At 52.9% G+C, this 70,566-nt stretch overlaps 1 protein-coding gene across 5 annotated transcripts; it reads right to left on the reverse strand.

Annotated features, from left to right (window-relative positions):
- Nucleotides 1-2,968: 2,968 nt before the first annotated feature.
- LARP1 (La ribonucleoprotein 1, translational regulator) lies at nt 2,969-44,310 on the reverse strand. Of its 5 annotated transcripts, none has more exons than XM_058848308.1 (20): nt 43,884-44,310; nt 28,273-28,299; nt 15,485-15,546; nt 13,879-13,944; nt 12,991-13,159; nt 12,275-12,406; nt 11,958-12,101; nt 11,131-11,293; nt 10,770-10,914; nt 10,381-10,555; nt 9,383-9,552; nt 8,754-9,113; nt 7,483-7,606; nt 6,655-6,860; nt 6,454-6,560; nt 5,964-6,115; nt 5,574-5,718; nt 5,287-5,396; nt 4,689-4,816; nt 2,969-4,137 (listed from the first exon to the last, which is right to left on the reverse strand). In XM_058848308.1, exons 1-20 carry the CDS (start codon nt 44,224-44,226, stop codon nt 3,916-3,918), a joined length of 3,150 nt encoding a protein of 1,049 aa, XP_058704291.1. In that variant the 5' UTR covers nt 44,227-44,310; the 3' UTR covers nt 2,969-3,915. The 5 variants fall into 5 exon arrangements, with proteins under 5 accessions (XP_058704291.1, XP_058704290.1, XP_058704294.1 ...); XM_058848307.1 differs by having other exon boundaries at nt 12,991-13,162; nt 43,884-44,309; XM_058848311.1 differs by lacking the exon at nt 43,884-44,310 and adding an exon at nt 33,790-34,011 and having other exon boundaries at nt 12,991-13,162.
- Between the last annotated feature and the right edge of the window lie 26,256 nt (nt 44,311-70,566).

The raw sequence follows: 70,566 nt of genomic DNA on the forward strand, positions 1-70,566 counted from the left end.
AAGCAACAAAGCCTCCTCAAAAGCACATCTTCCACCTCCACTCTGACCCCACACCACAGCTCTGTACCTGTTGCAGCCACCTGCATTCTAAAGACAAATTAACCTCAGCAAGGAGCCCTAAGCTCCAGCAGCCTCGAGGACCTCCTGAGAAGAGGGGCAGGATGAGGAATGTCCCCCTGACTCAGCCTCCCTCCTTCTCCAGAAGCAGCTGGGGCTCCCCCCAGGCTCTGCCAGTGGCTGGACACCAGCACCATGCAGCCCTCACGGGCCGTGGGACAATCAGCGCTCGCAGGAGCACACGTGCAACCACTCAGTCCTCTGAAATTCAAAACAGCACAACACATGGTGGAGGTGAAGCACCCAAACTAAAAGCAAGGCCTAACTCCCTCCTCTACAGAAGGGCAAGAGCTTCCTCAAATGCAAACCCCCTCTGGACAGCTATCCCTTTATCCAGTGGAGACATGAGCCCTGCTGCGGCCACTCCTGACCCAGCCAGGCACGGACCATGCACCCGGGGAGCTCCCTGCCCTCTGCCAGCACCCACAGCAGGAGGGAACAGTTCTGTGTTCCCTGCCCTGAAGGAAGACAGGTGTGAGCCAGCAGCAGCTGCCTCAGGCTGTCACATCCATCTTTGCTCTGTCCTGCCCACTGCTGTCCCACAGACAGCAAAACAAGGCACACGGTCCACACAGCTGGAGGGCACTGGGACCGCTGGGATCGCTCTTCTGACCCACCTTCCTCTGGGTGCTCACACTAACGTGACAAACTACTGAACTGGCAGAGGGGGAAGGAAAACACTTCCATGCCAAGACTAGAGCCTCAGGATCAGAAATGAAAAATTATTTAAAATCGGTATTTTGGGAAATTCTCTGTGAAATGTCTACCTCTTCTACAACCCAAGCAATTCCAGTCTGCTCTAAAAGCAACAACTCCATAGCAGCAGCTCATCCCTTCCCATTTCCTATTAATTTGTTGCTGAAATGCAGACAATTGGCTTCAAGAGAGAACACACACCAACAAAAGGAGCACAGACACAGCAGCAAGGAGTACCTGTGGCACATCCAGACCTGCCTCCACTTGCAAACAACCAGCAACACATCTACGATGTCCTTGATCGACTCTCCAGCTTCCTTCCCAAATCAGGGACACCCCTGCCTATATATGTAACCTCAGAGATCTGACTCCAGCTCACAAGAGGGGAAATCCAGAGATAACAGTCACGGCCACAGCACTGTACAAGTGTTACTTTTTCCCATCTTGCCCAGTTCCTACCCCACAACCCCAGAGCATTGCTGCCATAATGGAGATCCACGGCCTCGGACGGGCTCGCCTGCTGCAACCAGGCCTGTGAGCTGCAGGGTGACATGGCAGGGGTGGACAGACCAGGGCAGGATCACACCACCAGGAAACAGCCAAGTAGCAGCTCCTCAGCCTCTCAAACCCAGCTGTGCTTTCAATTCTAGCAGCAGTTCATGAAGCCACTCCACTCAGACCAGCCCATGTGCCCCACTGTTTGGGAAGTGTTGGGCTCAGCCGGGCCCCAGAAGCACCCACAGCCACTGCTGATGGACAGCTTGGCCGTGCTTCCCCTCTTGCTCCTGCTCTCAGTTCCTGGCTGCTCTCACCCACCCACCCTGCAGCAGCACAGAGACAGCCCTGGAGAGATGATGACTCCTCCCAGCTATGAGACACAGCTCCGGATCAACCGGATCCCTTGGGAAAACGCTGTTTTGTACCAGCTTGTGACTCTGCAGAGTGGGCAACATCACCACCTTTGGAGTGGTGCATCACATGCCCACTACACACAGGAGCACAGCTCTGGAGCTCACAAGGATGGAGCACTGGAGCCACAGCCAAGCCTGGTATCCCAGGGACCCAGCAGAAGGGGTACGGTGGCAGCAAGACAAGCAGGTCTGGCTGAAAAGGAACACAACTTTCCAGTGCTACCTCTGGAGATGCTCCTGAGTTAGCACTGGACATCTCAGATCTCACACACCCCTCACCAAGGATCCAGCTCACAGCCTGGGGAGGGCTTGCCTGCCAGTCCACCTGGTCTGGGTGTAAGGATCAATCAAGTAAACGCCACAGCAGCTCTGCAGTCACCCCCTGCCTCAGCCGAGTAAGGAGCTACACAGTGTCATCTCAGCCCTTGGAAATGCACAGGGACTGTGCCCTGAGTGGGAGACTCCGTGCAGCTGCCTGCCACAACACAACACACAAGGAAACGCAGGTGAGAGCTCTCCTGTGCCAGGCAGGTTTCCTGCTCACCCCTGCACAAATCCCACCAGCAGCCCCAGGCCAGTGACTGCTGTGGGACAGCTTTCCCAGGGCTGCCTCACTCCCTGTCAGGCTACAGCAGAAGCAGCCCTCGCTCACAGCCAGGAGCAGTCCCCCCAGCTGCTGTGACAATCTCCCTGCTCACTCCCCAGCCACGCTGGAAGCACAGACAGGAGCAGAGCCACCTCCCGCCAGGAAGGGCCGGGGCTGCGAGCAAGGCCATGACAGAACAGTCGCTGTGGTGGGACAAGGCTGCCGCGGTACCAACGGAGCCGAGCGGCTGCGGCTGCTGCACCAGCACCAGTCTGGGCTGTGACTGCCCTCGACACCTTCCCCAGGAGACTCGGGCCTGGCAGGGAGGCTCTGTGATAGGGGAGGCATCCGAGCGAGCTGCGGGGGCAGAGCAAAGGCCGCAGGGAAGATCAGCTCGGCAGCAATGCCGTGAGGAGTCTCTGGGCCTGGGGGAGCCAAGAGCCCAGTGCACCCCAGGGTGCAGGAAGCCAACAAGCCTCCCCAGTCCAGCTCCACCATAAGGCAACTTTTTTTTGTGTGTTTTTGGGGTTTTTTTGTTTGTTTTTTTTCTTTTTTTTTCTTCAATAATATTTCCAAGGAAGAAAGCAAAGGGAGATGTGTCTTTTTTTTTTTTTTTTAGAGTTTTTCTGTTGTTGTTGTTTCAGAGGGGTTTGTGGGGTTCTTTTTTTGTTTATGTCATTTTTTCCAAGGTAAAAGGAAGAGAAAAGCTCCTTCAGCAAAGTCCTGTCTTTGCAAGTGATGGGCATTCCTGGGGCAGCGGGTGCACCGTCCACGCAGGCTCGAGTCCAGGTGCCTGCCAGCCTCCCAACCAGCCATCCTCGCAGGAAGGAGTCAGAACAAGCCTATCCTTGGCAAAGGTCCTTTGGTTGACTTCCAAATTGTCCGTGACGGAAGGGAGAGGTGGACAGAGGGAGAGCCAGACCCTCGGGAAGGTGAAGACGTTGGGGAGAAGGGAGCGGGAGAACGAACAGGGCGATGCTCCTGTCGCGGAGGTCGGTGTTGGAGAGGCACCGCCGTCCGTGGAATGGGAGATGCCAGCCGGGTCATGGAGATCAGAGGCTCCGCAGCATCGTCACACGCTGTGGCTTCGGTCCCCCACTGGGGAACCTCGCTCCTCCGAGCTTCCTGAGCGGCTGCCCCGCGATCCGAGGGGGACACAGAGGGGACTCGTTGGGGCCACACAGAGCAGACTTGTTTTGGTAAATCCAGACAAACTTCTAGCAATAATTTAAAACTTGATATATATATATAATAATAAAAAAATCTCCCCTTTCCAACCCAGCCAGAACAACATTTTTTTGAAGAGACACTAAGACATGAGTGTGTGCACAGGAGGAGAGGGAAGGGAAGGGGTGGGTCTGCTGGGAGCGGGTCTGGCTCTGGTCAGGGTAGTAATAGCAAAATGGTGTTTTGGATGCAGATCGTCTTTGCTTTCCAGCCACAAGAGAAGAAAATCGTGTGCGTTGAAGTTTCTCCCAAGCAGCCTATTCCTGGGAGCCCACCTTCCAGCTCCCTTCCTGTCCCACCCCCTCATGTCTGCCCTTCTCCGAGCCATTCCCCACCAACCCACCCAACCCCCGGCAGGAAGCGGACGCTGCAGCCCCTCTACTTCCCCACTGTCTGCGACTCTGCAGCTGATGGGGCAGGGGATTGCTGGCTCAGGTTTTTGGCATCCTCTTGTGCAGGCTGGCTGGGTGAGGCGTGGGCTTGGCTGGATGGGCACTGGCTGACCGTTTTGCTGGAAGACTGGGATGGGTAGCGCTTCCTGCCATCTCCCCCTGACGTCGTAGGGTATCTCTTGTGTCCACCTTCCTCCCCCATGGGTGGCTGGAAGAGAAGCACCTCAGTATCAGCACAGCCTCCTCCAAATGCAGGTGCCCTTCCCAGGTATCAGGAAACAGCCTTCCTGCAAGCCTCCAATTGCAACTTCTCTCCCTGGCCCACACACATTGATCCCAAGCACTCACTTCCCCATCCAAATTTCCTGCTGCCAGGTTTGACAGAAAAACTGACTTCAAAACTGACCCCAGTGCTGACAACTTGCTCTTACCTGCTTTCCACACAAAGGCACAGTCCAGAACTTTGTGAGCCAAAGCTCCACACAATGCTGGCTCTACTCAAACCATCCATGCTCCCTTCTCTCCTCCTTCCTCACTTCATCAGGGAGAACAGGCTCACCCAGTTCCCGTATCCCACAGTGAGTGGGTTTGCCATATTCCAATCCCAAAGTTTGTTCCTGGCCTGGCTGCAATGACTGGGAGTGACAGTAGGTGTCACTGCCCCCTCTCCTGCCACCACCTGGGGACCCCCAAAATCTTCCATCCTCAGATGCTGTTTGCAGGGGCCATCAATGTGGTGTAGGAATTTTTTCTACTCACATCTACTCGGAAGTCCTCGAGGCGCTTGAACTTGCTGAGGTATTCTTGCAGTTTGCTGTTAATGTCCAGATTTTTGGCTTTGGAATATTTTAAGAAGGCCCAGAACTTTTCCAGCCCATAGAGCTGCCCTGGAGCGAAAAAAAACAACAATCCAGATGTCAGCAGGACAAAAACCAAAGAAGACACCTTTCCCCGAGGCTTCCCCACAAACTTACTGCCCTGCTGGTGGGCACAGCCTAGGCAAGATGGAAAACCTGGAGGGAAGCAACCAGCATCAGTCCTGGGCAGCCCCCTTGATTTGGGATGTCCCCAGGCTCAGCTGACTTGGTGGTGACAAAGTTCAGCCACTTCCAGAGCCTTGAGAAATCCCATAGGAAATGGTGCCTCTACAGGAATGCTTTGGAAGAGCTGCAGCCTCCCACTGCCCTCCTCCAACCCCCAGCAATCATCAGGATAGTGATACTCAACCCCCTTCTGTGAAACGAGCAAAAGGACATCCCAGTCCTCAAGGTACAGCAGTATGTGGCTTCCCCAAAATAATGAGAAGAGGCTCAGGAGCACCATGCAGCTGAGCTACATCACTGCCAGTATCACCTACCAGCTTCATAATCCTTGATGGTCTCTTCTTGGAAGTCCTTAAATATGTCTGGCCGGAATTTCTTCTCCAGCCCGTAGCTGTAGTATCTGAAAAGGCACTCCAGACCATACCTGGGAAGGGAGCAGCACGTGCAGCTCAGACACTGATGCACACAGACAGGGAAGCAGCAGCAGGCTGAGAACTACCCAGACCCACCTTCAAGCAAGGCAGAGGCACTGCCTTAATTTGCTCTGAGCCCTGTGAAAGGCCAAACCCCTTGGAAAAGGCCACTCTGTCACTGCTCTTACCTGTATCCCTCCTTCCCATCCTCCACAGCCAGTTGCTTGAACTCCTCATACATTTTCTTGTTGAAGTGATCTCGGAGGAAGAAGGACCAGAACCGGAAAAGCGTGTTCATCTCCTGGGACTGACCTATGCCCAGTCGTTTTCGCTCTGTTTGGGGAAGAGAGGATGGTTACAAGGCCAAGCCTCTCCCAGGGAGCCAGGGGCTCATGTGCAGGAGGGCACTGTGATGACACCAAGCCCCAGCACAGCCCATGCTCCCCACAAACCGTGGGGATACAGCAGCTGCCAGCAGGGCTGTCCTGTAGGGCCTGTGCCCATCCCTGCCCTGGTTCCTGTCCCCAGCAGGGCAGAGCACGGCCACCCTGTCCCACCCCTCAGTGCAGGGTCCCTACCGTTAAGGCAGCGCCGCCGGTACTTGTGGTAGACGTGTTGTGTGAAGCCGTTCTCCTTGAGCAGCTCGTGCGAGGGATGCTGGAACTTGGGCAGGGACTGCGGGGTGCAGCCGTAGCTCCCGACAGCCGGGGTCCCCTCCGAGGGGCTGGAGCTGAGCATGAGAGACTCCTGTCAGCACCCTTCCTTGGCATCACCCACAGAGGGGGTTCACACTTCACCCCGTCACTATCCTGGGTTTGGGACATGAGCCATGGAGTGTACTAGGAAGGGGACCAACATTTCTAATCAAGCCTCATCTTGCTACTCTCCAAGGCCACAGATTTTCCCCACGCCTTTCCAGGAAGGGCAGGTTTGATCCCTGTCCTTTCTGCAGTCACCTAACAGGAGACCTCCCCTGCAAGAACAAATGCTGCTTTTCCCTTTCCTTCCCACACTCCCTCCTTTTCCCATTTCTGCCTCCTCCAGATCCTGCATGCCTGTCTCTGGTACCTGATGGAGGCTGTCCGGGGCCTGTGCTCCCTGGAGTCCATAACCCAGCCCACGTGGCACTCCATCGGAGGGTTCGAACTGTGCCTCGTCTTCCTCTTCCGTGGAGTCTGCAAGACACGGTGCATCAAAGATGTGTTCCCTTCCTCCTCAGGGCCCAGCTGGGAGCCCCAGCTCCTGTCCCCCAGCCCAGCCTGGTCCCACCTTGGCATCTATCGTCCTGCCCTCTTTCACCACTGGGTAGAACCGGGGCGTCTGTGTCGGGTCCTTGAGCTGAGGCGTGCGCGGGGTGCGGGGGGTCCTGGCGTTGCGGTAGTTGGGTGATTCTGGGACGGTCGTGGGCAAAGAGCGGGCGATGGTGGAAGGCTCAGGGACTCCGAAGAGCTTGTTGGCCAAAGCGTCTGTAGGTACTGCAGGGAGAAACCCCCGCCCTGTGTCAGGCTGGGCTCCAGGCAGCGGAGCGTCACTACCAGCCAGCAGCTGGGAAGCAGCAGGGGCAGGAATTCCCTGCAGGAATGCAGGGACACAGCCCAGCTCTCCCACATGAGCAGCCTGAAATCCAGCTTGGCCAGAAAGCCCAAATCCTAGCAACAGATGCAAAGAGCTCCCCACAAGGTATCTGCTTCCTACTGGCTAACAGTAGCAACAAATCCCTGTCCCCACGGACACAGCCCTGGTGTCACACAGGCAAACAAGGTCCAACAGGCAGCTGTCTTCCAAGTACTCAGAAGAGGGTCCAAGAGAAAGCCAAATCCCAGGAACTACATCTGAGTCTGCCACAGTTTCCTCATTCCACTGGGACACCCCTGCTTTTGGGCTCCTCTTCTAGAGCCCCACAGCATTCAGCTGCAAGAGCAACATTAATCTGGGAAAGAGGCAACTCAAAACATACTGTGAACCCTCTCAACTAGATAATCCACCATATCTGTGACCCCAGTTCCTTCTCCCCACCTGCTACCCAGCCTCCAAGACCCTCTCAGCATGAGGAACCTGGACAAATTTGGTCCCATCCATTCATGCCCCATCTCTTACCTTGCTGGAACCTGGGGGGACCAGGAGGGACTTCCTGGTTGGGATCCACAGGGGGCTCTGGGGTCAGGGTGTCAAACTGCTCCCTGCTGATCATATTCACCTTCTTGAAGTTCTCCACCTCTTGCTGCATTGGAGGAGGAAGATGGTGAAGAAACCACTCACCCCATCACAACCACAGCTCTGCTTGAGCAACAGCCACAACACCGGGCCCCGAGGGCAGTCACAGGGCCTGGGTACCCAGAGGGCACCTGCTGCACAGGGGCAGGAAGGGGAGATGCAGCAGACAAAACTGGGCACAGCACAGGCCACTCGGAGCCATTGATGCTGCCAAGCTTCCAGGGATCCCACAAGGCAGCTCCACTAACCAGCACCTGCTTCTTTCAGGCTTTTACCAGCCAGGTCAGAGCCAGGGTAGTAAAGCAGTAAAGCTCAGGAGGAGCTCAGTGACCCATTCTTGGCCAGGACCCCCTTGCCACCACCCTGCATCCCTCAAGCCCCCCTCCCCACATCCTCACAGCCACACTGGCAGCAGGGCACAACACTCCCATGGATCTGAGGGAGCCACACCCTGACACACACTGTCCCTGCCACCCTCAGCTTCTGTCACCCCAGAGAGAAGCACTGCTTCAGCAATGGGCCAGGTATCAAACTCGGAAGCACTGAGCCCAGCTGGGAGCTCCACTAAGTCATCCCACTGCACAGCCATGATTTCTGTCATTGAGTGAGTCCAGGCAAGTCCCCAGGAGTGAGTCTGGGGACCCAAAGGTTTCAAAATAGCAGATGGGCTTTCTATAAAAAGCCCTTGTCTGTATAAACCGACACCAAAATGGAGACGAGCACAGGCCAAGTGCAGCCCAGCCACCTATGAATCCATCACCAACATGTGCAGTCTCCACCAGAATGTGACACAAAGCACAGGGCACTGAGGGCAGTGCAGAGACACCCAGTTCCCCTCACAGATCTGGTGCTGCCAGCAGAGATCCTGGCAGACAGCAGAACAATGGGCCCCATGTTCCAGGTCACCACACTACTGGCACTTTGTCTACCTGGCTGTAGTTTCATGTCTGGTTACAGCGCTGTGTTTATCCCAGATATGGCCAAACATGATGCTGGGAGCCAAGAATCCCAAACGCTGCAGGAGGACTAATCCCAGCTTAGCTCCACCCCACGAGCAGACTGCCCTTTTCACCCCAGCCCAGCAGCCACTGCTGCACACAAGGCTCCCCACAGCCCACATGGATCCCTCCCATCCTCGGATCAGCCGCTCTCACCTTGATCTGCGAATACTCCGGCTCAAACTGCTCTGTCCACAGGTCCTGCTCGTAGTAGTACAGCCCATCATTGATCACCTTGGCCAGCTCCGAGCTCATTTTAGCCCTGGAAGTGTGGTTGCCAGTCCGGTCCCCGCCGGGATGCCGGCGCAGGTACGGAGGGGTCTGCGTCACGATGAGGATCTTGTTCACGTCGCGGTCGTCGATCTCGTAATCAGAGTCTTCGTCTGACCAGTCGGTGAAGGTGTTCTTGCGGCCATCCATCTGCTCCATCTCCTCATCAAAGAGGAAGTCGAGCTCCTCAGGTTCATCTTGGTCCTTCTGCTTCTGCTGCTGCGGCGTCTTTGACTCCTCTGGTTTCTGCAGGTAGCAGAGCAAGGGTGACACAGGGTTAAGCCCACACAGTGACACAAGACCCAGCTTTTGCCCCTTGTTTCTCTACTCCAGCCCGTCTGAGGAGAACACTTCATTTACACCACTGAGGAGTAGCTCCAAAGGGGCTCAGATGGAAATGGGAGAGGCTGGGACATCACTCCCAACAGATCCTACCTGACTGAAGCCTGCCCATGTATGACCCAAGTCACCCCAATCACAGAGACTCCCCATCCAACAGCTCCTACATCACTTACCCTGGGCCTGGCTGGGGAAGGTCGGGGTCTCTTCTTCACTTCAATCCATGTCTCTGAATCCAGGTCTGGCAGACTTGTGGACAGGCCCTTGGGCATTGTCTTCAGGTTACTGACCTCCTCTGTTTTGGTGGGGACTGGGCTGGAAGGACGTGGGGAGCCTGGAGCGGACTCTGGAACCAACAAGAGTCACAAACTGCTTTAGAAGGAGGAAGGGAACCCAGGGGGTGTCGTTACAAATTACCCAGCCATTCTGACAGTATGGCACAGCCTGCAGGACTAACTGGCATAGAGTGGCCAAGGTTTACCAGCACAGTGCCCACGCAAGTGCTAGAGTGGGAATCTCCAGTTAAGGCTATGATACCAGGGTGGCCACAGAGCTTTGCAGGTGACAGCTTCCCAGACACACAAAGCCCAAAAGCAGGTGCTCTGCTTCTCTCTGGGACACCTTCCTGAGAGAGTCTGGAGCCAGATCTTCTCCTGTTGAAACTCTTAACCACAGCACCAAGATGCTTCACGTGCACTCTGGGCTCCTGCCAGCCCCCATGGATGGGGTGACAAGAGCATGGGAAGCCCATGAAGAACAGAAGACCTTTCTGCAGCACTTGGTTGACAGCTCCACACCTGCTGCCCAATTTGTGCCCATTATCTCCTCAATCAGTAAAGGAAGGCTGGATTCACAAGTGTCCTCTGCTCTGCCCCACACTCGTAGCAGACTATTTCCAGACACGCCAAGAGTCTTTCAGCAGGACTGACTCTCTCTGAATCCCTTGAGCCCTAACAGAGGACAAGCCACACTCAGTCTCTCGCATTACCCCACGTCTGGAGGCAGCAGCATTCTGGGGGTCCAAGGACAGAGCCCACTCCAGCTCTGTCACCACCAAGCAGAAAGTCAATGGCAGAGCCCTGCCCTGGGAACACTCCTGACTCTCAGGATCTCAGTCACGTTGCAGTACCAGCACTGCATCCCACACCTCCCTCCACATTCCCACAGTGCTCACCAGTCTCCTTCTGGAAGCTCTGTCGGGGCACAAACTCGGGGCAGTTGATGAACTGTGAGAAGTCTGTCTGTGTGTAGTCTGCCATAGGAGGGCCAGGCAGAGCCCATTTTTCTGGCTGCTCTTTTCTCCTGATCTTCTCATCCACAATTTCCACCACTTTGCTGTCCTTCAGAGCCTGGAATCAAGCAGTACTTGGTTAATTTAGGGCCTTGTTTTGGCACATTGAGGGGTTCAGACCAAGCCACTCCTTCCTGGGAGGACTAATAGAAGGCAGGAGCAAGTCAAGGACAAGTGAAAGCTCCACTTGCACTTCATCATGGTGAACAGGCATTACACAAGGGTGGTGAGAAGCAGAACAAGGAGGAAAGGTCACCTTTCCTTGCCCTCACCTTGATGATGAGGCTGATGTCGGTGGTCAGTGCCTGCACCCGGTGGAAGCTGGCGATCAGCGTGATGGGCAGGAAACCGTCCGAGTCCATCTTGCGGCGCAGGAAGAAATCTCGCTCCAGGTTGTCCACGCTGAAGTAATATTCTCTGCATGGACAACGTGTCAGTGAGAGAAAGCCCCAAAACACCATCCTCTGGGCACCCCCAAGGAAATAACCCCCTGACACACTGAGGGGAGCAAGCCTGGGGAGCCCAGATGTGGGTGGTGCTGGAAGCAAAGCACAGTCAACACCTTGGCTCCAACCCTTCCCATGGGATTGGCTGCACAGTCCCCACCACCCAACAAGGACAGGAGGTGCTCACATCTGCCTCTTGATGTAGTCCTTGAGCAGCTCCTGGTCCACGCTGTAGAGCTCAGCACTGCTGATGTTGTCGAAGTAGTAGGTGATGTTGCTGGCGTACTTCTGGGTGCGGGAGCCATCCGAGCCCTCGAATTTCCGGTATCCGTACTGGTAGTCAAAGTGCCCTGGAGGAGACCAGGAAGGGTCAGCACAGAGGCCCTGGGATCTGCCAAACAGGCTGCACTGCCAGGTGGGGCTGGACTCCTGCACAAATACTTCCCCGCTTCCTGAGGACCCCATGCCAGCCCACATGGAGCACCCACATCCCTCATCCTCCTGCTCTCTGCCCCTCCCACAGAAGAGGCCAGGAACCCTCCCAGTTACCCCAAGGGCAACTGGGCAGTCCAGCTGACACACAAAGGCTCTACACTGAAGCTGCACTGGTGTTAGCACAGACACTGCCCAGTCAAATGCCAGGACAGATGCTCTTCCTCACTCAAGCCATAACCCCTGCTTGGCTCTCAAAAGACATAAAGTCTTCACAGACTATCAATATGCTTCAACTTCTGCTCACAGAGGTACTGCAAGGGACAGAAAACAAGAAGAGTTTGGCCTGAGTAGCAGGAAGACATCTGCTTTTATAAAAATACTAGTAAGGATTATTTGCTTTGTTAACAGCAGCTCAACTTACTGTCTGCAATTATCTGGCACAGTATTTCCTCGTATCCCTGGAGTTCTCTGCCCCCTCCCAGCCCACTTGAGAGCCCCAAGTCTCTCAGGCACACAGACACAGAGCTCTGCACACTGTCACTCTCCCTGCAGTCACAAGAGCACACACACAATGATCACCTCCTCTGCCACGGCCACGGCCCCTGCCCCGGCCACGGCCTCGGCCCCGGAAGGTTCCTCGCACGGCCCCTCCCTCGCTCTTCACGCTGGAGGTCTCATCATGGTCCTGCCAGCTGCGCTCGTGCTTGTTGTCAGGGTGCCAGCCTGCAGCACACGGGGAAGGAGAGGCAGGAGGGGTGTGAGGGCATGGTATCACCTCCCTGGAGCAAGCCTGCTGCACCCAGAGCCCTCTGAACACAGAAAACCGGCCCCTGGGCACCAGGGCTTGCTCTGCCCCATGGCCAGGCCAGGAGCGCGTCCCCAGCCCGAGCCCCCACCTTTGAGCTCGCTGCGGTTGTTGGAGGGGTGCCTGTGCTGCTCATTTTGCCGGTTGTTCCGAGAGGCTGTTTTGTCCCTAGGCACTTCTGACTTCATGTCTATCTGCAGAGGGACCCACTTGTGTTTGTTGCCTGCAAAGGGACAGCGTTTGGGTGTGACACAGGTTCAGAATGCATCTGCTTCCTCCCCTACAGCCCCCTCTTGCCATGCAGCCCCCACACATGGAGGAGAGAAAGCAGCAGGGCCTTTTGGACAGACCCTGTCCTCCAACATCCCTCCAGGCCTCACTGGATGCAGAAAAGCTCTGACCAGGACTCTGAGACATGGAGGGACTTGAGTCAGAACTTGCCTGTGGCAATTGTCACAGCACTTGTCCTTCCTCTGCTCCTTTCTGCCTGCCCAGGCTGAGGCCAGACTGAGCCCAGGTGTCAACCACAGCTGATACAACCCACAGTGAGGGGCTGTTCTGTGCCACCACGGAGCACACGGGAAGGCAGGCTCCTGCCCTGCCCACACTTGGGCCCTGTTCCACCTGCTCCCACCAAAATGACACCTGAAGCCTGCAAACACCTTTTCCCACAGCTGTCCCTGCACTGAGATCATGTCCTTTAGCAAGGCCTCCAGGGAAGGCAGAGGATGCTTCCACCTGCCTGTGGACTGGGAATGGGGAGACAAGTCTGAGCCAGGGGACCGTCCCCACCAGCTCCTGCCTTACCTTTCTTCTTCTGGGCTGACTTCTGGTTGTCATCATCACCATTCTTCTCTTCCCCAGACTCATCTGATTTGGTTTTCAGGCTCTCCTTGCCATCACTCCCATCCCCCTTTTCCTGCTCTTTCATGTCTTTCTTGACAGGCAGCTTCCGCAGGGACGGTGCTTTGTGTGGCTGCTGGGGACACACCAGTGCAGGAAAGATGTGAGAGGTGGGAGTAGTGAGGAGCTGGAGGCAGACCCCAGCTGTCCCTGACTTTGCCCTAGGCTGGGTGCATCCCTGCTCTGTACCTCCCAGAGCTGAACTGCTCATAGGGAAGGGTTCATGGCTGAGCAGGCAGGGGCTCATTGAGAATAAGATAAGCTGACAGGGAGACCTCGTGCTCATGGACGGGCTTGTCCTGTAAAGGACCAGACTGAGCCAGTAGCAAAAGGGTGACCACCTTGCCCTCACAGACAGCCAGGAGCCAGCAAAACAGCATCCAAAAATAGAAAGGTTTCAATGCCACCCATGTCCTCAGCAGGGAGGAAGGACTGAGCCCTTTCAGCACACCAAACCTTTCTAGTGCATTTTCAGTTCCTCCTGTGGAACTCCTGACTTTGGCCCAGTCCCCTCCTGCACAGAACAGCCCTGAGGAGAGCAGGTTTGGGAGCTGACCTACCTGCTCCAGCCAGCCCAGGGCTTAGACTGGGTTCCAGGTTCCCAGAATAGCACTGAGGGAGGCAGTCTGCCACATGGGCAGCCCTAAAAGGAAATTCCCTGCACACTATTCCTGGCTGCCTCCACACTGACACTCGGCACCCCAAATGGCCTGGCTCAGCCAGTGCTTCCAGAGGGGTAGGGAGGTCTGCAAGGGCCTTATCCTGCTCATCACAATGGTTCTGTGTTCTCACCTGGATGCTCTTGTGGGCTATTTCTCCAGGTGTTGGCCAATTTGTGGCATCACCAAAGTCACCAACCTTGTACCAAAGAGAAAGGTCTCGTTAGTGCACAAAGCTGCAGGCATTCCCTGCAGCAGGGAAAAATGCCTTTCACCCACCACTGTCCCACAAACAGCTGTCCCCAGCAGCTGGAGGGGGACACCCACACTGCACATACACAGCCCCTCTCCCCACCAAAGCAGGAAGCCTGAACTAATTCCAAATAGCTGCAGACAAGTTTATGTCCATCAGACATTGTAACGAGCCTGCCACCACTCCTGCAAGCTTCCAGCCTCTCACCAAATATTCTGACCCAGCAGCAGCATTTGGCAGCAAGTTGCCCAGGATAATTCACTTAATCCCAGGCACCATCCTCTGGACAGGGAAAGCACTCCGCTTACAGCATTCTAAATACACCTGAAGCAACTACATCCCACTGAAGAAGCTCTTCCACCTAGTGGTAGCCACAGTCAGGCATAGCCCCAGTGAAGTGCCCAGCTACAACCACCACATGCTGCCAAGCAAGCAAGGGGATGTTCTCAGAGTAGGTGAGAAAATTCAAGCAGGTGAAGGGAACTCCCTCATTCCAGTCACTGCATGGGCACATGGGGAAACACCAACTACTTCTCTGCTGAACAAATGACCTGCTCACTACCATCATTTCTATCTCTTTCAGGTTTCATAGGACCTGCAGGACACTGGAAAGAAGCCAAAAGCAGCCCAGGTACCAACTGAATCACGGCTGGGCACTGAGTTTACCTGGGCACAGAAACTCCTCCTTGTCCTTGTGGAATTTTTATTTCTGAATTAATTTGGAGTCCAATTAATTTTTTATCCCTAAGGAGATCACATCTTTACATGCAGGTCCCATGCTCCTCTGCCCAAGAGGCAAATTTCCTGGGAACACTAATTCCAGTGCAGAACCATGCCTATTTCACAGAGAGGAGCACCTTCCATCCCCAGGGCCCTCCTCCCTCCAAAATGGAACAGAGAAGCCAAGTCCTATCAAGTTGCAGATACATCTCCACTGGCTGCTGGGAGCCAACACCAACAGCTCCTGTCCCCAGCTGTGCCCCAGAAGAAGCTGTCCCTCCACCATCACCACTGACTCCCTACAACAAACTGCCCTGCTTCCTCCAGAGGAGCTGCTTTGTCTGACATCAATCCCCCTGGCTCTCTGTGTGCCAGGGAGGAACAGACGGCACAGGGAAGGATAGAGCTGCAGACACATCACTGTCATCACCCTGCCTGCACTGCACAGCTGGGCATGGGCTGAGCCCACACGTTTGGGGTGTCCTCACAGTGGAGTGAGAGGTTTTCCACATTCAGGACTCCTCCAAGTGCCTCCCTGTTAAGAGGGGAGGTGAGAAGGTCTCTCCTGACCTAGCTCAGCAGAAAACCAATCAGAGCAGCATGCAAGGCCCCTAAAATGCTGAAGAGGAGATGGAGAACAAGGCCAGCACAGCAGCCTCTCCACAACCAAGCTTGTGAAGGGAGAGCTCTGCTCTCCAGACCCTCGAGAGGCTCATGCAGCACTGGAAACTGGGGGCCAGAGAGAGGAGAGCAGGCACAGCCTTACCTTGCTTCCTTTCCTCTGTCTCGGGTTGGCAGCCCTCACCACTTTCGCTGGAGTTGTAAGTTCTGCAAGAGAAGGACAACAAAAGTGTTAGAACACAGCTGAGGGCTGTGGGTGGGAGTGTTGGCTCTGGAGAGAAGTGGGTAGGAAACAAAGCAGCTCCCCCTTCAGCAAAGGAGGGCTGAGAGGAAAAGGTAAACAGAAAACACAGCCAGCTCCTGACTTGAGTCTCAGAACTGCCCCATTAGATCAGAAAACTCCTGTCCAATCCAGGTGGCCCAGAGATGGACTTTTAACCCTATCCTGCTGCAGGAAGGCACTCCCTGCCTTACCTCTGCCCTCCCCTCTTGCCAGCCAGGGAGGAGGAGGGGGGGAAAGGAGCTCAGCTCATGCTGCAAAGCACCCACAGAACAGCAAAACAAACATGGCCTTGAAAAGCCAAGACCCATCACAGCACCTGAGGCTGGTGCTCCCCAGGGAGCAGAGCAGGGCTCTGACAGAGGGATGCAAAAGTCTGTGGCTGCTGAATTCTGGTTTGAAGTCAGGCATCCCAGCAGGACAGCAAGTTCAAGAGAGGAAACATAGAGAGAGAATGAGCCAGATACATTAAGTGCCTAAATCCTGCTACAGCTGTAAGTATTTAGGCACTCAAGCACCTCTGGGGTGTTTTAACACATTAGAGTGAGACTGTTGGGGTTCACACCTCCACAGACTTCACAGCAAGTCAAGATCTCAACCTCACCATGGCCCATTTTGGCTCCAGCTCACACACCACCTCCTTACAAGCAGAAATGAATTCAGCTTGCTTTGCCCCTCAGGTCTGGCTGCAAAGTCTCTGATCAGGCTTACACAGGGCATGCAGAGTCCAAGCAACAGAGCAGCACAACTCTGCCTAACACAAACAGCCCCACAAGGACCACGGATGAGGGTCTCCTCCAGGACACTGGTATTCCACCTGGGCCCTGCCCCAAAGGGCAGCCTGTGCCAGGCTCCTGCAGCAAGGATTTCTGCTGACTCACTGGCTTTGCTTAGAAGAAAAGCAGCCCTGACTGGGGTAGGGTGAGGGTGGGAGGATCGGCACAGGCTATCTGGGGATGCCCCGGGAAACACCCTGAGTAGCCTACTCAGCTCTGCTCAAAGCTGCCTTTGATCTCCTTCGAAAGGCTGGACAACTTTGCCTAGATGATCAAAACCGGTCCCCTTCTGAGGCTCGAAACCAGTGATTCATCCTGGCCTTGCTCAGAGCTGGAGGCTTTGAAGTGTCAATAAGGCAGAGTCAGGCATGGCAGGACAGAGCCACGTGCACTCTCCTTCCCCAATTCTGCTCTCTACGGCTCCTGCATGGGGATTTCAACCCCAGAAGAATCCAAGCTCTCAGCTGGGTCCCTGGATCCTCCCCTTTTCCCCCAGGACCTCCCCAACCCACCTGCAGTGCCTCCCTTCATAAGCAGCAGCAGTCCCACGTGTCCCTCATTTGTCCCACGTGTCCCTCATTTATTCCATGTGCACTTCATTGAGAATCCTGGCTCCACGACACAAAGCTTGCCAGAAGGCTTTTAAACTTCCCTGCTAGTGTAGGAAGAGCCAGCACTTTCAAAACAGCCCCCAAAATCTTCCACTTAACGCCCACAGATGTCACCAACTAAATATAGGCAAAAGGCACCAGGAGCTACAGCACAAACCCACATCCAGCACAGTTTTCCATAGATACAGAGGACCCCTGCCTGCTCCAGCAGCACTGACAGGACTGGCTCAGCCCGCTGAGGCTCCCATCTCTGGGGCTGGGGGACAGCAGGGCTCCCTCTCTCCCTGCCAGGATCACATCCAGGCGCCTGCTCCCACCGCAGCACAGCCCCAGCGCCCACAGCAATGGCAGCTGGCCCTTTCCTCCAGCTGCTTCACCTCAGGAGCCCTCAAAGCCATGGAAGTTCTTGTGCTTTTCTTTGGGAACCAGGCAAAGAGAGGGGCCTCACAAACAGCAATGAAAGGGGATGAAGGGGCAGAGGCTGCAGGGGCAGATGCTGCAGACTCCATCGTCTCTGCGGGGGAGGGAGGAGATTGTTTAAAACAAGTTCTGCCGCTTTCCTTATCTGCAAGATATGAACAGGGATCCCTTATCTCGCTGAGGTGCTGAGAAGACTAATTAGCATTTGCAGAGCACTGCGGAAGACAAAACACAAAGCAAAGGGCTGCAGCCCGGGAGGGAGGGAGGGAGGGAGGGAGGGAGACTGCTCAGGCTGGTGCTGTGGGCATGTGGAGCATGGATGGAGCTGAAATCCAGCAATTCACGGTGGAGACCAAAGCAGGAGACCGAGAGGGTGTGACTGTGCTGGTGGACACATGGCCAGACACAGCATCTGCTGAGCCAAGACCACAGCAAGCAGAGGTCATGCACGCCTGGCATCTTCCAGGGCACAGCACCATAACCAAGGGCATCAGAAACACATTTTGTGGTCCTCAGCTGAGAAGACCCCCTGCAGGAAAACCTCAGTGCATCAGCCTGGGAAGTGGAGAGCAAGAGAGCGCTGCTCATCCCATACAGGAGCTCAGCACGAGCAGCGAGGGACACTGGATACTGCCTTGGTGCACAGCCGAGCCTTTAGAAGCTGCTGACAGATGTCTCAGACCTCTGGGTGTCTCACAACCCTCCTTTTGCATCTGTTTGGTGGCAGCGAGTAATTTCAGATGCACTAGCAGTGCCTGACCACCTCCTTGAACACAGGGCCTCTCTGTGTGAGGGGACAGACAAAACAGCTGCAGCAGGAGCCAGGGCCTTTAGTGGTGTGAGGCTGGCACGGGGACAGCGGGCAGGGAAGCAAGGAGCAGCTTTGCCTGCGGCCACAGAGCAGATGCTGGCACAGCCAAGAACAGAAAAGCAGGTCTCGAGTTTTGATCTGCTGCCTGCAGCCAGAACCTGATCATTTGCCCAGCCATGGGGTTGCCCAGCCACGAGGAGATTATTCCTTAGCAACCAAGGGGATGAGGCACAGGTGGGAGCACCCACAGCAGCCTCAATGCTGCCATCACAGCCAAACCCTGCCCGTGGCTGTGCCACAGCCAGAGCACTCGCTGGCTTTGGACACTCACTCCCCAATGCACCTGACAAACACCAAGGGCAAGGCTGTGCAGACACCTTGTGCTTTCCTGCAGCCCACACTTGGCTGGGGCACCGAGCCCTGGGCTGGGAGGCTCACAGGGGCATCCAGGTGAGCAAATGCTTCTTCTCTGGAAGAAAAGCCCTTGCACAAGGACCAGACAGCCAGACTGATGGCAGATCCACAGCTAAGTGTCCCTCCACCCCAACAGGGACACATGACATAAGACTACTGAGCTCAGCCAAGGAGACATATCTACTACCTTATCTGGGAAAATGAAACCAAACACCCAGCAACTGTTTCCTGCCTTTCCTTGCATCCAATTGAATTTATAATGGAATTTTAGAGAAGGTAAATGAAGAGAGGGAATAAATCCGCAGTGCTGGGCAGAGACCTGGCATTACTGGAGAAATACCTGTACCTATAGCAAGAATGCTGTAATGCCTGCTCCAGGTGTACCACTCATGCAATGCAGACAAGGGCTCCCAGAACCCCAGCAGCAGCTGGGCAGCCTCAGAGGGCTGCTCAGGCTCCCAGCAGGAATGCAGAGTCCTCAGCTCTGGCGCACTGTCCCTGACACAGCACCCCCTCCTTACCCAGCAGCCAGGATGACAGAAAGGAGCCATCCTGCTCCCTGCTCCACAGCCTGGCACCTACGAAAAACTGCTGATAAAGGTGATACCAAGCCAAGAGCCCGGACTTTGTGCTGAAGAGGCTGAGGCAGGGGCGCATGCTCTGTGCTGCAGGTCCTGATGGGGCTGCAAGAGCCAAACCAATATCCTGAGTTTCCCCAGAACCCTGGCAAGAGCTCGAGGGTGCAGTGTGGGACAGACAGCCACATGCCCAGCAGTCCACCAGGACCCACTTCACTCTTCGGTCTCTGAACAATACTTCCTCCTTCCCACACTCCACAGAACACTCTTGGCACATGTGAAGACTGTAAATCGTAACTAACACACCTGCTCTGGCATCGAGGTTTTTAGATGAGAAAGAGCCAGTGCAGCTTGGGCAAGGGTGAGTTGGGAAAAATGTTTAAAAATGTTTCTGCGTGGGATTAGCTGTTTTCCCAGGAGACAGATAGCTCCTTCAGAGTCATTTCCTGAGGGCAGGAGAGTCCCTTCTGGGGTACTGACACATAGGAAAGATGTGGTGAAATAGCACCAACCTACAAAGAAATTCCCGTAAGACAGACCCAGTAGGCAACCAGCCACAGCCAGGCCTGCCAGGACCCTCTGTGGCTTCAAGAATCCCCTTCCTGGCCTGAAAGAACACCTAGGGAGCCAACAGAGAACAGCTCCAAAAGTGCATCCCCACCTTCCCAACATGGGAAACTCAGGGCACCAACCCTGTCCCTGTCCTTGCTCCAGGCGGTCTGATCTGCACAGCAGCAGGAGCATGACATGGATTCGGAGACTCCTGTGGCACTTGTCACTGTCCATGCACTCAGCGCAGGACTTGGAGTCTGAGCCTGCCCAAGCCATCAGAGGACACAGCTGGTGAGCTTCATGTCCACCAGCAGCACACAGAGACATCTGCAGGACCACTCCTGCAGGCCAGATGTGACCTGCAAGCCAACAACAGCAGCCTGCCTCTCACAGACAGTGACAAAGCTCTTTTCTTTTTGAGTCCATCCCAAAGAGGACCCCCTGAAGTTACAGGCAGAGAAGCCCTGAAGGATGGGCAAACACTTTATGCCCCTTTTGTGGATGCTGCACCCATTTTTACATCAGCAGGAGCCTGTGGTGGGCAACACACCCTTGCTGTAAAGGGGCTGGGAAGCACTGGGAGATCGGAGGGGACCTCAGCCTCCCCAGAGAGCCATCTGGTAGCACCCCTGTGTGCAGAGGTGCAGATACCCCCAGAGACCAATCAGCAGAACCAGCTCTGCCCTGCCTCCCAAGGAGCTGCTCCCAGCACGGCCTCAGCCGTGTGCCAGGGCTGAGATGGGAAACACTTGTCGCTGCAGCTCCACACATGAGCGGAAAAGCCTGGGATTTATAGCACTGACTGCTTGGCATGCTCACATTTTGCTGAAGGCATCACAAGGCACACAAAGGCAGAAAGGTTCAGGACAGGCTTAGCCCACAGACTGCACCTCCTCTAGGTTTGCAATGTTTTACAGCTCTACCTCCCACCAAATCACAGTTGCAGTCGGAGGAGCGCGAGTGCATGGAGGGAGAAAAAAGGGAGCACTGGATGGAGTTCTCCAACAGCTTTAAATGAGATGTTATCACAAGGACATCTTCCAGCACAAACAGGTTGGTGTTTGGAGCCCCACAACAGGGGCTCCCACCTGCTCCTGGGGACTGCAGAGAACCACAGTCAGCCCCATCACCTGCAGCACATGGTCTCACAGCTCCCAGTAGGCAGCATGCGGTGTGGCCTCGCTTACAAAGGCAAGAAGAATATCTGCAACAACTCAGCAATACCAGAAGTCTCCTGTACATGCAAGAAAAACTGCAGGAGAATGGCCAAGGTCAGGACCAAGCAGAAGACTGGATCCTTAAGGTGGATGGCTGAGCAGGATTCAGGCTTGTAAAGCACATGGGAAGCCTGCTCAGCTGGAGCAGGAGATAAGCTGCAGGTACCATGGCTCAAAGCCTTCCAAGCAATTTTCCACAGCTCCTCAGCAGAAGCTCCACCGTACAAGCCCTACTGTAACAGCAAAGGAAGCAAGGAGCTGCCTACACCTCACTGCAATGTAAGCTCTGCAACTGCTGCAAAGATCACTCGCTAAAAATAACTTCAGAAAGGGCATCTGACAGCTCCACAGAGAGCATGAGAACACTCCCACCTGGGTGTCCTAGGCAGCTTCAGGAGCTCAGGAGTTTGCCCCGGAAAAGTGCAGGGAAGGAGGCTGGGGTACAGGCAGGTAGAGCACTGTCACAGGCTGAGTTACAATCCCAGCTCTCCACCCTCAGATGATACTCTTGAAAGCCCTGGAACAGGAGGAGCAGCTCAAGACACGTGCAGAGCCCATCTCTGCTGACAGCACAAATGGGCAGCACAGATCCTCACAGTGAGCAGGGGCTTCAGTCAGACCACAGCCCTCCTCAGGGGGCTGAGGAACAACGCTGCTCCTTTAAACACACAAAGTGCTATAAGCTCTACACACACGCATTATCTGCAGGGTCTGACATTCATTTCCAAAGCTAACGAGGGGCAGGAACAGTACGGACTTACCAAAAATGCATGATCATCTTCACTGCAGCCTCTCAGTCCGAGACAGAAACGCTTCAACTTGTGACCAAGCTACACTCCAGAAGGAGCGAGTTAGGAAACGCCAACAGGCATTTCTAACATTAACAGTGTCAGCGAGGGCACCCTGGATTCTTCCTGGCACAGACAGCTACTACTAAAGGTAGCAAATGAACTGCCTCTTAAGGGCGAGTGACATCTTTCCACTGCCTTTTCAAGCAAACCCCTTCCCTGAAGAGGATTTCTAGGAAACTCCTGACACACAATCCATGCTCACAGCCCTCCACAGGATTCCTCAGACGCCAGGCACACACAGAATGAGAGGGCACATGAACCACCTCCCACCCAGTTTTCTACCAAAAAAAAAAATTAAAAAAAAGAATCCTTAAACCAAGGATTGTCTCCAGGGGAAGCCAATGGCTCCCAGAAACCAAGCAGCATCGCACAGGGGACACAGCCAAGGTCACCCAGCTGACCAGACTTCAGAAACTGTCAAAATGAGGAAACTGGGCTGGCTCAGGCCCCCACAGCTGCTGAGCCACCCTGCTCTGAGCAGGGAAAAGGCACCCACCACCTCTGCAGGAGAGGCTATCCAGCACCAGTACCTGACCCAGTACATCTGGTGCAGACACATCTCCTGCTGGCAGAGCATGTCACCAGCAATTCCTCTGCCGGCATGGAAGGCAGAAAAGGCTTCAAGGACACCTGCAAACACCCTGCCAGGTTAAATAGTTCAGGGAGAGGGGCTGGAAAAGCCGGAGGAGCTCCAGAGAAAACACTCCAGGGAAAACGCCGCGTCAGTCTGGGACCCTGAGAAAAGGCACGAGTTGATCCAGCTGCCGCTCCAGGCACGAGGTACAGCAAGGACACCTCAGCACTGGGACAGGAGGGCACCTGAGGCAAGGCTGCAGGGGCCCAGGGTATGCAAGTGAGCCAAACTGTGGAGGAGATGGAGGGTCAGGCCCTCCTCCAAGCCAGCTCAGAGACCAGCTGATAGTTCATGACCTAAAAACTGAAATCAGTGGTGGGGGAGAGGGAGGATTGACATGAACAGGAACTACAGGACAGCAAGGGCAGACACCAGGCAAGACTCACAACTCCTTATAAAACGGTAAAAAAACCAACCCAACCCACTCACCTTTGGGGACAACTGATTTGCAAATTAAAAGGGGGTGTCCTCACTCCAGGAGGGATCAGGAGCAGTTTCCTCTGCTTCACCGTTCTGCCTGGCTCTAATGAAAAGCTAGTTAACAGTTAATTATTACCCATTCAGACACTCGATCCCCTACTCTGACTGCTGCCGGCTGGGAGGGATAAGACCATCACGTGATGCAAAAATCCCGACCTTATGAAAGCACGGGCAACTATATTTAGTTGGAAAAACGATGACCTAGCGAGCCTGCTCTTCCCTGGCCCCCCCTCGGAGGAGCCGACCTGCCTCCTCCCAGGATCCTACCTCCATGGCACCCGGGAAGTTGTAATACTTAAACCAGGGACACCGGGCATGGAGCAAGCCCTGTGTGCACATCCAGGCTATCCCGGGTGGAGGGGCCAGAGCAGCACACAGCCTGGGCTGGGGGGACCCTCCCTCCTCATCCTCAGTGCTCTGCAGCAGGTCACCTTGTCAGCAGCAAAAGCTGATAAGCACCAAGAGCAACAAACAGGGGCCTAGCCCAAGGTCCTGGACCTTATCTTGAAAGCAGGAGGCACACTGGGAACCTGACCAGTGTGACCAACATAGGAGACACATTCAGCAGCCACGCTCCAGCTGCTTGCTTCTCCATGCCCAGGGCTGGTGATGCCCAGAGTTGGTGACAGGAGTTTGCCCCCCTGGATCAGTCTACCCCTCTCTCCTCAGGACAGCTGGTGACCAAGACAGACACCGCTGTGCTGAGAACCGAGTGGGAGCCGCAGAGAGATGGCCCTGGAGAAAACGAGCAACAACAAAACCCAAGAGCATCACCTGCTCCCCTTACAGTGAAAGAGCTTCAAAGCAGAAGAAAAGCAAAAAGCCTGAGGACCAGACATCATTAATCTCTTGACATTAGCAGAAGGGTGCTCTCTGCCTGGATCCTGCTGTGGCTGACGAGACAGCGCAGCCAGCGGCGCCCCTGGCACGAGCGAGAGGAGGTCACTGCATCCCTGTCGAACCCGTGCTGACACGATCCCTTTAATGGCCGTCAGCCTCTTCTGCAGCTGCATGTGGGGACTTGGAAGCTGACAAAACCCTTCCTGGGAAGCATCTGGTACGTCTCACTGTAAATATTTAACAACGAAGAGACAGGAATCGAGAGCCAAGCGCCTGCAGAGAGACCCTCCAGCTCCAAGCGTTCACGCTGTCCAGGAGGAGACTGCAGCTCCCACTGTGCCAGTGGAGGGGGAGAAGGGTCGTACAAGGCAAAAGTGCAAACTCTGCACAAAATATGCCTCTGGAAAACCTGTCATCTCAAAGAACAGAATGGGTTTCCAGAAAGGGGACTGTGACATAATTCAAATAACATCATTCAGAGTTCCTCCTGCTGCAATTTCTGTACCTTCCTGGCTACTTTTGCAGAGGCACCCCTGCAGGACCAGGGTGTCCCCTGAGCAGTGGCCACTTGCTAAGTGACCACTTAACCTTGCCCTCAGCCTGCATAGCTGCAAACCTGCCTCCCTGACTGCATAGAACAAGAAGAGACTGAGCAACAGCTCAGCTTGTGAGGTCAAGGAAGACAAAGCCAACACCATGCAGAAATCCATCTCCATCTCCTGGGGCAGAGGAAAGTAATAGTGCTTTGGTGGTAGGAGCAGGAGCAGCAAACTTTCCCAGGAATTTAGGGAGGTCATACCTAGCTCTCCCACTAAACAATGTGTCTCCACAAATATGCTGAAGAAATCTTACAGTCTCATAACCACCTGGTGTAAACTGAACACAGGTATGGGGGCTTCCTCCTGTTGGTGAATCCAGAGCATTAAAGCCATGACAAGGCACTCAAACATCCCTGTGATCTCTGAGAGCAAGCAGAAGCGCTTCTATTTGTGCTACTTCAGTATTACTGCACCTCAGCTGAACAGATTTCAGGGCATGCTTTTCCAGCAGAAGATACACCATCCTCATTTATTCCCCTAAATTTAAGCAAGACGCAGTGACATTCCAGGTTTTTCTAAATACCTCTGATATAGCAACTTCCTTCCTGGGTTCACAATCACATAAATCCTGCTGCATGAACCACTCTCTCTAATAAATCTAATTCCAGTGCTACAGGTGGCTGCCTCCCATGTCAATATAGAGCATAAAAGAGTACAACACCCTAATCAGACTAAGTCTTCCCAAAGGAGTCAGGAATGCCCAATTACAAAAGAGTGCAACATAGCAGTTTCCTAATTTAAAGATCCATCTCCCCTCATTTTATTTCTAAAGGATTAAACCCCACTTCCTTACAGTGGTAGCATCACCCTCATCTCTTTATGGAAAACTTCACAGTGTTTAATTCAAAGAAGCATTTATAAACTCAAGAAAGATATCTCAGACACTGCTGACATTGTACAAAATGATCAGGTCAGGGTGCAGCAGATGAAAAAAAGTCATCAGGAGTGGTGAAACCAAGACAGAGCATCACTTGCTGCTCTGTTGAACACCAGCGCATCCACAACTGCACCCTGCAGTCAGCTTCAACAAGGGCACAGGGCTGTTACAGCTGCTCAAAGAAAAGCAATTAAACCACCCAGAGGCAGCTCCTCAAGAGGTGAGACTAAAAAGGCTGGGATCCTCCACCACAGAGAGGAGGAGGGCTGGCTGCAGCATGTAGGAGGCCAGGAGGGCACAGACACAGCACACTAAGCTAGCAGGAGATCAACTTGAAGTGACAGAAGTATTCCCTGCCAGAGCAGGCAGCAAATTTCACACAGTATCAAGTCCTGGGAGCTGAACAGCATCAGCTGTTTGAAAGAAGAGTTTGGTGTTCACAGTGAAGTTGTCCACAGACACATGGCTGCAAATGTGCCCTCCCAGTCCTCTTCAGCAGGAGTGGGAATGTGTGTCCCACTGCCCACCAAGCCCAACCCTGCATCTCTCAAGGGTGTTGAAGTCTCTCAGCCTTCCACCCAATGGTTTGAAATGGCTTCTTCTGCAAAGCACCCTACAGCTGCCAAATCCTGGCTGTGGGACGTGGGAGAGGACTGAGGCACTCCTGTGCCAGACAGAAGGAAAGTGAGGCCTCTCTCCAACAACTGCTTTATTTGCAAACACTATTAGGTAACTGGGACACTGGTGTGCCTCCACCTCCATAGCACTGGCACGTGACGTGGGGATGATCCAGGCTGAGGATCCAGGCTGCTGCCAGCATCCTTATGCTAACAAGCAGGAACATGCTCTGGGGCAAGCTACAGCTACTGTGCCTACAAAATGGCTGAATTTTGGCTCAGGCACCCCACCTATGCAATTCCCAACCCTGGTACTGCGACTCGGCATCTTCCACCACTCTGCTAACCATTTCCTTGGGAGAAGACCAACAGACTTCTCACTCAGTGGGAAAACCAGACATATAGACCCACCTGACTTCACAAGATTAAGCTTAAAAAACAGATCCCTGCCACGTGGGATGCTCTGGTGACCAGAGTAAATCAACTCATTCAATAACCTCAGCAATGAAAAGGAGATGAGGGAGTCAAACCCAACAGCCTCAGGAGTGCACTACAGTTCTAGTGGCAGGAGCAATGCAAGTCTGACTTTGCCTGCTGCCTTCACACTTCACTGTGTTTTGAGATACCAGGGCTTCCAGATGGGAAGAAAAAGCACAGCACCAGCTTTTCTAGAAAAAGGCATGAGAAAGACTGCACAGTGTCCTGTGCAGCCACCATTTAGAGGAATCCTGTTTAAGCTTTAACTTATCTCCTAAGAAACATACAGAATTGTGAAAAAAGCCCCAAGCTCTTTAGGTAATGTTTTCTGCAACACTGCTGACATGTAACAAACACTTTCTGAAGCGCTATCATCTGCTGCAGACACACACTCATGCCCCACCCTGGAGGCAGCTGTGCAAGGTCCCCAACCAGCTGGAGAACAGAGGATGGAGCAGTGCCAAGCAAAGGACATCTCTGAGTTCACAGCACAGGCAGACAAGACAAAACCCAATACCCAAAGAACACAAATCTTCAGCAAGGTGGAGAAAAGCCTCCCACAAACTCAACAGATGGGCATATATATTTGCTCTTCAAAACCCTGATACTTCACTCTTACACATCAAGAAAGCAAGAAAATCATGAGGGACTTAAAAATGTGGAATCAAAATCTTAATCCAGTGCATCTAGTTGAACATCACAGCATTGCTAGCTGGCTAGAGCTCTGGAAATACATGCACAACTTCCACACCTCTGCTCAGTTCAGCAAGCTGAATTATAGTGCCTCCAATGTTACACCAGACCGCTCTAAACCAGTGAGTTATTCTTACTGACATCAGCTTTAAGACACCAGACCTGACTTCCATACTTCCAATGCCTCCACCGTCAACAGTGATTTACCCTCACGCTATCCATGAACTGGTGAAATGGGACCCCATGCAAAGCCAAAGATGGACATCAGAGGTGGACACTGTGACATGCCTGGGGTGACACAAGGCCAAGTCAGGCACTGACTTCCATTCCCAGTGCCTTTGCTATGGCACATCCCCACATGGCACTACAGCTCGGAGATAACAGGCTCTCACTGACTGATCTCGGTATAACTGGTTAAAACACAAACCTTTCCTTCAGTCTTGGCACTTCCACAACATCAGCCTGGATGAGGAGCTTCTGGCAATTTGGGAAAGGCAGGAATTGAGATCATCAGTATCTGCTTCTGCAAACTACATTCCTTTCCTGATTTGAAACCTCCATCCAGAGCAACCTCCCTCTCCCAGAAAGGCTGCACGTGCCACTGGGGCCAGGAAGTTTTTTCTTTGCACTGATTAGTGAGTAGTCCTTAACAGCAATACTCAACAGCAACACACAGACTACAAGCCACAGGAGAGGTCTGTGTCTTCCCAAAGTATTGCAAATTCAAATATATATCCTCAGGTTCATAGACACATCCATCTGTATACAGGTAACACATAAACAACAACAATCTCAGTTATATTTGCATCTTGAATGTCAGTGTTTTCAATTATGTGTGATGACCAAGACCTACAAGCTCCCAAACTCTTTCACCCCGGACATCCAAATGTCCAAATATGCTACAATGAATGGGAGGAAAGAACCTTCCAGCTGTTTAGTCATCACTACATGAAAGCATAAAAGATGTCACTGCTATACAGGAACAACCAAATAGCAGATGTTTGGTTTTTGGGTGGGGTTTTTTTGGGGTTTTGTTTGTGGTTTGGTTTTGGATTTTTTTACATTAATGTCCATTGCATATTCCAGACTGTACATTGCAGGTATGAGTCTTCTAAGTCTGGTTAGTGCTGACTCTAAAGGAAGAGAAGTTCAGGGAACGCAAGGGAGAAGGAGGTTTGAAGAACTCCATTTTTATTTAATACATACCAGACTGGCCGTCAGTTGGAAATATATCTGTAAAAGAAAAAAAAATAAAAAAAAATCAGTATTGGTTGCAGCTGGAGTGCAAATCATTATTTAAAAGGTCTCCTCTCTCAATTTGTTTGCTTTAGCTAAACAGAGGAAGTATTTTCTTAGTATCTCAAGTTAAACATCAATCCAGCTTGGAACCCACCTCAATTCAACCACTTGCTGTGCAAAAGATTTTGAAGGAGTCTGTGTTTACCAGAATGCGCTGCTCTCATAAATAACCTTCTGTGTTGGCTTCTAGCAGACAGCAGTGCACACTGAAAACATTGTTGAGATGTACAAAGAGCCACACAATGAGCTACCTGGTGGCACCCCACACTCCCCCTGAACAGCAACATCAGATGGAAATGTACAGAGAACATCTAACAGGCAGCACAGGTGGAAGCCAAGGCAAAAGCCAAGTGAGCATTCTTCTGATTGTCCTTGGTTTTGCAGGCACGAGGAAAGCCAAGGTGGAAGCCAAGGCAAAAGCCAAGCGAGCATTCTTCTGACTGTCTTTGGTTTTGCAGGCACGAGCAACATCAGCAGCTGTGCCTGGCTTTAACACAGCACCTACACCAGACACACACACCCATCATCAAATGGGCACCCAGGGCCTTGGCACATCACCCATCACACCAGGAGAATCCTTTCCCTTTCCCAGCTCAGGAGTCTGTCAGCAGGCACAGGCCACTGCACAGGACAGATGGAGTCTGGGGGGTTCAGACCCCAAACCAGATTATTCAACCTCCCCAGCCCCCCTGGCTGTTTCCAGTTAGAGAAACAGGCCTTTATCTTGGAGGGCCTTATGGATTGCTGGGAAGATGTTTACTTAAGTAGCTGGAAGGACCAGACTTTTCATTTAAGGAGCACACAGGACAGTGTGTGTGGAAAACCCCTGTTGATAAAGGCTCCCCCAGAAGATATGAAAACAGCACTTTTGAGAGAGTAATACATTATATTTTCTTCAAGGATCCTGAAAGAGGAGGGGGAAGGAAGGTTGCCAGCAAGGCAAGGTCCTCCTGGGACAGGGGCAGGCCCCGGCTCTTGTTTATCAGCTACCCAAAACACACATTCAGCTGGAAAGTCACAAGAGTTGCAGCAAGGACTACCCCTCCGGCAGGGCAATGCTCTCTGGCCTGGGCTTGGCTCATGCAAAAATACCCCCCTGCCAACATGACTTCTGTTTCTCTTCCTTTCTCTTGCACCCTGTTGAAAGCATTCTCAGGCAGGGACACTTTCATCCCACAGACGAATGGGAAGAGCAAAGAGGAGCAAAAATACCCAGAAGTTAAATCAGGATTCTCTCTACCACTATTACAGTTATGGTCTGTGGGCATTTGAAGGCATGATATCAAGGACAGCCCAGCACATCCAGAACAGTTTCCAAGCACCAGTGCGGATCCTTTGCAAGCTGCATGTTCTATTGGAATCCTGCACCAGTCCCAAATGCATTTAAACATCTATGGTCACTGAGGAGTTTAGGTTTCTACATCAGCAAGCTGAAACATCTTCACAGAATCATAAAATCGTTAAGGTTTGAAAAGACCTTTAAGACCTCAAACAAGATATAATTTATTTCCCTAACAGGGATTCCCTGCAAAGAAACAAGGTGTAACACTGGTATCCTCCCATTTGGATCAGCTGTACCAGATGTTACCAAAAACAAAAATAAATACCACCACCACAGTGGTTGATAAAATAACTTCCTTTGTGCCAGACAGGAATTTAGCAAAGCCAGGCTTTGGCAAATGTTCCCCTTGCTGTACCCTGAGGGATGCAGCTCTCCAGTCTGCATTCCTCTCAGGCTGTCCCACCAACTCTTCATCAAACACACACCACAGCAGAACCAGCCATCCACTACACATTCAGGCTCTTGACACCACAAATGCCACCAAATCAGGCAGCAGCTGCAGGTGACCCCTCAGCAACATCTCCTATCAGATGTGTCACCACCCCAACTCCAAACTCACACTCCCTCCCTCAAGGTCTCCTCTCAGCTCACTGCTGTATTTCCCCACTGCCCTGTCCTGCTCTAGATGTGCAGCAAGGCTCTCCTGGCTCCTCCTGAGCTCAGCCACAACTCTAGAGCAGCTCTGCCACTACATTTACTAGAAAAGCAGTGACTCTACTCAATGGCTGAGGTCAGTAGGAAGCAAGGACCATATGTAATGGCCAAGGGCAGATACAGCTCACATTCACCTCAACAAGTTTTCCAGGGCAACTCCTGTCTAAGGAAAACACATCCGGTGCTCAGTCCCCTTTTCTGGGAGAGGCTGACCTTGTCCAACTCATCACACCTCTGACTAACACAGACTTGACTCCAAGCTCACCAGAGCAGACTGAGAACACTGGGCTTGCAGGCAGCTTTCCCCAGAGCTGCGAATGAGCACAGAGCAATCAGTCTGTGGGACTTGCTTTGAAAAATGGGGCTGCTGGGAGGACACATCTGAGGCAGGGCTGGTCAGGGACTGGCAGGCACAACGACCCTTTGGGACACCTTTTCTGCCTGCGAGCATGAGTGACTTAAATTAAAAATTAGCCTGCCAATTAAGGGCAGCACCTCAGGTGCCCAAGAGAAGTCTAAATCAGGCAGTGCTTTCTTTTCCCAAGAAAGCCACGGTAGGGAAGCAGAGAGAAACGTGTGGCCAGCAGGTAAAACCCTGGGCTGCTCTCCAAGGAGTCCATCTCATACACTGCAGGACTGAGACTGCCCATCCAGGTCAGCTCCCTTCCCAGCTCCCTCAAAGCTAAAACTCAAACACAAAAGACTGATGCACAGAGATGCTTTTTTTGCTCAAGGTCCCAACATAAAAACATGAATACAGCAAACCAGCCCTACCAATTCCTCCCACCACACACACCTCCCACCCCCCAAGGCACCCTGATGCCAGGTATCCCAACACTGGCCAGATGCTGCAGGACAATGCTTCACAGCAGCTCTCCATCATCCCATCAGCCACCTGCTCAGAAGCAGGCAATCCCTACATGGGACCCAGGCAGTCCTGCGGGAAGGAGCAAGAAATAACAGTATCGAAATGCAAATGCAGACCCGTGAAATTTGGACCCTATGGTCTCAGATTTCCTTCTCTTTCTTGCACGCAGAAACACTTGTTTCTCAGCACGCACCCAAAATTAGAAAGTGCTGGTGTTTGAACAAAGGGACTGTAGTCACCACGGGAACCAGTGATCTCTTCACCGCAGCACCAGTCTATGCAGAGCCAGGTATTTCCCAAGCCCCTGACCATTCTCCTCAGCCCTGTACAGAATTCATATATTCTGCAACATCTCAATAGAAAAACACATTCTGTGACTCTTTCATTAGCAAAGCAGGGTGGAGGACAGAGTGAGGAGGAGGAGGTCAGGGGTGTACATGGCAGCTGGCAGGATGCTGGGATGGAGCATCCCTTTCAGAACCATCACATGAGGGTGCAGACATGGTACAGGAGGGCTTGCTCTCAGCACCAACACCCAGAGTTGCTGCACACAGAGCCCAGGAGATATAACCAAATTGAGGGCAGTCGTCCTTATTTTAGGTGGTGCTGGGGGTGGAACTCAATTTCAATTTTTCCTGATGGTATTTTTACACAAAGAAGACCGTATGCTAAAATGGGGCATTTAAAGAGAAAAGCTGATGCATCCACACACATACCCCCTTCCCCAGGGGCTATTTGCCTACTGCTGCTATTCAGGTATCTGGGACAGGTCCAAAAGAGTCACCCCATTTATGAGCCCCCATCTCCCCTCCGCTGCCCCCTGAGGAAACATGCACCAACCACGCTCCTCCACCAGCCACGCTCACAGCGCTGAATCCAAACACCAGCACAAGAAGCCTGTCTTCTCCCAGCTCGGGAGCTAGAGCTGGGAAGGGACCTCCACCACCCCCTTTTCCAGTGCTTCCTCCTGGCAGGGCCTGCAAGGCAGCAGCTGAAGAGCAGCAGCTCATTGTCCCTGACGCAAGAGAAACGCTGACTCGTTATTACAGCAACCTGCAGCCATAACTGCCGAGGGGCCGTGGCCACAGGCCGAGTGCCAGCAGGAACCAGCTCCCTGCTGGCCCCCACCTCCCATTACCCTTCTGCTCTCCAAACGGGGAAAACCCACCTCAGAGTGCTTTATGGCACCTGCCAGCCACCACAGCGCACTGAGTGGTGAAGCACACTGACCAGTGGGCTGGGAGAGGGCTGTGCACGCACAGGTACAAGCACAGGGATGGCAGCCAGCTCCTCGGCTGCTCCCAGTGGGACGTGGGGCTCATCCACACTGCCACAGGAAGACACCAGCTGATTTGTTCTGGCTTTTGACCCGTGAAGTTGTAACCAAATCATCCTCCACGTTTTGCAGACAAAAGACTGGGAAGTCAGCAAAAAAAATGACCTCTCCAAGGTCACACAGGGACGTGACCAGACCTCGATCAAAATGGCTCGAAAGCTGCAGGGCTGCACTGGCTGTCCAGGAGAGGGACCGGGGAGGGAAGTGCTGGCGGATGGCAGGATCGATTGGTATCTCTCCTCGTAATCTGACCTGCTGCCCGGCAGGGACGATCCAGGCAGTGAAAAGGTCCAAATTACATAGTCCAGCCTGTACTGCAAAGAGACCAGAGCTGCTTGAATCTCTTCTTTGGCCCCATACAACATTTCAGTTTAAATCTTGTCACCTGGCTCCCCCTTGGAGGGCAAGGCAGCACCTGCACAGGTTCCCTTGTTCTCTTGAGTTACAGGCCCCTTCAAACCAACACTCAGAGGAGAAGGGGCTGAGGTCTGCTAGGGAAAAGCAGCAAAGCAAGAAACCCTAAACCAAAGATTAGCATGGCCAATTATATCCCTCCCGAGATCTTGTTTGCTTCCTGTTCCCCTCCTTTGTTACCTGCTGAGCAGGACTGGGGAGGGTCCAGCTCTCAGTCACCCAGATCATCCCAGCCCTCTCCAGCTGCCAGTCCACGCAAACACCTCCCATGCTTCTCAGCTTACTATAGGATATTTACCCCCTCAAAGAGAAGCTGAAGCATAAGACAGATGGATCAGTCCTAACATGATGCTGGCTGGGTCCCAAGACACCACTAAGGCAAGAAACAAAAAAAAAGCCACAGTAGAGTTTATCCCAAATCAGCTCCTTTGCAAGGGTATCCCAACCACCAGTACTGGCTAAAGGGGTTTTCTGTTCCCTGTCTAAGAAAGGTTAGATTTATTCTCAGACACTCCCATCATCATCACTGGCTCAAGAGCTGCAGCCAGTGTGAGCTCTGATATTAATTTCCCACACACCACTCAGAAACAAATGCTTGAAATAGGTTTTCAGTGTATAAACAGCTGTGTGTTTGGTGAAGTTCAGCTGTGGTGCCCCTGTTATCTTCACATACTTGAAAAGTAATGAAGACCTCCAGCATCACAGAGCTTTAAGAGGATAAACCCTAGAAAAAAAATCATCTATTCCAAGATCAGAGCATTATCTGAGATAACTCCCTAACTAACTCCACACCACACACTAAATGAGTACCTCCGTGCTGATGTTCAGTCTCCTCCAGACCGAAGGGGAGCAGTGCAGACCCAGCAGGGCCGTGACACCGGCTGGACACAGTCACCAGCAGGACTGGCACCGTGCCTGGCAAAAACACCTTTCAAAGATCCACATGGAAGAGGGTCCAGGTCTCTTCTCCAAGCACCAGAGATGCCAGTGGGGTTCTGGGGAACCTGACCAGAAGAGTGAGAGCTCTCCAAACAGACAGTCCTGCAAATGCAACACTCACATATGCACAGGCACACAAGGAATAACTGGAAGGTCACAGGCTGCTGTTTCTCCCATCCACTTATCAGTGCTTGCACTGGAGAGAACAAACACGGGGTTTAACTCCCATTAACCCTTTCCCCTCATCTCCAAAGTGCAGAAGCAGCAAAGAGCTGCTGCTCCAGAGCACGAGTCCCAACATTCCCAATCATGAACTCAACAAGGGGCTCCAGAGAAAGTCCAAGGCAACTTAAAGGTGCTTCATTACTCTTCCCATGGAGCAGCTGGCAGCTCTCTGCCTCACATCCTTTAATCACCAGTAAGCCTGGAGCGATACAACTGGAGGCCTTAGGCCTTCCAGGAGAACAACTCTACATGAGTCTGGTCCAAATGATCACAGTCATCCTCCTCTCCAAACTGTTCTTTAAGCCACTGGATATTGAACTGATGCTAAAATTTCTGGCACAATCAAGCAAAACACACGTCTCAAAGACTCCTGTTGAAATACAGGAGCAATTCTGGTGCAGCCTGGAAGCCAGCTGGATCCCACACTGTGGAAACTGATAACAGGATGGTGTTTCCCTCTGACAGGGTTGTCACACTCAGAGCTGCAATCCACTCTTCTGCTTGCACACCAAGGGCAGCCCCAAACTCCAGAGAAGCTTTGCCCAAGGACAGCTTAGCACCAGCAGGCAGGAAAGATCTATCTCCCTACAAAGAAGAATCCATTAATGTACCCAGAAATTCAGTGTCTCCATGAAAGAGGATCCCACCCCACCTCTTCAAATGCACCAGTATCATGGTAAAACCCCATAACATCAGACAAGGATGCCATAAATCGCTATGAAAACCCCAGAAACTGAAAACTGCAAGGCTCTCTCCACCTTTGGGCTGCAGGCAGAGGGCCGAGCAGGGGGCTGTAGGATACACAAGGCAGCACAGCGAAGACAACATAATTAAATCTCTTAACTGAATTACAAATCATCAGTCTCAGTCTGAGGTGCTCCCTCTCTCTGGCCCAGGCTATCTGCTTGGTTTTAATCAAACACAGCCATTCCAATCACCCTCCAAACACCATCCTTGCTTGGTTCCACTCTCTGCTGACAATTAGATCAACTCGGATTTCACCTCCAACTGAAGCTAAGAGGGTTATCTCACTGTAATCTGCCATGTCTCCTCCAAATCATCTTCACAATTGTCTTTACAGGTTTAATTTTAAAATTTTAAACTGTGGCTCATTTACAGCAAATTCCTCCCTGCAAAGCATGCAAATGTCACATTCACCATTCCACAGTTTAAAAAAAATACCCAAAAAACTCCAAAAACCCCAGCAACAGTGAGCTTGGAGAGCTCACCTGAGATTGGGAAGCCGAAAGAAAAGTCCCCTTTTTGTACAGCTCAGTGCAAGACCCTCTGCAGTGGCAGAGGATTTCTGAGCACTCAGAAGATGCATGAGATCATAGTCAGTATTCCCCCGAGCTCTCAAGGTTGAGCTGGGAGCTGGGAAGTGAAATTCAATATGATTACAGACAGTGAAGTCTCATGCTTTGTCATCTGAGCACATGGTGGAGACACCTCCGTGATTCGCTCCTCTGTCTTGCTGGGTGGAACCTCGTGTACAAATATCCCATCCCTTCTGTTTCAGTCACAGTAAAAACCTCCCAACCACATTTTTGGGATGTGTTTCTCCACATTTCAGTATCTGCTGCTACAGACACATCATTTCTCAGCATCACACGTACTGGTGTCACTCCTTACACTTAATTCTTCATTCTGTTTTTCCCTCTCACACAGCCTTGCAGCTGACCTGCCAACATGAACCCACCTGGACGTAACAATAAAGGATAAAGTGCTTCCATCACTCCTTTACGTGTCTCTTTTTGTGCTGAATGAGGCCAAGAGTATTGCTTTTTGTTATTGTGGTTATCTTTACTTTCAGCAGGCTCGTTCTGTGAGGTCAGGAGAGCTGACAGACTTTCTGACTACTTGGAAGTGTAACCGTTCCAGTTAGAGCAAAGGTACAAAAATTGCAGAGTCCTAAGGGTCTTGCAGGAATAAATTCAGTGCTTCTCTTGCAACATACATTAAAAAAAAGGAAGATGTGACCTTGGAGAATCTGAAGAAATTAATTTCCTGCAGTTTAAGTGAACGCTGGGTTACCAAACATCTGAGCGTTGCTTATTAACTGTGAGTTCTCACTATTTTATTCTGTCATTAGCCTCATCATCTACAGATATGCTAACCAGACAGTTTGGTAGTTAAGACTTTGTAAAATAATCACTCACTTACATCACTGACCAGAAGCTTTCAAAAGCAGAATCTTTAAGAAAAACAAAGCAAAAAAGGCTGTGTGATTTAGCGTGGAGGTCGAGTATGTACTACAAATAATCTGCTTTAAAGACAGTGCTCAGTATTTAGCAGCATACCCACCTCTGAGTCACCAGGCAGGTAAAACACCAATTTCCCCACACACCTTTTCTCTTACTTTCCCACCAACAAAACCCTACCCTTTCCTCATTTTTGTGGGTTTTCCAATTTCATTCTTGTTTCCCCACATATTTAGCCAGGAAAAAACTCACCTCTTCTCTCATTTTTTTTTTTCCTGAGACTCCTTAAAAGCTACCTTATCCAGCCCTGAGAACCCTCTGCTCTCTCCACGCATTCATACTGCAAGCGAGTCAAAGAAGTCAAATGACTACTGGGAAAGGAGAAGCGAGAAGAGTCCCCCGCGCCCGGCCGTGGCTGCTCCGGCGCAGCCGTGCCCTGCAGACTGCAGAGTCACTCTGCAGGAGCTCGGCACACGCTGCTGCTCAGCTGGAAAAACGTGCTCAGCAGTGTGCCCGGGACAGGCTCCACTGCCTCCCATCCCACCGCCCCCGAGCTGTGCCCCCACACCCGGGCCGGGCAGAGCGGAGCAGCGCCCGTGTCCCACCTGCCAGACCCCACCACGGGCTCCTGCAGTCCCCCCTGGCCAGCGGGAAGGACACGTAGCACATTTCCACCCCGTCCAGCTTCCCAACCCTGCTTTAACTCTGCCTCCTGTGTCAAGGACACGTGAGGCCCGCGAGCCCCAGCCGAGCCCCCATTTCTCCTGGTCGCAGCCCGGCTGCCACGGTCACCACGGGATCTCTGCAGAGCCTGCCAGAGACCAAACAAGTGACACTGGGGAGCACCAGAGGTGCTTCTCCTCCAACATCCTCCTCGTGGGGCAGGGGTGCCTCTCCTGGGCCCCATCAGCAGCCAAGGCTGCTTTGGGGAGTGAGCTGGGAGTGGAGAGAGGTTCCTGGCAGGGCAGCAGGTTGCAGACCTGCTTGCAGCGACTTCAGGGGGTGTCCAGCAGGAAGCAAATGTGCTTCCCCAGGAGCACAGGTGAGGGCAGGCTGTGCCCGCCAGCACATTGCGAGTGTCCCATTCTGAAGGAACCACAGTAACGTTTTCTAGATCAAGAGAACAAAGGGCATTTGTATCACCTCTGAGTGTCACCAGAATCAGACTGAGCGGCATCAAGACCCCAGTCACATCAACAACCCCCATCACTGACCACTTCTAAAGCAAATTAAGGTTTCCAGCTGGCCTGTTGTGACCCAGCCAGGGCCATGGTCACCTCCAACACACTGTCAGTCTGCAGCAGAGAACTCAACCAAACCTTACGTTTTGTCACCACACAAAGGAACAGGGTGACTCAAACCCACAAAATAAAAATAAAATCACAACCACTGTAGAGCACTGAACCCTGCTGCGTGTTCCCATACAACCCTGAAACACGTGAAAGTGCCAAGGGAAGCTTCTGCTCCTCGGTCAGCTTTGCTCCAGAAGGACAGTGAAGGTAACTAACTCACTGATAAAGCAGGTATTAGATGAGCCAGTTCCCAGCCCTTCCTCCCTCTCCTTGCATGTCTCAGCAGAACATCCCCCAGCACACCGAGTTTTAATGCTGCAGGAAGAGCTCTTGATTCTGGCAATACCCACAGCAAGTGTCACACCAAAGCTGGGCCAGATGAGTTGCTAAGGATGGTTCCAGCAGCTCAACCAGCCTGGTGCAACACTGAAACCAGCAGAGCCACAACACATCACACACCAGTTTGCTCAGGAAAGGCAATTCACCCACGAAGCCCCCCAAACTGCAGCACAAATGTGCTCCGATAGAGGAAAGTTCAGTTGAGTTCAGACTCAGATGAGCCTCCCTTTAGAAACATGTTGACACTTGACCACAGTTTCCACAACCTTTCCCAAAAACAAAAAGTTTATCTTGCACAGCATTAGAATTGCTATCAGCAAACCTATTTCCACCAAATGCCTCGTGCCAGTTTTTGCTCCACAGCTGTGAGGGATTCATGTACACACCCACTTCTCTGTTTGCCAAGCAATCCAGACTGACCCTCACCCAAAACTTCCCCACAAAGAAGTCTGGTAATTGATTTATTCACAGCCAAATTCAGTTTCCGTTTGTTCTGGTCACCCATTAGCATTACCTAAATACACGAGTTCCCCCAGCACTGCACTAACTTCTTTGAAGCCCTTCTTTTCCCTCTCCTCTGACCTCAAGTTGTGCAGCAGCATCATTTGATACAAAATACTCAGATTAACCAGTTATTTCAATCCAAGGAGATAAGTCTCCCAGCTCCATTCAAACCTCACTAACAAGGACCTGGATCTGCAGAATGAGTGGAACCAAAGCTCGGTTTCAAGTGAGAAAAGGAACAAATGTAGAGCTGGCCATGCCAGAGACCACAGAGTGGATCTAGCCATCCACCCAGAGCTTTAGCCAACCCCAGGAGACAATTTCTTGGCCATGAAGAGCTCCACCTAGACAGCACTATCACCATGGGAGTGCTCAGCAGGTATCACCAAGGTTGCATCACCACAGCTCCCTGTGTACACAGCAAGCCAGGGATTTGGCAGAGCCAGCAGTGTGGAGACTCAGGTCCTTGGTACGAAGTCAGTAAAGGCTTTAATACCAAGATGACCAAAGGATAAATAACACAATAAAAACCATAACAGAAATGCGTATTGCGGTTGGGAATGAACAAAGCTCCCCAGACCCGAGTGGACCTAGGGTAAGAGCACCTGGAGTAACTGTAGGGATCAAAACATTCAGCCTGGTCTAAACAGCAAGCACAGCTTTCTACTAAAATGCCCATACCTTATTTTGCCAAACAAGCACAATCACAGAGATAGCGTTGGAGATTCATTATAGTCTCAAGTATGTAAAAAGCAACCTAACTCTACCCAAGCCTACGTTTGGCACTGCCCTGAAGATAATTTCACACTGTTTGAGCACAGCAAAAAGATCCGGTGTCATAATTTGGAAGGGAGAGCACAGCGTTGAAGCCACAGTGCTCCCATTCCCAGTCCTGCTTTCCACACTTGATTTGTCTTCCCATCTGAACAAAGTCCTTCTGCTCCCAATCCAGTGATCCCGCATGCAACCCTGGTGGAAACCTGCATGGCAGCACGAGCAATATAAAGTTTAAAAGAAGAGTTGTGAGGGTAAGGAGATGGTTGGACAGCATCCTTCAGCGATGCCCCAGACCTGGCAATCTGGAACTGGAGGTCTCAGCAGAAGCAGGCACTAAAGCCCAGCAAGCAGGGCCAGTGAGTCAGCTCCCAGGAGCTGTGCTGCATTCCCCAGCCTTCTCTTCCCGAAACAAACAGTGCAGAACAGGGCAAAGGTCCAGCACAAAGCTGAAGGGCAAAGGTATGCGGGGGAGGGAAAACACTAAGCCTCACGTTTTTTTAGAGCAACAAGTTCCAACCACCCTCATCCTCCCCAACAAGATGGGAAGAGTTACTAGAACGTGAGTTGTGGGATTGGAACAAAACAGTAGTTTGGAGAGGAAACTTGGGGCAGTGGGGGGAGGCCTCCTGCTGCGATAGCAGCTCTGTTGCAACAGCCAGAAGAGCTCCACAATTACGTGCCACGACAGAGTGAGAATTGCCCAACACTTTGGAAATAGGTGTGTGCAGGACTACCAAGCTGGATACCTGAGCAAGCAGATATGTGTGTCTACTCTGAACGTGAAGAAATGCCAATGGTAAAACAAGCTTCCCATCCATCTTATCTCCTGCACTGGAGGCTGGTTTCAAGGAAAGCCCTATGGGGAGTTAGTCAGCGAGGGGTGAGATGCTAATGAATCTTCCCCTGCCTTCTCCTCAGTACCGGTAGCCAAGTCAGCCTCTGCTCAGGCATAAAGCAACACGCACTCTCAACAACAGTCAGCTCACCCCCGGTGCTTGCTGCTAGCAACTAAGGTGTGCCTTCTGGAAAGTACTGCTTATCCACCCAGCACGTTTGCCAAACAGCATGCAGGAAACTACCCAAGAAATCAAAGCATCTCCTGCATCTCCACTAGGAAATACACCACTTTCCCTGGCCAGGAACTTGTAAGAGTTTAAAAAGTTAGCGCAGGCAAAGCTCAGTGATTGCAGTGCTAGTCATTAAAACCTGCATGTTCTTACTTTCAAGATGTAAATGGCTTTAAAAATAAAGAAGTGCCAAGTGCCTTGATGCAACATTTCTTGAAATACATCCAGCAGGTTTTCAAAACGGGGTGCTGTTAACACCTGTCCGCACCAAAGCTTGCATCAGCACCAGCCCTGGTGCAGGGCACAGCGGAGGAGTACAACATGTTCCAGAAGGTCGAGCTGTCTTAACTGCAAGCCACACTTCTCATCTACAGAAGAACTGGAGAAAACACTTTGAATTTGGTTTATAGCCAGTTGTGCAAAGCTGGTTTTGCCAGAAAATGTTTCCTTCACTACCGCAGACACACACACACACTACCATCATGTGTCAGGCTGCTGGCTGCATTTATTTACATGATAAGAAGAGAACATGTAATAACAAGGGCATGGTCACACAGACCTTGCTACTAGATCATTAGAGAGTAAAAACGAGGCATCATTACCGCTCTGCAGCGTCTCTCACAAGCAGTCAGCAGTGTCAAGTACAAGCCTTGCCACACAGGACAGGACCACGTGTACCTCAAAGGATCCCCCTTCTCCTCTTTGCACCTTGCACCCTGAATATAACACTCATGAATGAAACGGTAACGTGCACCTTGTCAAGAGACCGCGAAGATTTTCTGGTGTGCCACTCCAGATGAGCCTCAGCCTCCACTCACAGCATCATCAGTATCACTGCTGTCTAACTCGACCTAATGGTTGCCCCACTTACTGCCAAAGCCGTTGTGTTTTTGGGAGGTTAAGAAGCAAGGAGAGGCTTCACTTCAAGAGCCCTCCTCCCTGAAAAAGCAGAAAGGTTTGCTTGAACATCCTAATATAATACAGGCTTCACTGTCAACTTCGAGCATAAAAATGCTGCAGCAGGTAGGTAAGACACAAACTTCGAAAGGTAAATCCTAATCCAAGAAAAAACAACCCCGTTCTTCAGTCCCTGTGTCAGGCCCTCAATGCACTCAACTTGCACAGCCAATGGCAAGTCAAACAGTTTGAAACAAGCTGGTGTTTTGACTACCTGGAGGTGGATTTGTTAAGCTCTTCCCGATCCATATTTCAACACAGCAGAAACTCACCAAGATTTTGCAGGTAGCTCTGTCTTCCCTGAGCTCAATGCTTTTACTTTTATAAGCACCAGTTCCAATGCAGGCCATTACAGAACGCATGGACACCTAAGGAGAAGGTCTTGTCCATTAAATCTACTCTGTGGGTCTATAATTAATACAATCATTATAAAAAAAAAATTAGGGCTTTCAAAGCCTGTAAAACAAGTCATAGAGGGATCCCTTTATCTTTACAGAGCTCTCTTCAGTATGCTCTCTGGTCTCCTTCCTACCTCTGGCGGATCAGCGCTGGGAACATTCAGTATCTCCAGCACACAAGCACTGCACTGGGAACGCTGCTTGGGTTACAAGCAAAGGTTTGTAAGCTCTGCTGAGAAACCAAAGGCTTCCAGTAGTGACTTTCCAGAGTTCAGAAGCTCTCAATCCACTGCAGACGTTGAAAAAGAGGCGCTTTCCTTGGGTGATCCTCCTGGAGGTCACTATGAAAGCACAACATGAGAACTCACCTCACCAGCTGATTCTTTCACACAAATTCACGCTCCAGATCTTTTTTGCTAAGTGTCTGCCAAAACAAATCCTCTACCCAATGAAATGAAGACACAACACAAGCCTGCAAACTCTACAAGAAGGTACCTGGGTGCAGGGCTGCCAGGCAAGGTCAGCTGCCAGCCTGCCTCTCGTGGGAGCTCACCAGCCGTGTTTATTTTACACGTTTTCTCTTCTGCTAATGAACAGGCAGCAAAAGAAACAATGGCCCAGGAGAAGAGAGGCAGGCAGCAGCACTGAGGGCACTGCTGGAACCAGTCACTGCTGCCAAGCGTCCCAGAACACACCACGAACAAATTCCATTTTTTAAACACCTTTGGGAATACTGAGACAACTCTGCTGGGCCCAAGGACAATTCTGAGTGTTTCAGCATTACCCCATTACCCTGCAACTGCGTGGACATGCTAATGACACACTCTCACTCTCTCCCTCAAAAAAATCATCCCAGGAGTTGCAAGGCCCCCTGCTTGTGTTGGGCAGCTGCCTCGTCGCTGCTGACTCTGGCAAATCACACACCTTCGCGACTGAGGAGCCCGGTAATGAATCTGGACACCCCTTTCACAGGAGACTCGAACAGGAACATTCAACCTTGCAGTTTTGCATTTTTCGGTTTATTTCTCAGGATCGTTATCTCAGAAGGCATCACAATAGAGTGCAACCTGCACACAAAGGAGCGATGTGACCAGTTTTGTGTCATAACGCACGAGGCGAATGCAGACAGCGACACTGTCCTGGATTTCCTTAAGCTTTGCTTATGTCCATGACTACAATGACAAACCACCAAACAATCCGAACACGGACTTCTACCTGGCACGATTAACTTGTCCTCTATACTTCCCATTAAGATGACAGCTTTCCAGGTAGAAATTGCAGAGCTGTCCATCTTCCAAAGATCAATAACTCTGATGAATCATCATGCTAGGCAGTAACAGTTCTTACAAAACACTGGCACGTACAGTAATTGGGAATCTGATGGCACATCTGGCAGTGTGATTTCAGAGTTAACAGAGACAGGTAGAAAAAGATTAAGTCTTTTCCAAACAAGACGCTTAGTGAAAACTTCTGTGGTTTTCTCCTACTCCCGATTCACTTGAAGCAGGTACGAGAGGAGCGCAACACCCATCCCGACAGGCGAGGAAATGGTGTTCCGCAGTTTCAGCCTTTGCTGACGACAGCAGCGGGTTACAAGCGCGATTTGGACAGCGCAGCCCCTCCGCTTCCCTTTTCGGGGACCCCCGTTCCGCAGCCGTGCCCCTAACCGGGGCAGCGACCGCGCCGGGCAGAGCGGCGCTCGGCCCCGGCCCCGCCGCCGCCATGAGTCGGCAGAGAAAGGCGGCGCGGCCTGCGCGGGGGAGCCGCGGCCGCGCACACGTGGGCAGCGCAGGCCGCGGCCCGGGGAAGGGCCCCCGCGGGGGCGGCGGGGCCGCACTCCCGGGGGAGCCGCACGCCGGGAACCGACCACGTTGCCGGCGCTGCTGCGGCGGAATGCCGGGAGCGGGAGGGGATGGGGGGGGGGGGGCCGCGTGTCCGCCGCCGGGCCCGCCCGCCGCCGCCGCCGGGCCCCCGGCGCCCTCCGCTCCCCGCCGCATGGCCGGGCCGCGCTGCCCTCCCCGCCTCGTGGCCGCGGCCGGCGCCGCCGCTCCCCCCGCTCCCCGCGCGCCCCCCGCCCCGCCGCGGCCCCGCAGGCCGCGGGCGCGGCCCCACGCCGCGTGTGCCGCATGGCGCGGCCGCCCGGGGCGCGGTCGGCGGCGCACCCGGCCCCCCCCGCCCCGCTCCCAGCGACCCCCGAGCACCCACCGGGAGGCGACTGCCCGTTCACGGCCGGCGCGTTCTTCGTCCAGGGGTTCACCTTGGGCGGCGGGGCCTCGATGAACTCCCGGCGCCCCGCGCCGCCCGCCTCGCCGCCGTCCTCCGCCTCGCCGCCGGCCCTCAGCAGGCTCTCCTTCTCCTGGTTGTTGCTCTCCTCCTTCTGCTGCTTGGCGCTCGGCGGCCTCGGCGCCGCCGGCCCGCCGTCGGGGCCCATGGGCGGCTCGCCCTTCTCCCGGCCGCCGTCCTGCGGCGGCTTCAGCACCAGGGCGCGCTCCTCGGCGGGCAGCAGCGGGGCCGTGCCGGGCAGCAGCGCCTCCACCTGCGTCGCCATCTGCGCGCCCCCGAGCCCCGCCGGGAACCCCCCGACCCCGGTGCCGCCGCAATATGGAGCCGCGCGGGGACCACGCGACTGCCGCGGGGGCGCGCACCGCCCGCCCGTGCGCGCCGCCGGCGAGGGGAGGGGCGGTGTGGGGCGCGCCCCCGCGGGGCGGTCGGCGGCGCGCATTGGCCTGATGCAACGCCCGGCTGAGCTGGGGGGGGCGCGGACCGAGGGGTTTAAAGGGCACCGGCCCCTTCCCCGATATCCCGGGCTCGCTGCCCGGCTGGGAGAGGCCGGGCTCGGGCCAGGGGAGCCGCTGCCGGCTCGGGGACTCCGGGGACGAACGCACCGGTGGAGCTCCGGAGTCCCCGAGCCGGCTTCGATAAAGTCTCCCCGGCCGGCATCAGGCAGGAGCCGAGGGATAGGGATGTTCTCGGGTACCCACGCCCGGGCATAACGGGATAACGTGGCTGGAAAGTGCAGAAACGGACTCGGTGTGTGTCCTGGGGAATCACGGAACCACAGAAACCGTCCGGTTGGACCGTCTGGACCCATCTCCCCGTGTAAACAGAGCACATGGCACAGGATTGCATCCAGGCGGTTCTCAAATATCTGCAGCAAGGGAGACCCCGCAGCCTCTCTCCTCTCTGTTCCAGTGTGGGTCACTGCACAGTAAAAGTTCTTCCTTATATTCAGGTGGAACTTCCTGTGCATAATTTTTTTGCCGTTGCCTGTGTCCTATTGCTCAACACCACCGAGTAGAACCCTGCTTCATCTTCTTGGCACCCCCTCCCCTTTAGATATTTATACACATTAATGAGGGAGAGACCGCCTCTCATCTCCCGTGCCCAGCAAAACCTTTGTTTGAGTAGAAATATTTAATTGATCTCTAGCTGATAGAATGTCACTTGCTCATCACCATCATTAATATTCCTGGTATTTGTCCTCAATTCTTGCAGCCAGCAAGACAGTGACTGCAGACCATGTGTGTATGTGCACATGAATTATACATATTGGAAAGGCAACTTGCATTGCTGATACCATTTAGCACAACCTGCCTAATTCACAGCAGCCCTTACTTGATGCCTTTTTTATTCAATGCAAGCTTCTCCCTGCCTCTTTCCTCATCACAGCGAGCACACCACTCTGCTTCTGCCCAGAAAGGTTCATCTGGAAGTCCCGGCATGTTCTGCAGCCCCAGGGACACATCTATGCAATCCCTGCAGGAGACCCGTCAGCATGACAAGGCACTGAAGATGTAGCTGCCAGCTGCTGATGCGTGGAGAAGGATGAAAAGCTGATTTCACTCTTGGAAGGAAAGAAGAAAGTGAGAAACAAACATGAGCTCAGCACAACATTTGGAAGGGCAACAGCATCAGGGCTCTAGTGGATCCACAGAGGAAGTCCCAGGCTGTCAGGGATGCTCCACTGAGACAATCTCAGCTCTTTGTGTGCCCTGGTACCCAACCTCTTGGCTCAGAGAGTACCCTCCTGTGCCATAGCCTCAGGGATCACCAGCAGTTATCCCAAATCATTCAAGAATTTGGCCAGTAAAATCCCAAGAGGAAGTTTAAATATAAATTCAGTGGAGGGGTCTGCTGGCCTGGCTGCCTGGCTGGTTCAATACCCGAGCTGCAGCAGCCCCAGCCACATCCTGTGCTCCTGTGCCCATTTCCTGGTGTGTCGGGGGTCGCTGCCCTCCTCATGAGCATGGCTTGGGAGCTGCACCCACCTACACCCTCTCTAGGAGCAGGTCCTTGCGTGGGGAGCACAGCTGGGTGTGGAAGGTGTCTGCAGCCAGGGGACCTGCAGGCCAGTGGTGTCCCTCACCTGTCCCCCAGTCAGAGTGCAGCGGTCCAGCTCGGTCCCTTGGGATGCTGTTCTGCTGCCACGTGAACGGGAACGAGCCCGAGGTGGCCAAGAGCCAAAGTGGCTCCAGAGCTGCCAGGCAGGAGGGAGCTGGGTGAGTCTCACCCTCATGTGCTGCCCAGTCAGGCCAAACCCTGGCAGGTTTTCAGTGTTAGAAAATAAATGCACGAGTGAGGGGGGAGAGAAGGAAGTGTCCTCGCAAGCTCCTTGCATCAGCCATAAGGAACATCACCTTGGCAGGTCAGCTCTCAAACCCATCCTTCATGGGAAGGGAAGCTGGGTGTGCACCACCTCCAGCTGGTGTAAACACGCTGGCCATGTCCAGTGTCCGTGTGTCCCTCTCCTCCCTTGGTGTCCTCACCTCTGCTGGACCCATCTTCCCCTGCTCTGCCCAGCATCCACAGCACTTGAATACTCTGCTCCTCCCTCCAGGGGTTTGCTGAGAAACAGCCAAGGAGTCGCTGGGAAGTAATCCTTCTTTACTTCCCCCAAATTCAATGAAAGCACCTGACCAGCATCCCCAATCCTGCTTCTCCACCTCATCCTTCACCCCAGATGTGTTCCTGTGCCTGCCCAGACCGCACCAAGCAGCTCTGGGTGCTGCCTCCCAGCCCTGTGCTGGCCCTGCGCAGGCTCCGAGGGAGCAGTCTCCAGGGAAACTCCTCGCTGAGCAGTGATTTGGGCAGGAGCTCCCCACCTCCCTTGCTCCGTGTACAACAGCTTATTTATTTCTCCCCGACTGAAGCGTGGCTTGCATATTTATCACAGACAGCCGGCTGCTTTGGTGCTGGCCTGGAGGTTTAAAGATGCTTTGATGGTGGCCGTTAATGTCTCTGAGCATCTCTAGGTCTTGCTTGGCTGGAATATCCCCAGCTTCATTTCTGCTGGTCTGGCAAGCTCACCTAGGCACCCAGCCTTCCCTTTGGGAACAGCTTTAGTTCAGTGGCCTGGAGCAAGGCCTGTGCATGGCAAGGAGCACAAAGCATTCAATGTGACTGATATGCTCCTTAACTTCACCCTCCTTTTTGGCTGGTAGCTCTGCCCCTTTCTCAGGTTCCACTTGCCTAATTTTGTCCAGCGCTGTGGCCACGAGGTCACCGTTAAAAGTGTTTCCTACAGTTTCACCTTTGCTCTAGTCTGGTCCCGAATGCCAATCAGCAGCACACTCCTCATCACACCTCCCTTCCCTGCATCCAGGGGCTGTGCAGACTTTGCAGTCAGCTCAGAGTTGAAGTGTGCTTCCCAAGGGAATTTTCTCTCCCCAGCACCTCCAGACCAGTTTGCTTGCTGCCAGTGCTGGTCACGCTGTTCCCTGGTGAGATGCCCAAGCTTTACACGTGGATGGCAGAATATTAAGGCTCAGGCATCTTTAACTCTGTGCGAAAGAGAAAGAGGATTTTTCCGAGGAAAGTCCAAGCTTCCTATCCTGAGTCATATGCTTTGACTTATTTATGTGGTTGTTATTGCTCTGTGAACCCTGCCAGGCAGAAACATTGTCAGGGACAATGCACACAGGGTTGGGCTGACTTTCCTGCAGCAGCCCTGCAGTGTTGCCCTCCAGCAAACCCAACTGCCCCTGAGGGGTGTCAAAGTCCTGCTCTCAATGGACTTGCAAATGCAGCCTGACCATCCAACTGCTGGTGCCCACAGGGAAAAGCTTTTCAAAGGACACATGCCGTGACACATGCCCAGAGCTCATTCCTAGACAAGAAAGATCTTCACTCTGACAAGAGGGTGGTATGCTGGTTCAGAACCATTCTCGGGACTCTGGGCAAACAGTTACAGCCCTGAGACTGAAATGGGAATTTTTAATTTCAGAAAACCTGACAGTTTCCCATTGAAAAATACTCAGCTTGCCCTAAAGGTCCTCATCAGGATAATCTGAGCCAACCTTTTCAGTCTGGGTGAGATTCTTTCCCACAAAACAGTGGAAGCCCAAATTCCAGTCCTAATTTGCTGCACCACTGGTGAGTGGGTCTGAGAGTAAGCTGCCAGCAAATCCCTGTGACCGTGCTATGGCAAGTGCCTCCCAACCCCAGCAGACACTTATTAGTAGCCCACAGTGGCCACCACAAAGGACTCGAGCACTTCTAAAACAAAACACCCAAACCTTGTATTCTACTGCTCAAAATACCCACATTTCAACCTGCTTTAGCTCAGAACCAGAAGAAAATGCCCATTCTTGCAGGTTTCTGCCAGAGGGAACTCCAACATCCCCTTGTCTAACCCAGATTTTAGCCTCTCCTTGCTCCATGTGTTTAACCCCAGAGTTCCCACCCCTGCTCTGGAGAGAGGGACCATGCACTAAAGCACAATGTGCAGCCAGAGCAGCAAGTTCAGCTTCTCCACTTCTGCTGCCAAGGCACAGGGGTGAGAACACACTGAGAGCTCCCAGACAGTCCCATAGGCTTTTTCTATCTGCAGCCATGTGATCCAGAGAGATGGAAGACACTCCCTGGCTCTGAGATTAATTCACTTGGACCCTTCCAGCAAAGCATATGAAGGATCAGCGTGAAGAGTGAGCGCATTCCCACCAATAAGTAATTTTCAACCTGCGTAATAAAACAGCGGACACTAACGAGTTCCATTACATGCCCATTAAAAAGTGCTTTCACTTAGCAGGACCCCACAGCCCAGGGGCTGGGGCTCAGCAGTTTGATGCTGCAGCCCAGCCAAAGGCACTGTGCTCTCCAGGCACTCGTGCCATGACTGGGTTAGGAACCAGCTCCCGAAGCTGCTGGCCCCTTGCTGCTTCCACCCATCCTCTGCTCACTGGAAAGTGGCACTGCAGATGTGCTCGTGTTGGAGAGTGCACCCCATGGATTCTCCTGGTGCTTAGGAAGTTAGATTGAAATGTGAGCAAATAGCCTGTAATTAAAATCTGAAGCCTGCTATGCAGCTTTTGCGTGTTTTTAATAAGTGGATTGGAGGGGGGGATATCTAATGATACATAACTGCTTTTATCATCACTTTTCCCTCCAAAACCCACAGTTCTTGTAGGACTCCCCCAAAGCCAGTAAAAAATCTTGATTGCTTGAGAAAAATTCCCCTGTTTCCTAGTTATTGAGGACATGGGCTTCGGAAAGCAACACCTCCTCTAAAACATGATTTCTCACTTTGTATATTTTCCTGGAGATATATTAGCCCAAGGTTTCTTATAGCCCCTAAACCACTTCCATTTCCAGGAGCTCATGAAAACATGACATAAGTTGACCACTGAACCTGATATTTTCTCTGAAGGATATTTACCCTCCATGCCACCCTTCCATCATCAGGAATTTCAGCAGAAATATTTCAGACACTTCTACAAAGAGAAATGAGATATAAGAGCTCTACTATCCCTCTTCAAGCTGCCTTAAGCACCACATGCTTCAGATGAGATGTCCTGCATCCTTCTCAGGTCCCAGCTGCCCACAGCAGTGCCAGAGGTCCCTGACTCAGCCCACCCAAGGATGTGCCATTCCTGTGGAGAAACAAAGCATGCTGGCAGTGTGCTGTGATTCCCAGGAATTTGTGTTCCCCTGCCATCAACTCCTTGCACCAGCACTGGCCAGGGTCGTACATCTTTCTGCCTTGTGCCTGATGTGCAGGGAGGCACCAGCCAGCGGCTGCTCCACAGAGCTCAATTAATTCAAGCAGTGGCAGCTTGTGCAGGTGCCCTAAAAGCTCCCTAAGACTCAAGGTGAGAATCAATAAGATTGATGGGTGGAATTGCTGGGATATTTTCCTCTAAGCACCTAAGGATAATTAACAGCCAAAATGCTTGGAGTCAACCACCAAAGTTATGAAATACTAAATCAGAGGCAGCTCCCAGCAGCTTCACTCGCTCCCTTTGCAGGCTGCACATTCATGATGAAGCCATCAGCCACACACGGCTGCAAATTCTCTCTTTTCCTATGGGACTTCTGCTCCTTCCAGTGGCTGGCAGTTATTTAAATATTGTTTTACCCCTCTGCAGTCAAAGCAAAGCCCTGGACTTTGCCATTCAAATCCCAGCCTGACCCATGGCACAAGGACATTGCTGCCAGGTGTTTCCCTGGCAGGCAGCACGCTGGGATCTGTGTGTGGCACCAGTGGGTAGAGATCAAATGGGTGCTGTTCTCCTCTTTGGATAGCCACTGAAAAATAGTGAGAAGTTAAAATCACTTTGCTCTTTTGTGTGCAAGAGTTCAGATTTCTGCCCCTTAACTTTTGAGGGCACTGGGCTCCCTACCCCAGTGCTTTCCTTCCCACTTTTGCAGCCACGTTGGCTCTGGTGCCAGGCAAAAGCAGCCAGAAGCCTGGACTCCAACAGACCTCATGGGGTACCAGAGGAGGTGGAACCAGGCAGGAACCCCATCAAGAGCCAGTCTGGAATGGTGGGGCTGAGCTGCCTGGCCAGCTGACCCACACAGAGTTCAGGTCTTCTCCTTTGACCCACAGCAGAGGGTCAGCACACACCCACTCCCTGTCCAGCCAGCCCTGGCTGCCTGCCCTGAGCACCAGCCATCACACCATGGGTGACAAAGGACCCCAGGAGAGTACAGCACATCTCTGTGTCCAAGAGCTGCACCGTGTACTTCAGCAAAGGGGCTGGAGCAGGGGCAGCTCCATGCCTGACTCTGTTTGACCCCCAGGCATGACCAAATGATCCTCCTTTAACCTTGGGATGTGCTGTGTGGGCCTGTTGTGCTCCTGGTATCGTGAGGTTCTTCCTCCACTGCATATATTTCTGCTCCCATCCCTGCTTCCATTGCAGGGAAGTTTCAGTGCTGAGCTGGTTTTCCTGCCTTTTCTCTGCGTGCTGTGACTTGGGAAGGCTCCATCCTGCACAGATGCTCCCCCAGCAGCCAGCACAGCTGTCCCATGCAGCCAGCACCCAGGGTGCATGGAGGGGACATGGCTCCATGCTCTGAGCATCCCCTCCCGTCCACTTGTGCTCTGCCTCGAGCCAGCCCCTCAGGCTGTGACTCCCACTCAGCCTCGCCAGCTTTGTGTTTGCTTTCCCAAATATTTTGCTGGTGCAAAGGAAACATCAGCCTGCTGAATCGTGAGCTGAGCCACCTCCACCTGTGAGCTGAAGCCCATGAACTTGGAAGCAAGGCAATGCCAAAGCGTAGAGCAACATACACCAGTCCTCCTCACCCCCTGGCAGTCTGCCCTGGTGCCACCAAGTCAAGCTGGGGACAGTCCCCATAGCCAGGATGCTGGCATTGCCACGGCACCCACCACAGCCTCCTGATAACACCCTGTCAGCAGCTGATCAGCGAGTCAGAGGTAAAAGGGCTTCAGCAAAGTGCAGTGCCAGCACCCAGCCGTGGCCACCGCTGTACAAGCACGGCCCGGGGGACACAGGCAGGGGGATTAAGAGATCTGTGTCAGCAGTGGGCTTGTGTACACAAACACGGCAGCTAAAAGGGCTCATGTTCATGCCTTGTCCCCAGGGAGGTCACTGGGGATGGGAAAGGGTTGTAGGACATGTGGTGTCTGTGTCAGTCCTCTCAGCCAGAGGAGGAACGGGGCTGGGGATGGCAGAGTGAGATTGGCCTCAGGCAAGGGGACTGTCCCCCAGCTCCCCTCCCTGCAGAGACCCAGGCTGGGGATGGCAGATAATGCTGTAGTGCCTGGAAGGCTGCAGGGAACTCCCAGGCTCTGTAGTGGCCCTCAGGAGGGCTGGAATACCTGGTTCTGGAGATGGGAGCAAATTAAAGGAATTCTTCCACCAGTGTTTTTAAAAAGTCAGCCCGGAGCTGTTGATGTAGGAAAGAGTCAGCTAAGTCAGCAGCTGCAATGGCATTAACCAGAGGATCTCTAAGCAGCCCCAGGATATAACTTGTCTGCTTTCTTAGCTCCAGGGGGCAAGCAAAGACCATGGGATGCTCATGGACATACTCCTGAAGAGCTTTCAGGAGGATCTTGAGTCCAGAGACCACAGAGAGCCAGTGGCCCAGGAGCCCAGGCCTCAAGATACAGTATTTTATAACTTTATATATTTGCCCTTCCCTCTTCTGCCCCTGTACTTCCCAATGAGCTCCTGAGTTTCTTGACAGCTGAACAAGCAATGAGGGGAAAACAGACCCACCTCAGGTACCTGAAACATCCTCTGCCTCCAATGCTATCAGGGGAAATCAACATGGGATGAGAAGTTCATTGATATTCTGCATCAATGCATTCATTTTTACAATTATATCAGGCAGTATCAATTATATCCAGTGATTGAAGAAGTCCTGAGGATGTTAGATGATGGAGATTGATGGAGAAGTGACAATTACTGACCAGCACTAGCCATGTTGGTGAGAAAGAATCTCAGGGCAGAAGTGCAGAATTTGCAGGTGGATTTTGTTATATTTTGGCTGCCCAATTTGGCAGTGATACAAGAGCTTTCCCTTGTCTGGTGAGAGGAACAGTGCTGACCTGTAATGGAGTCTGTCCTCCTGCCAGGCTAGTTGTTAGACTTTGAAGTTCAATCATGAACAAAATAAATGCAAAGTGAAGCCATGTGCAGTCAGAGCCAGGATTTCTCGCCTGTGTTTCAGCCTGTTCAATTTTCATGCTTTTCAGCTAACCCTGTTTGTTCTTAAACACATTTTCATCTGACAGCACGCAAGGCCAGGACTTCAGAGTGGAAACAACAGGAACCAGAGAGGAGTTAACCCTCTTCACAGAGAGACATATTTTAGGTCCTCTCCATCCTCAGAAAAAGGACAATGAGAAAAGCACAAATTTCCCCTCTCCACCCTAGCAAGTTACTTAAGCTCCTGTTCCCACTGTGAAATCTTGCCTGTTTCAGTAGAGCCAGCGCAAGGTCAGCACAAGATCACCCCAAGGTGGTCTTTCCTGCTCTCCATAAACCCTTGGCAGCAATTTATGTCCTAAAGCAAGATCACCCTGTAAGTCTGCCCAGCAGGAGAGACATCTTTACTCTTGAAAAGGGATTTTTTTTTTTGAGTTTGCTTCCAGTCTACAGCCTTATCTTATTATTTTGTAATTCCTCTCCTAAAGATGCAAAACCAAGGCTCGTGCCAAACCAAAACATCCCTGCAGTTTATCTGAGCAGGGAGGAGCTTGTGATGGTGGCCCAGAGGCTGGAGCAGGATGGCAGCTGGGGCCTGGAGAGCAGCCAGGGAAGGTTAATGCTGGTGGGCCAGGAGACCCCCCCAGGACACAAAAGCCACGTTAGCGGCTGCCTTTGACTTTTTCTCCTGCCTGGTGGGATGGGGCCATCAGAGAGGGGAAAAACTCAAGGCAGTGTCCCTGTACACACATCTCTCCCTCCCTACACCTGCCAAATCCAGCCCCATTCCTCCTCCCAGCAGGTCCTGAGGTGGTTTTGCTGAGCGCTCCCTCCGGCAGGCACGAGCCATCCTGCTCCGCGTGGCACTGCCATTCCTGTGCCAGCACTGCCCGTCTCTGCAGCTGCACTGTCTTAGCTGTTAATTTAATAATTAACTTCAGCAAGCCTCATTAAGGCACCTCCTGCCTTTCTCCACATGGTGATGGCGTGTTAGGGCCGCCGGTAATCCCAGCCAAGGCCGGGGCACTGAGCTGCTGCTGCTGCTGTGAGGCACCAGGGCACGCCGTCTGCTCCGTCCTCAAACACAGACATGTCCTCCCAGGGCTCTCCAGCCTTTCTCCCCCTCCCCACACTCTCTGGGGGGAAAACATTTCCACCTTGTCCCCTTTCCAAGCATGGGTCCAGTGACAGATGCAGTGCAATTGCTTTTTGAAGACTCCTTGGGTTGCCACCATCTTTGTACAGAGGACTGGAAGATGATTCTGTGGGGCTTCCCCAAGTGCTGCTGTTTGGGATGCTTTGCCTACTGAAGCTGTTCTCCCTGCAACCCCTCTAATGTCCTGCTCAGTTGTGTCATAGCCCAAACACCAGGCAAACACCCAAGAAATTGCGGTGTGGTTGGTTGCTTACATTTAAACCTTTTCTAACACACTGAATAAACATTTTGGTCCCATCTTGAAGGTCTGCTGGCTGCTGGAGGGCAATCCTGTTCACTCATCCCACTTCCAGGATACAGGACAGGGTTTGGAGGCAGCTCCTGGGCTGCACCTGTCTCAGGAGCAGCTGCTGGTTTTTGGGGATTTGCAATGCCAGCACCAGATCAATCAGGATCCGTCCTTCCCTGGAAGAACCAGTTCCCCAGGTAGCAGCAAATGGCACTTTCCCTTGGGCAGGGGCCAGGGACCCTGTCCTGCTCAGCAGGGCTTTGCAGATAGGCAGGCTGCAAGGCGTGCAGTTCACATGAAGAGGGGAGATAGCACAGCCTGAGCACAGGGTGCTCGGAGAGGCCAGAGGGATGGAGTGAGCCAGCAGGGCTTTGCCCATGATAAAAGCTCCAGCAGCCCTGTGTGTAATCAGGAGAGGGCAGCCCCAGCTCTTAACTGCATCTCTGGTGAGCCAGGCTGGGTGGGGTGCCACAGGCACCCAGGATGACAGTGCTGGAGATAGCTCAGCTCCCCAGGAGACAGAGCTGGCAAGGGAGACAGGGGCTGCCTCTGGAAGGGAGGATTTCCCACCATGGCAGTGCTATGCAGCCCAAGGAGCTGTGCAGCTGTGGTGCTTCCCTGCGTGGTTAGTCCTTTGGGAGCTGGCAGTGCCATTCTCCTGCCCTCTCCCTCATCCTGGGCCTCTGCAGTGGAACTCCCCCATCGCTGCTTCCAGGGAGAGGAAATCCAGGGAGTAAAAGGGAGATAGCTGGTGCTGGCTCAGCACCACAGGTTGCAGATCCTTCACCACCAGCATCCCCAGCTGGTTCCAAACACCTCCTGTCCTCCTCAGAAGCACTTACAGGCTCAGAGACTCTTCTTGCTTCCCGCAGCTTTCATGTGCCCCTGTGGCCAGACTTGGGCTTCCTAAAATCATATGGCTCCAAATCAGGACCTGGTCCCAGCTTTGCAGATCACACCATGTCTCTCAGGGCAGCTTGACCCTATTCCTGTGCCCATCCTCCTGGCAGGAGCTGATCCACCAGCCAAGGCACTGTGCTCTCAAAGCAGACTATTTTTTTCTCTCCTTGTTTTTAATTTATTTCCTTTTTTTTTTTTTTTTTTTTTTACCAGCAGGGTGTTAGAGGACCATGGCAATCTGGGGAGGATGCTCCCAGCTCCCTGCCAGGGGGTTACAGTTTTTTTCCCCCACTATTTCTTTGAGGATGGCACGGCCCCAAGCCTCCATCCAGCTGATGGTGCAACTCTGGGGACTTGCCAGCCCTGCCCTGTGACTCAACAAAACCACCTGACCCTATAAACAGGCAGCCCAGAGCACCCCAAGAATGAAGGGGGATGTCCTTGGCCCCCTCCCAGGGGGGGCCAGGTGCCAGGGGAGAGCTTTGGTTGGTGCCTTGGCCAGCCATGCTCTGCCGTGGGTTCTGGCTGAGCTCCCAGCAGATGGTAGGTGCCATGGAAAACCCACTGAAAACCTGTTTGTGGCTCCCACAGCCTTGTGCTGTGCTTTTTTTCATTTTCCTCGAGAGTCTCTGTAGGGGAGAGGAGGTTGCCCCTCTCTCTGGTCCCTGGGGCTCTCTCTTGAGAGGCATTAGAAAATCGATGTAGTGGGAATTGCTTATCCTTTCTGGGAGGGAGGAGACCCCGGGATGGTGCAGGCAGAGAAATGTTTGAGCTGTCACTGTGCCCAGCAGGGCCCTGCAAAGGTCATGGTGGAAGCTCTGGGGTGCTTGAGGATGGGGAGCAGCACAGATCCAGCTTGAATTTACCTGCGGGCTCCCCCTTTCCTGCTGGGAAAGAAGCCCGGACATGGCACGGGCAGGAGAGAAGTTCCTCGGAAGGAAATGCTGCTGCAGGCTCGTTCCAGAACGAAGCTAGGAGCGGGGGAGCCCCGGGATGAGGGAATTGCGGGATGAAGGGAGCCCCGGGATGAGGGAATTGCGGGATGAAGGGAGCCCCGGGATGAGGGAATTGCGGGATGAAGGGAGCCCCGGGATGAGGGAATTGCGGGATGAAGGGAGCCCCGGGAGCGGAGCGCAGCCCCTGCTCGGTTCTGCTGCCACCTGCTGCCGGCAGCCCTGCCCGGGGGGAGCCCACAGCACCGCTCTGCTCATCCCTTCCCCCGAAAACCCTGAAAAACAGCCCTTTCTCTCTTTCCAAAGGGAAGCGTTTGTCCTGCGGGACCAAAGGATTTGCTTGAAAAGTAGCTGCCCGGGGCAGGCAAGCAGAAAGCCTCCTCCTGCCTGGCTTCATTCCAGAAATCCATCCCAGGAACGCGCTGGGATGTTTGTTCCCAAGGTGTCCTCAGCAGAGCAGCGGTTGATACGCCCTGGCTCTGGCCGGGGCATCCCCGAGATAAGATCCCGGCTGGCAGAGCCAGAATCCCGCCTGGTGCCGGTGCCAGGGCAAAGAGCGGAGCCTGTGAGTGCAGAGAGACGCAAATATCCGCCTGGGCAATACATGCATAGAAAATCCCATTTCCCAAGGGTTCCCAAAACAGGGGATTTTTTTGTTTCTGTGTCCTCTGCTCTCGGGGCCAGCGAGTCAGTTCCTTCCCCTCATCTCTCCAAATTTCAGCTCCACAGGCAACAGAGCTGCTTCCAACCCCAGCCGCACCCTGGAGGGCTGGGCTGGCAGAAGCCGGAGGTGGAAAAGCCCAGAGGTTCCGTGCTCTTTACAAATATGGAGACAGTTTAAGGTAACAGCTCCTAAACCCTGCTGCTCCCTGCGGTGCCTTGCACTCCTCAGGGATGGGAGAGTCCAACCCCGCAAACAGCGAGAGCGCAGCTGGGAGGATGCTCTGGCTGGGCTGTGGGCTCTTACCCCACGACACCTTTCATCCAGAGTCCTGTTTCTGAGCCCCTTCGGGTCCCGCTGAGCCGGGAGGAGAGACCCAGGAGAGCCAGATATCCCCGTGTCCCAGGAGAGCCAGATATCCCCGTGTCCCAGGAGAGCCAGATATCCCCGTGTCCCAGGAGAGCCAGATATCCCCGTGTCCCAGGAGAGCCAGATATCCCCGTGTCCCAGGAGAGCCAGATATCCCCGTGTCCCAGGAGAGCCAGATATCCCCGTGTCCCAGGAGAGCCAGATATCCCCGTGTCCCACGGGCAGCCGGCAGCCCCGGAGCTCCAGCCGCGGGACTGGAGGTTTGCAGTCGGTTGCGCCGAGTGTCCAGGCGGTGGCACATGAGGACTGCGGTGGCACATGAGGACTGCGGTGGCACATGAGGACTGCGGCTGCACCCGGGGCTTGGCCCCATCCCGCCCTCCTGGGGCTCGCCCTGGGGACGCTGCTGGCCAGGTGACAGTCACCAGCGGGAGGGAAGTGCCTACAGCACGGTGAGCACATGCATCCTGCATTGCTCCTTGGAGTTTTTCCCACTGCGGATGCGCAGGGAAGGAGATGGAGCTGCAGACAAGCCGGGATAACCCTCTTGGCCATCAGCTCCTGTCACGAACGGGTCTGGCACTGCCCTGTGCTGCTCTGCAGAGCTCTCCCCGAGGATCCTGCCTCCCCACCACTCCCTGAGCGGGGATGCACCGTGGGATGCCCTTGCTGCCAGCCTGCCTGTGCTCCCTGTGCCATGGGAGCTGTCCCCATCCTTCCCAACACGGCACCCTGCCTGCAGCGCCGGTCCTTTCCATGGCCAGTGAGGATGAGCTGCCAGGATCGTGTTCCAAGTGAGGCAGGGTATTCATCAGGTCTCCAGGGGTACGGCCAGCAATGAGCAGCTGTCTGAAAACATGCCCAGGTGGCCGTGCCAGAGTGGCAGCTCCAGTGGCAGCACACAATCTCCGAGCTGGGCTGGATGCTCCCCTCCTGCCTGCCTTGAGGGTTCATGGGGGGCTTCCTGCTAAACTGAAGGTTTAGGACAGGAACATGGATCACAGCAGTTCAACTTGGAGCATCCATGCCTGGCTGCCTCCCACAGGTTGGCTTGTGGACTGGGCAGGGAGGCCGTTTCCTCTTCTAAGGAAACTGTTACAGCTGCAAAAACAGGGTCTTTTCCCTTAAAAAGTCCCTTGATCTTTTCTCCAAATACCAAAATACTCTGCTCGCTCAGGGACCACTCACCAGCCAGAAGGATGTTACAGCTGCACTTGGATATGTTCAGCAAGGCATCACAGCATTAGCTGTGCACTCTAGTTGAAACACTCATCCAGCTCCCAGGGCTGCCATTTCTCTTCTCTGGAGTCCTGGCAGTGATCAGTCATCGGGGGGAAAGTGTGTGGCACGGTGCCATTTGTGGATGTTGGCACTGCCCAGGTGGGACATCTCACTGCTGTCAGCCTGCAGTGCTGTGATCCAGCACTTGGGGCTGCAGGGAAGGGCTGGGCTGGGCTGCAGGACATGCAGATTGGACTGAAAGGGAGGGAGGACTGCACAGGTAGCAAGTTTATGAGTATGCTGGATTGTGGAGTTTGAGCCGGCTGCTGCCTCTCGTGGTAAGTGCAAAAAGCTTCCAAAGGATCATCCTCAATAAGCATTAGCCCGTGGGATGGAAACCGCACAGGGGGGAGCCCTGTAATGCCAGGAACAGGCTCCAATCCCAGGGAAGCCTGCCCCCTTGCATCAGCAGGGAGTGCATCCCGTCCCTGGCTGGGCAGGATGGGAGGCCTGGCAGCCAGAGTGGCACAGCTGATATCCCATTTCCGACCTGTGCCACGACCATGGAACAAATCATCCCATCTCTCTTTGCACACACAGTGCTGCCCAGTGGACACCCAGCCCCACGGGCTCTGGTGCGGGGGAACTCGGGAGAGCAGCCCTGAGGAGGGTGATGGGCACCAGGGGGATCCCCAAGGCTGGGACAGGCTGAGGGGTGCATGGAGTGTCCCGTGCCAGTCCAGCTGGGGACTGCAGGATCCAGATCCCAGCTCTCGTCCGACTCCAAGGGTCTCCAAGGGCTCCTCGGTGATTAACGGCTGGGCTGCGCTGCAGATGAGCCGCTGCGTTTGATGTATGGAGCAGAGGCGGCCGGGGATTTTCCTCCCCTTCTGGGGTTAATCCTCCCCTGCCTATCGCAGCCCTTTGATTGCAAAGCCCTGCAGATAAACCTCCTTAGTCACCAGCGGACTGCAGGCACCCACAGAGGATGCGGGCAGCAGTGTGAGCTGGGGAGATGCATGCAGGATTTGGGAGCTTTCCTGCTGCACACGGCAACTGTGGAGTGTCTGCTCCTTGCAGCCTGCAAAAGGGGAAGAAAGTGCTTTTCTTTTGATTAATCTTGATTAATTCTGCTTATTTAACCGGAGATCTAAAGTAATATGAAAAGAGCCACAAAACCCCAAACGAGCACCACTCCCCAGCCTCTCTGGTCGAAGGAAACCTTTCCAAAGTCGGAAAGCTTCAACAAATCAGGAACACACCCGTGAACATGCGGTTTGGGATATGGCAATAGCCACACCACTCTGCCGCTAGCCCCAGCCAGTTTTCATCACGCACAGGCAGCCATAAAAGCCAGCCTAGAACAAGCAGGGTTGTTTTTGCAGGAGTGGTCGAATTTTGGATTTTAATAAGCCTCAGCCTCCACATAATTTTTCTCTTTAAAAAGCCAAAAGGCACCAACCCAAAACAAGACTTAGAAAATAGTTTGAAAATTCCTGTAAAATAGCTTGTAAGTGCCTAAAAGCTGCCGAGCTTTGCTCTCCTGGGTTTAGAAATGCCACCTCCAGAGCAGAGCCACAGGGGGAGAGACGGCTTGGGGAGACCTCACTGGTCCCTGTCCCATTGCAGGGCAGGAGCTGCTGAGGGGACATTGAGTGGTCCAGGCTATGCTGTGGCAGAGGGATGAATGGTTTGGGTCAAACCTGTCCAGCCAGGACACAGTTAGGAAGCACAGCTGCTGGAATGGGGACAGCCAGACATGCAGGACAAGGATGTCCTTGGTGCATGATGCTACTGTGTGTCCCCTGCCTGAGCACCAAGCTCAGGGAATTAAATCCCTTCTAAGACCCAGAACTGCATCTGACTCCCCTGCCACAGCCTTGTCCAGCTTGGTTTTGAAACACCCATGACATAACCTGGCCCAGTCTTGGCTGTCCTACGGTGACTGAATCATTTGTCTTAATATCTGACCTCTGAGCTTTCTCACTGCAAAGTTGATTACATTTTGTCCCAACTTCAGTAGACCCTGCGATCAATTCATCACTGCTGTCTCAGAGGTCCTGGGTGTTTGTCATGTCCCTCTCCATTTCCAGCTTTCTAGAGAAAACAAAGCCCATCTCTTTGGTCAGGTTGGACTATCCACTTTGTCATTCCTGCTGCTGCACTGACTCCTCTGAACATCTGCATCCCTCAGTGAGCTGGCAGCCCAGAGCTCTTGGGGGTTCACTTTGATCAGTGTTCAAAGCAGGGACCCCAGCACCCTGAGGACCACTCTAGGTCACGTCCTTTGCCTACATACTTGAGTGCACACGTGAGCTGAAGCCAAATGAGGCTCCTCAGCCCTTCAAACCTTGAAGTGGAGCCAGGATGTCCCTCTGCATCACATGTGGAACTGGAGGGACCAAGCTGCCCACATGTTCCAGGCTGAGGGGTCCTTACACCCTCACTACCAAATGCACACTCTGAACATCTGCACACCCAGAACCACACGCTGCCTGTTCAGCTTTTCAGTCAAGGATTCTCCAACCCAAAGATGGAGTGAGCCATCCCAGACGGGAGGATGCTGTGCTTCTTGACTTTACTGTTCCCAGTGAATAACACCCCAAATCCCTCTCATTTGAGGTCAGCAGCTTTCTAGCTGCCCAGACTTTAATTCTGGGAACATAACACTTTTCACCCACCCCCCTGCCAATCATCCTTCCCTTCCCCCTGCTCTAGGAGTTAAAGAAAGATCCACCGGACAAAACAGCTCGGAGCCGGCATCCGAGCAATTGGAAAAGTGCTTTCTGCCAGCTGCTAGACTGCTCGTCACCAATCTGATGGGTAGACTAAACAGCAAGGACCTGGGCTGATCCCCCTGCGCTGCTCCGGCCTGGAAGTGGGGGCAGCTGGGAGAGCGCAATGGTTTGCATCAAAACTGGCAGCAGCGTCCTGGAGGAGAAGGCCAAGGGAATCCTGTGGCTGCTTAACGGAGGTGGGTGGGAGGAGGTGGAGAGAGGCCTGAAGGGACTCTGGAGGATGGAGCCCAGGCTGTGGGAAGTGGGGAGCCCCTGGATTGGGATCACTTTCCTCCCTTGTGGCAGTCCAGCTTTGTGTCACCCCCATTCTGTTGCCAAACCTGTGTCCAAGCCCATCATGCCAAGCTGGAGCTTCAAAGGTGATTCATTTTTTTTCCTTTCAGTTGCCCAAACTCTTCTCTTCCTCCTGCTTCACAGACAGACAACACAGTTTCCCCCAGGGGCCGGGGGGCTCATCTGGAGTAGCTGGCACCATCATCTGGGGGTCATTCCCTTATCAGGCAGCTGATTTTGGCTGTGGGGAGTCAGCACCTCTCAGGTGAGGAAGGCTCACAGCAGCTGCCCGTGCTGTGCAGTCAGGAGGGGTTATCAGTCTGGCCACCCCCTCACCTGGCCAAGCCCCATCAGATATCGGCTCTTGGACACCCCTGGACTGATGGGGTGGAAATGGGACATTACATCTGGGAAATGCCTGCTGCTTCCTTAAAATAAGGAAAGCAAAAAGCATCATTTGGGCTCGGGTCCCTCTTGCCATCAGTTTGCAGCAATGTGTGATTGTGCCAAAGCAAATGCAGCGGCAGTGGCGCTGGAGAGAGCTGTGGCTTTTATTGCTCTTATCTCCCAGCTTCTGGAAGATCCCCCTGCCTGCCTGGGGGTCTGGGCAGGGACACGGTGCACACGCCACAGGGAGAGCAGCTCCCCCCTAAATCACAGCTTGCCATGATTTACACACAGGCTCACAGGTTAGGTAACTGCAGTAAACAGAATAAACAGACCTCCCTCTGGATTTATGGACTGGCAAAAGGACCTTTAACCACAAAAGAAATGTGCTTTCCAGCCCTCTTCTATCACCAGATCCCAACCAAAGGCTTAAATGCTTATGTCAAGCCCACAGAGCTCAGGATTTGGGCTGGATTCAAGCTATTCCTGCATCTTCCCTGCTACCCGGATAACTCACAGTTCATCTCCCGTTCAGCTCCCAGCTGACACACACACACACACACACACACGTGATGTCAGAGGAGCCAGTGGGAGCAGGGACAGGATTTTTCTGTTTGGGGTTTAAAATAAGTGACTCTTAAATGCAGAAACAGGCAAAGGTGTGCAAGTGCTCTGCAAAGGGGTTCCTTTCTTCTGGAGATTCCCATTCCTCCCCAGTAGCTACCCCTGGTCAAGTGAGGAACTTTGGCTGCTGTCACTGAGCTGAACCTTCCCAGCACAAGAGCTGCTGTCTAAAGAGAAATTATGGATGTTTTTTATATTTTCTTGGAGTAAAAGAGGTGTTAGATTTTGATGTGTTCTCAAATATCTCATGAGTTTCCCCCTGTAGATGTGGAAACTTGTATAATGATGCTATTACTAATGTTTTATGCCAAAACAAAGAGTGCAAAATGCCTCAGGAGTCCTTTGTTAGCAACCTTGGGACCGTTATTTTTAATGTGAGACCCCTGAAAAAAAGCAACTGGAGAAGAGGAGCTTGTCCATCCCCTGACAGTCACAGCTCATGCCTGGGGAGCTGGTCTCACCAGTGGCAGGAGCATGTTAGGGAGTGCCAGAGGTAAGAGTAAAACCAGAAACCAGGCTGAAAAACTTTGGAAAATTTGGTATTATTAGGACTTCTTGCTTTCCTATACTCCTCAGCTGAGTCAGCCAATGCATCAGCCACACAGAGCAGCCTACACGGCTACCAAGGAAGTTCTCAGAGCCCAGAGTTACCCCTTCCCTTCATAGCCAGAGAGGGAAAAGCATCCAGGAAAGTACTGCTTTCCCCCCATCTTGCACATCTTTATTTAATTCCATTGAAAGCAAGCACACATTTTTGAAATGGAACAATTTAAATCCATGAATTGTTCTGAATCCAGGAGAATTGCCAAACTTTCTGTTTTAATACATTTTCAAATTGCCTTTTCCTCCTGTCTTGGGGAGCCAAGATATGGCTATTTAATTACAAGCACAACCTCCATTTAAGAAACCCTCGTAATGAGGCTGGTGTGGAAAGGCATCCAATTTTTCCATTGTCTGACTGAAGGGCTGGAATTAGTGTGTTTTATCCCAGGTTTGCATTTGGCAGGGCTCAGGGAGTGATGCTGTGGGGAATGGACTAGAGGCAATCTCTGTGCTCTGGGCTCTTCGTTATCCTGCCTGTTAGAGGGAACCAGATCCAGACTCTTCCCAGGGGAAGAGGATTTGGGCTGGCTGCTTTCTGCAGCTCACATCTGGGAGCAGAGGTATTGAATCCTTCATGGCACAGGTAAGGAGAAAGAGAACAGGAAAGAAATAAAAAAGGGACAGAGGTTTGGGTCAAAGGCCAAGAATACTTGTGGTGAGGGAGAGAAGCAAGAACACCATTGCAAAAGAGCTACAGTGTGGGCCTTGTGGTAGCTGCACAGAAATGTTTCCCTTGGCTTGCTTTGAGTGAGAACAAGAGCTGGCCCACGGAGAGAGTAGCTCCAGGTATGTCTGCAGCAGCTCAGCTCTGAAAACCACTGAAGGCTGGAAGACCCAGATGTGAAAGCATGAGAATGCACCATCATTTCAAAGCTGGGATGCCCTAAACCCAGGGTAGGGACCCTCAGTGCTGAAGCCCACCCTCCCAAAGGGATCAGGGTGTGCAGAGCCCACCCCAGGAAGCCTAACAGAAACAAAAGCATCTCCCTGGCACAGCAAGTGAGGAGCAGCTGTTTGCAGGTCTCCCCGTGGCATCAGGCTGCTGCTCACAGAGGTGGTGTCACCCTGGCAGTGTGGTGGCAGTCCCTCCCATCACCTATCAAAGTCATGCACTGCCCCCATCCCATGGTGGGCTGCAGAACCACCCTGGAGGTGATGGAGCAGGATGGGAACATCTCCTCCCCACTGCCCCTCCACAGGGGTGTGTCTGGATGCGCACTGCCCGCCCTGCTCTGTGGGAAGGGGATGTGCACAGGACCCTGGCTGATGTGGATGTGCTACCAGCACCCACTGCCAGGGCTGGTGGAGGGCTCAGCATCCCGTGCCGGCTCTCCATCCCACGAATTCGCATTCCTGCAGGCTCGGGGGGCGCTGGGCCGGCTCTGGCTCCCAGTAAGCAGCCGGCCATGGTGGAGCCATCCTCATCCCCATCCATCATCCTTATCAGGCGGCGCTGGCAGCCCGGCGGTCCCTGGCAGCGGGGCTGCACGGACAGCAGGCCGGAGCCATGGGGAGAGACAGGCGGGAGCATCGCGGCGATAAGCGCTCACAAACAACAACAACAACTCCCCTCCCTCCTCGGCACTTCAAAGCGCCGGGCTGGAATGGATGTGCTCACGGAACCTGCGCTGCCAGCAGCCCGGGGGGGACACGGAGCTGGGGACGGGACTGTGGGGCTGACAGATGGAATGTAAAGGGGATGCGGGCAGGGAGCGAGGCTGGCTACCCTGCACTGCACGGGCACAAGCGGTGAAAGCAGCAGCTCAGCCCCAGACCGCGTTCTTCTCCATGGCCATGGGATCCCTGCGCTTGCAGGCTCCCAAACCATCCCAAAAAAGTGATTTGCCGGCGATGATGAGGGACACTTGCTTTTCACAGCCTCACAGGCATAAAGTAGCCTTGGATACCGGCTTTTGGGATGTCAGGAAGGAGATTTAGGGCAGTTCCCGGGTAAAGGGCCCAGACACAACCACACTCCACCTGTACCCGAGAGGTCCCCCCAGATTTCCATTACATCCTGCTTGCATTAAGCGGGATTTTATTCCTCCGATGGTCCCGATGGAATCCGTGAGACCTCTTGTGGCACGAGCCGAAACTCCAGGCGCATCCATCGGGCATCACACCGGGACATCACCCGGTGCTGTCCCCAGCGCTCCCGCTGCCACCGCACCCTGCGGGCGGCACCTGGGCACCGCCAGCACACGAGTTGTTCCAGTTGGTTTTCCTGACTGGAAAAAGAACCGTGTTGTGTTTAGTGCACAATTTAGGATGAGGACTGTGCTCAGGATTGAAAGCATCTCTCACCTGAGACGGTGTCTGAATGATCCAATGCTGCAAACTCCAAGGAAAGAGACCCCGACGGGAGATCCAAGGGATGTTAAAGCCAGGCCATGGCTTTGGGGAGGACGAGAATGTGCAATGTAGGGATGATGTACAGCATCAGTACCACTCACAAACATGTCTGCACACACGTGTTCATATGCTTATTAAATTCCAGCTGTACATACACGTATTTTAATTTACAAGTGTCATAATGCTATTAAAACAAAATGACACACAGTTCAGCTGTTAATTGCCTCTTTTCACAGGGTTAACTTTCATTGATCTTTGTCTGTATTCCAAGTCATGGTGAAAAGTTAACGATCTTGAAGTTTTTAAAAGGTCTCTTAAATTTATATAATTGTTATTTATCAAGGACTCTTTTATTTGTCAACAAAATTTGGAAATTTGTCAGAATTGAAATTTTTATCACAATTTTTTTTACTTTCTTTCCCCCCAAATTTCAGAGCTTGTTCTTCATATTTCTTTTCTCTCTTTCTTGCCCATTTTCGGTAAATGAGAGGAGACTTAAGGACCAAGGGAATCCCCATCTATTTCCCTTGAGTTGCATTTAGTTGAAGTGGAAAAATTGCTTATCTTTTGATCTAGTTCATCACAAATTAGACCTATTCCAGATGAAGGAAGACATGTTTATTTCTCTCTGTATTTTGTGGAGTAAAAGCCCTTTTCCTGCCTCCACAGGAGGTTCAGAGCGAAGTTCCCATCACATGCACTTTGTCAAAAGGGCATCCTGATGCTGGAAGACTCCCATTCCCTGCCTCATCTCCTCCATCAGGGCAGCCCTTCTGCCATTCCCTTCCTCCCATGACCATGGTCTGGGCCTCTCTGGTTTGCTGCCACCTCTCCAGAGCCCTCCACTGTGCTTCCAGCAATGGCATTGCACACCAGCCCCACGTATGGGCATCAACCGCCATGCCACAGGATCGTGGGCATGACCTCTGCACACCAGGATCATGGATGTGACCACTGCACACCAGGATCATGGACATGAGCAACCACTGCACACCAGGATCATGGATGTGACCACTGCACACCAGGATCATGGACCTGAGCAACCACTGCACACCAGGATGGTGGACATGACCAACCACTGCACACCAGGATGGTGGACATGACCAAACACTGCACACCAGGATGGTGGATGTGAGCAGCCACCATGAACTGGGATCATGGATGTGGCCAACCACCATAAACCAGGCTCATGGAATATGACCATGAACCACCTTCACAGACTCTGACTGACCATAACATCCAGCCACCACCCTGGAGAGCTCAGTGCCCTTAGCTGTAGGGATGTCACAGGTACCTGTCACAGCCTGGTTGGCTGTCTGGTGTTGGAGGAGTGGTCTCCCTGCTCAACCACCCCTTAAAGGGACAAAATCCCCAGCCTGGGAGGGATGGTGCAGTCTCTGCTGGGGATAGCCTGGCAGCATCCTGCTCCTTCCCTGCCAGGAGAGCCTGCCTGCACATATACATACTTACATACATTATGATATCTTGTTTTAATTACATTAGAGCAAATGACTGCTTCCCCTATGGTTTATATCAGTGCTTTAGGTTTGTAATTTATCTTGGCACAGTCTAGACTGGAGCCACTTTGAAGCTGTTTCAAACAGGATGAGAACAAACGATTTTTCCAAAGTGGCTGGATTAAGAAAACTGGCAGCCATTCATCTTTGGGGGAAGGCTTGTGGCAGTGCTGTGTCCCTGCTGGAGCCCTGCCAGCCTCCTGCTCCCTGCCCTGCTGGGACAGAGAGGTCCTAACCCTGCAGAGGGTGGGAAATGGCACCATCAGCTACTGTGTGCAGGGGTGGTGACAAAGGGCACCATCAGGGAGGTCTGCACAAGGAAGATTCGATTTATTGCTAATTATTTACACCGAGTTTATGCCCAAGGGTTAGAGGTGAGGATGGCTGAGCAGATGGCACTGCAGCAAGAGATGCAGCATCCAGCATAAGGAGCATCAGCTGCAGGTGGGGGTCATGGTCCCCCCATCCCAATCCCAGAGCACGGCTCCTTCACACATTCATCAACACCTACACAGAGCTTTTCCTATAAAGCTCATTGGCATCTTTACTACAGGAAATCTCTCCTTATTTTCTTCAGATAAAAGTAATCCTGAAAATGTCATGCCTAACTTCTGTAGTTTCCCCAAGGTATTTTTTCTTTAAAAAAAAACCAGCACCTAACTCCTTCATTGAGTGGGAATGGTGGTTTTCTTCTAGACCATTGTCTTCAGGCACCCCAAAAGTTGAAGAACTCATTTTAGGACAAGCACAGTAAAGGGAATATATCTCCCTGAGCCTTGCACTGGGATTATATGGATGCCTCTCCATGGGCAGTGTGAGGGTCCTAGGGCATCCTCAGGGTCACCCAGACCTAACAGTGCCCTCAAAGACTGCCAGAGATGCCTCTTCATCACCTGGGACCTGCCAGGCTCCGCAGCTGCCCTGCAGTGCCACAAAGCCAGCTCTGCACAGCGGCAGAGCTCGCATGGAAACACACGTGTTTTCTATATTTTTCCACCCAAATGCCGAGGGTTTAACTATTCTAGCAGCACTGTTTGCTCAGCGAAAGCTGCCAGGGTTTATGACAGATCCTTCCTCCTTAAGGCTTTGAAATAAGGCTGTAAACATGCTCGCCAGGCTAAAGTGTTACCTGTAAAGGGGCTTGCTCCCCTCATGATGTGCCTATTGGCTCCAATTAGCACTGGCAGGAGTCAACCACAAAAAGAAGGCAGAGCTTATTCTGGGAGTGAACTGATTTATTTACAGCATTTTCAAAGCAAGATGAATATGGCCGGTTTTTACTTTTTCTGTTCTTTATGAAGCTACCCATTTGCAGCAGGGGGAAAAAAAACTCCCTCAGCTATCCCCTAAATAGCTGGAAGCGAGTGGATGCTGTCTGCTTTCCCCAAGACAGAAATTCAGCTTTGTTTAATAAGGGTGAGATAAGATCACCTGCATTTTGCTGGCCATCACCAGAGTTTGGGACAGGGAATCCTGCCCAGCCACGCTCAGAGCAGGGAACCAGCACCTTGAGACCGTGGGGTCAGAAGCCAGTGCAAAGGAGCTGGGTTTTCTCAGCATGCCACCAAGGTACTGTGAAAGTTCACTGGGGCAGGTGCTGGAGGAGCTCAGCCCAGATAAATTTTGGATGCATCTCATCCAACCATCACATCACAGATTTACTGTGTGGAAAATCTGTAACCCCATGAGGAGACAAACCTTGTGCAGGGAAGCTAGGGAGTGGGATAGATGAGGGGAAAACTGAGGAAAAGCTGGGAAAAAAGGGAAAAACTGAGCCCATGGGCTCAGCCATCCTCCCACCCCACAGCACCACATCCCACCACTGCTTCAGGTTTGCTTGGCTTCATCACCCATCAGCACACCCAGCTACCTGCCTTCATCCTTCAGGCTCCTTTCACCTCTGCTGTTCTGCAGCCCAAAGTTCCCTTTTCTGTCAGAAGCAGCTGCTTTCTGTCACGGTGCCGTGGGGAAGGAGCTGGGCAAGGAGGTGTTTAAATGTGTGGGAGCTGCAGCCACCGCCTGCTACCGATGGCAGCTGTGCTCCCCCGGCAGGAGCCCGGTGCCACGGCCTCAGCTCAGGGCTGGAGCTGCCTGGCTGTCCAGGGATAACCCGTGCCTAAATTCCCCTGCTAAACCTGCTTCTGACACACGGCTGCTGTCAAGACAGGAGGACAGCTGGAGCTCAGCTCTCCAGGCAGCTCTGAGCCTCAGCACCCCAAAACTGACAGCAGGAGCATCAGTACCTCAGTGCTGACAGCAGGCAGGGGCCAAGGCCCTGCTTTGGAGCTGGGCTCTGCTCAGCAGCTGAATCAGCAAACAATTAGCAGACCCAGAGCTGAGGGATTAGCATCCCTCTCCTCTCCGGCCATCCAGTCCAGCTTAACCCTTTCATCTGAGTGTCTCCAAAGCCCCGAAGCTTTGGGGGGATGCTGCCATGGGGATGGTGCCTCTGGGGGGGTGCCCAGGGTGTCCCAGGCAGTGTCTCCTTGCCTGGCTGGTGTCCCTGGGGCAGCAGCAGCAGCCGGGGAGCTGGCAGGGTCGGGGCGAGCCGTCAGTCCCGTGGCTGGCGGCTCGTTTGTTCACCTCCGGGCAGCCCGATGACAGCGCTTCCCTTTACTACCAGCTGCAAAAACCTGGCAGCTGATTTAGGAGAGCTCCCGGGGCCCAAAATGTAAACCGTTTTTCACCAGGAATGTATAAGCAAGCCATAAAATAGGGGATTTGAGTCTGGTCACATGGGACAGGCCTCCCATAAAATTGAAGCATTGATCTGTATTTTAGTGAGCAGCTTCGAAACTGCCCGGATGATTGAAGACCTGAGCTTTAACAAACTCTGTAATCTCCCACCATACATCTGAAGTGGCATGTTTGAAGTCCGAGGAGGAGTTATTTATATTATTTGTATAATACACGGTGAAAGGACATTAGCCACAGCTCGAGCACCAGTGGTGGGTATTGCTGCTGGGCAGAGGGGAGCAGCTCCACGAGGTTCCTTGGGCTGCTCCACACGTGTCACAGAGCTGAGGTGGCCTGCCACCACGGGATCTGGCCATGCTGCTGCACACCAGTGCCATCCTGGCTGCCCTGTGCCCTCTGCAGCTGCTGGGCTGGGATGCATGGCCCTGCCCTGTCCTCCTGGTGGGCATCATGTCTTTCCTGGCATGTGTCACTCCCTTCTCAATGTCTGTCACTCCCTTCACCTCCTTCCCAGCAAGTGGCACCTGTTCTTGGCATGTGTCACACACTCCACTGCATCTGTGTCACCACCACCCTGGCTTGTGTCACCCTCTCCCGGTGAATAACATCCCCATCCCGGTATGTGTCACCCCATTTGCAGCGTGTCACATCTTCCTGGCTTGCATCACACCTTTCCTAGCATATGTCACCCATTTCTAGCCTGTCCCCTCCTTTCCAGGATGGGTCACTCTGCTCCCAGTGCGTGTCCCCACTGTGGATGCTGTCCAGGCTCCACTGCTCATGGAGTCCCCACTTCTTGGCAAAGCCATGCAGGGAAAAAACCCATTGCCACCCTTTCCTTTTCATAGCCCAAACTGCCCTTGCCCATCAGCAACAAAAACATTGTTGGAGAAGTACGTATTAGCTACAAAAAGTGTAAATTTGGAGGTAAGCAAAATTATTCACAAATTCTCATCAAACTCTGGTCAGCTCAGGCAAAGCTGGCTGCTTGGAGTATGGGCTGAGAATGTCCAAGTGACATTTGAAAACCTGACTTGGTTTCCCATGTCTAGAAGATGTTTCCTCTGTGCCCTAAGTTCACATTCTGTGATTTGAAGAGACTCAGCAAAATATTGCTAAACATGGAATGTGTCTCCTCCAAAACCAAACCAGTGTAATTTGGATCACATAAGCACATAACAACCTTTAAA

The sequence above is a fragment of the Poecile atricapillus genome, chromosome 13 (genome assembly GCF_030490865.1).
Source record: "Poecile atricapillus isolate bPoeAtr1 chromosome 13, bPoeAtr1.hap1, whole genome shotgun sequence".
Lineage (NCBI taxonomy): Eukaryota > Metazoa > Chordata > Aves > Passeriformes > Paridae > Poecile > Poecile atricapillus.

Bases quoted from the DNA above. Each gene is read 5' to 3' on its own strand.
- LARP1 (XM_058848307.1), bottom strand. From the start codon at position 44,226: ATGGCGACGCAGGTGGAGGCGCTGCTGCCCGGCACGGCCCCGCTGCTG. The intron at 13,945-15,484 runs GTAAGGCTGTGC...CTTTGGTACAAG, and splicing joins GACAGAGGAAAGGAAGCAAG to GTTGGTGACTTTGGTGATGC. The intron at 13,163-13,878 runs GTGAGAACACAG...GTGTGTCCCCAG, and splicing joins TAGCCCACAAGAGCATCCAG to CAGCCACACAAAGCACCGTC.